This window comes from Mirounga leonina, unplaced genomic scaffold (genome assembly GCF_011800145.1).
Source record: "Mirounga leonina isolate KUSES-001 unplaced genomic scaffold, KU_Mleo_1.0 Mir_165, whole genome shotgun sequence".
Taxonomy (NCBI): domain Eukaryota; kingdom Metazoa; phylum Chordata; class Mammalia; order Carnivora; family Phocidae; genus Mirounga; species Mirounga leonina.
In genome coordinates this window covers 37,399,720-37,471,808 of record NW_023270415.1, presented here as the reverse complement: position 1 = coordinate 37,471,808, position 72,089 = coordinate 37,399,720, and the positions used below count along the sequence as shown (strand labels likewise).

The 72,089-nt window shown below is 36.6% G+C and overlaps 1 protein-coding gene across 6 annotated transcripts; it reads right to left on the bottom strand.

The window, feature by feature from the left end:
- Positions 1 to 17,099: 17,099 nt before the first annotated feature.
- RIPK2 (receptor interacting serine/threonine kinase 2) lies at positions 17,100 to 60,739 on the bottom strand. 6 transcript variants are annotated; one of them, XR_004680472.1, is made up of 14 exons: positions 60,238 to 60,739; positions 55,437 to 55,590; positions 52,934 to 53,089; positions 45,523 to 45,680; positions 44,361 to 44,410; positions 43,370 to 43,531; positions 39,028 to 39,113; positions 34,441 to 34,530; positions 33,703 to 33,796; positions 31,908 to 32,063; positions 30,887 to 31,349; positions 21,506 to 22,024; positions 20,193 to 20,319; positions 17,100 to 17,119 (listed from the first exon to the last, which is right to left on the bottom strand). XR_004680472.1 is itself a non-coding variant. In XM_035011486.1 (11 exons), the coding sequence occupies exons 1-11, from the start codon at positions 60,408 to 60,410 to the stop codon at positions 31,012 to 31,014; spliced, it is 1,617 nt and encodes a 538-aa protein (XP_034867377.1). In that variant the 5' UTR covers positions 60,411 to 60,739; the 3' UTR covers positions 29,604 to 31,011. The 6 variants fall into 6 exon arrangements, 1 of the variants encoding a protein (XP_034867377.1); XR_004680471.1 differs by lacking the exon at positions 17,100 to 17,119 and adding an exon at positions 26,059 to 26,110 and having other exon boundaries at positions 19,716 to 20,319; XR_004680470.1 differs by lacking the exon at positions 17,100 to 17,119 and having other exon boundaries at positions 19,717 to 20,319.
- Between the last annotated feature and the right edge of the window lie 11,350 nt (positions 60,740 to 72,089).

Below are 72,089 nucleotides of genomic sequence, written 5' to 3'. Positions count from 1 at the left end.
CAGAGGACTTTGCGTAGAGACTTTGTTTTGTTTAGTGTTGTATCCTCAGAACAGCCCTTAGGACATAGTAAGCTCAAAAATGTTTCTTGAATGAATAAATGAATAATTACATACATTCTATTTGTATTTCAATACAAAAGCCTTCTTACTGTGGCCATCGAGTAAAGAGATCACAACTTGCACATCCATTTTCTTATCTTTCCAGTTATTGATGGCGGCATAACAAACCATCCCAAACTTAATGGTACAGAAAACTACTTTGTTATGCCCACAGATTCTGTGGGTCAGAGATTTGAAAAGAGTACCAAAAGATGATGTGGGAAAATAGAAAAAAATATATATATGCCTCTGCCCCTAGTTCTTGGCTTAGAGCTCCTAAAACCTTTGTAATTCCTTCAGTGATAACAACACTAGGAGCATTTCCCATAGTTGTCTTTCACCCTGTCCCAGACAAGGCTTCTAAAATCCTGTAAGTTTCTGAGTGATAAGAAGATGGGGAGCATCTTTTGTTCTAATGAGGTAGCTCTGGATGGGCTCCTGAATGGGGGCCGGTCACCAGAAAGATCAAGCCATTATTAAAACCTTGGAATTTTCAGTCCTGTCCCCCATCCTCCAGAGAAGGGAAAGGGACTGGACTTGGGATTTATAATTGATCATGCCTACATGAGGAAACCTCCATAAAATCCCTATAGGAGGGGGTTCAGGGAACTTCCATTTTGGTGAACACATCCACACTGGGAGGGTGATGCATCCCCAACTCCATAGAGACAGAAGCTCCTGTGCTCAGGACTCTCTTAGACCTCTCCCTAAGCATCTCTTCATCTGGCTGTTCATCTGCATCCTTTATCATATCCTTTAATAAACTGGTAAATATAAGTGTTTCTCTGAGTTCTGTGAGCTGCCCTAGCAAATCAATTGACCCCAATAAGGGGGGGATTGTTGGAACCTTTGATCTATAGATTGTTGCTTGGAAGTACAGCTGATAACCCGGGCTTGTAACTGGTATCGGAAGTGTGTGTGTGTGTGTGTGTGTGTGTGTGGAGGGAGTGGGGGCAGTTTGTGGGACTGAGCCTTTAACCTGTGGAAGCTGATGTTATCTCCAAGTAGATAGTGTCAGAATTGAATTAAATTATAAGACACCCAGCTGGTGTCACAGAGAATTGCTTGGTGTGAGGAAAAACCTCCACATATTTGGTGACCAGAAGTGAAGTGTTCTTTGTGTTAAAGGAGAGACATAGGGAAGAAACACATCTTAGGAAAGAACTGGGTTTTACCCTATGCAGAAAGAGGAAAACTGACTTTTTCCTAAACAGATGGCTTATCTCTTCTTCACAATGTGTGAGACCTCAGCTGGGAAGATAGGAAGGCTGGGATGACTTGATGCCCACAGCTAGAATCATCTGAAAGCTTGTTCCCTCATGTCTGGCAGTTCATGCTGGCTCTCTACTGAGACCTCAACTGGAGCTCGTCCATGTAACATCTTGGATCTCAAGATCAAGTGTCCCAAGAGAACCAGGCAGAAGCTGTATTGCCTTTTAAGACCTAGCCTAGAAAGTCCTATGGTGGCACTTCTGCCATAGTAACAAACCCACTCAGATTCCAGAGGAGGGAACATAAACCCTACCTCTCAATGGGTGGAGTGTCAAAAGTCACAGTCACATTGTAAATAGAACATGTGAGGTAAGAGATATTGTTGTGGCCATCTTTGCAAAATACAATCAACCACAACTCTTCTGTTCCTATTTGTCCATTACTATAGCCTTTTACTTATGGTTCTCTTGTCAGCCATGCCACAATGTTGACAACATTAAGTCAGCAATCAGCTAAAACCCCTATATTGTTTCCAAATGAACGGAGAAGCTAGCTATTCCCCTTTCATCTCATACATACTTTTAAACAGAGGCTCTGTGATAATTAATATTAAATTTAATTATCATATCATAAATATTTATTGAGAATCTGTCATTCACTAAATATCCCATAGACAATGGGGAGAGGCTGAATGCAATAAAGCAAAAATGGTTTCTTATCTTAAGAAGTTTACAATCTGGAGGGAAATATAAATAAATTAGGGATTTTTAAAATAGGTGATACAAACTTCTATTAGCTTGTTGAATTGTCAGTCACTGGTAGGATATAACTTGTTTTCAGGGTATTGTGTCACGAAACAATTTAATGGCCTGCTAGATTCCGGACAGACACACCATGCCACTGGTATTCCCCGATCTACCAGTCTGATGACCTCGTAAAGAAGGAAATGAAGCAATTGAGACAACTTGTGCTTCATGAGTTCATGCTGACTTGGAGTGATCACTGCTTCCCTTTTTCTCCTCATTTTCTTATTTTAAATATTTGAATAATCTTAAACATCTTCCTAAATGTTTAGTAGCTCTCTGTACTTAATTTCTTTATAGACTCAGAACCCTCTAGAATCTCTCTGAAGATATCAAACATGTTTATTTTAGCATTTTATTCTGTGTCCTATATTGTGTTTTCCCAGGGTTTATTTCTGCTTGTTGGGTTCAGTGCATTTCTTCTCATATTCTTGGTTGTTTGATGATTCTTGGTTGTTTGGTCGTATTGTAAGTGAGATCTCAATTTGAACATTATTGGTGGCTGGAGAGAGTAAGAATTCTTGTTTTCCTGGCCAGAAGCTCAAGTTTAGAGTAAATCAGCTCTGACTTAGTGGTTGTGGGCTTTTCTTTAAGATGTGAGTATGGTCTGTTTTAAGGATATGTGGCTTGGGGCACCTGAGGCTCAGTCAGTTAAGCGGCCAGCTCTTGATATTGGCTCAGGTCATGATCTCAGGGTATGGGACTGAGCCTCATGTCCAGCTCTGTGCTCAGTGGGGAGTCTGCTTGAGATTCTCTCTCCCTCTTCCCCTCCCCCACCTCTTTCTCTTTCTCTCTCTCAAATAAATAAATAAGTCTTAAAAGAAAAAAGTATATGCAGCTCTCCTTTGCCTGTAACGAGGTCCTAATTCTCTGGACTTGATGTTCATTTTGAGAGAATTTCACATGAAAAGTGACTATATACAGCCTGGGGCATATATCAGAATCAGCATTAGGTGGAATAAGGACCAGCTTTTCCTTAACTAGTTAGCTACCCCCAGCCCAGGGCTCACTTATTCCAGCTAGCTTCTGCTTGTTTTCATTGTAAGGCTTTTGTAGAATTCTGCTGGGAAAACTTGTATTTTTTTATTAAGTTTTTAATTCCAGTATAGTTAACATATGGTATTATATTAGTTTCAGGTATACAAAATAGTGATTCAACAATTCTATACATTACTCAGTGCTCATCATGATAAGTGTACTCTTCAATCCCCATCACCTATTTCACCCATCCCCCACCCATCTCCCTTCTGGTAACCATCAATTTGTTCTCTAAAGTTAAGAGTCTGTTTCTTGGTTTGTCTCACTTCCTTTTTTTTTCCCCTTTGCTCATTTGTTTTGTTTCTTAAATTCCACATATGAGTGAAATCATATCGTATTTATCTTTCTCTGACTGACTTACTTTGCTTAACATTATACTCTAGCTCCATCCATGTTGTTGCTAATGGCAAGATTTCACTCTTTTTTTTATTGCTAAATAATATTCCATTGTACGTATATACCATTTCTTCTTTATCCATTCATCTATTGATGGACACTTGGGCTGCTTCCATACTTTGGCTATTGTAAACAAAGCTGCAATAAACATAGGAGTGCATGTCTCCCTTTGAATTAGTGTTTTTGTATTTTGGGGGTTAATACCTAGCAGTATGATTACTGGATCATAGGGTAGTTCTATTTCTAACTTTCTGAGGAAACTCCATACTTTTTTCCAGAGTGGCTACACCAATTTGCATTCCCACCTGAGGTTTCCTTTTTCTCCACATCCTCGTCAACACTTGTTGATTCTTGTGGTTTTGATTTTAGCCATTCTGACAGGTGTGAGGTGATATCTCATTGTAGTTTTGATTTGCATTTCCCTGTTGCTCATTAATGTTGAGCATCTTTTCATGTGTCTCTTTGGAGAAATATCTGTTCTTGTCTTCTGCCCATTTTTTAATTGGATTATTATTATTATTTTTGATGTTGAATTGTGTATACATTTGGGTGTTGAGCTCTTTATAGATTTTGGATACTAACCCTTTCTTAGATATGTCATTTGCAAATATCTTCTTTCATTTAGGAGGTTGCCTTTAATTTTGTTGATTGTTTCCTTTGCTGTGCAGAAGCTTTTAATCTTGATGTAGCCCCAATAATTTATTTTTGCTTTTATTTCCCTTGTCTCAGTAGACATATCTAGAAAAATGTTGCTATGGTCAATGCCAGAGAAATTACTGCCTGTGTTCTCTTCTAGGATTTTTATGGTTTCAGGTGTCACATTTAGGTTTTCAAGGGAAAACTTGTATTTTTAAAGTTCTCTTTCATGGTCTGGATTTGTGGGTTACTAGCTCTGTTTCATTTCAGCATCTATATATTCCAGAAATTTCTTACTGTTCTTTTTTTTTTTTTAATTTTTTATTTATTTATTTGACAGAGAGAGAGATAGCGAGAGCAGGAACACAAGCAGGGGGAGTGGGAGAGGGAGAAGCAGGCCTCCTGCGGAGCAAGGAGCCCGATGCGGGACTCAATCCCAGAACCCTGGGATCATGACCTGAGCCGAAGGCAGACGCTCAACGACTGAGCCACCCAGGCGCCCCAATTTCTTACTGTTCTAGTTGACTATTAGTAACCACCTTCTGAACTAAAACTTACTTAGATTTATTTTTATTTAATTTTACTCTTCTGACATTTCTTTGGGATTTGGGAAGAGAGGTAAGTGCATGTGTTTAGTCTGCCAGCTTTGGCAGGAAGCCATCGACCCCCTTCTGTGGTAACGGATCCTTAGAAAGTTCTACTGGGAATCACAGCAACCTCTCCCCACATGTGGTTTCTAAGAAGAGATAATTTTTTTCTTTGTTCTTAAATTAGGGCATATCTATATCCAGTTCTCTTGCATCTCAACCATTCTTTGCAGTTTTTCAAAGATTACTGACAGCAGTCCTTTGCTGACACTGACAACTCCTTTCAGTGCTTTGCAAACTATTTCACTTGAACATTGAAAATAGCTAAATCATCTTATCATTCCTCACCTATCAGATGGACTTCACTTACCTGTTAAATGTGTTTGGTTTATCTTTTCAAGTATTTGGAACTATTCTTTTTCTTTTTTTAAGATTTTATTTATTTATTTGCCAGAGAGAGAGAGAGGGAGAGTACAAGCAGGGGGAGTGGCAGGCAGAGGGAGAGGCTCCCTGCTAAGCAAGGAGCCTGATGTGGGACTCGATCCCAGGAACCTGAGATCATGACCGGAGCCGAAGGCAGATGCCCAACCATCTGAGCCACCCAGGCGCCCCTATTTGGAACTTTTCATTGAATATCTTTTTCTTGATAGGAAAGAAGAAAGTCAGACAGAAGTTATGTATTCTACATTTTTTTTTTTAATCTGTTGAACATTACATCACCATCAGTAAGGATAAGGAATCACTTTTGTCTTTATTATCTCTCACCTTTCTATTTCTTTTTTTTTTTTCCCCCTCTTTTCAAGTCTAACCTCATTTAAAGCTTCAGCATTACTGGCATTATTCACAGAGGTCTGACCACAACTCTCAGTTTGCTTTTGATTTCATACCTCTGCTACTGTTTTTTGTACCTGTCCTTTTAAAGTCTAAGCGTTTGAAAGAACTCCATGCACAATGTTAGGAGCTCAGGAGCATTGAGGTCAAGGGAGAAACTAAACATGAGAGAATAAGGAGTGAATCATTGGTGATGAAACACAGGCAGCATGAATAGTGAATTCTGAAGAACTTGCTGGCGAAATATCTCCCCTATAACAGCTCCCAGCCATGGAAGTGGAGCCCATCAGTCACCTCTGATCTGTGTTGTAGTAACTCTTTTCCATGAGAAGACATGTCTGAATCACCTAGACAGGCAGACTTTTCACCTAATTAGGTACACAGTGTTTTACAGATTACAAAGCTCTTCCATGTATGCTATTGTACCTCAACTTCCTTGCCGTTCTCATAACAATTCTTTGAAAGGAAGGAGGAAGCTAGCAGCTAAGGAAGAACTGGCTATTTTCAGGGACAGAGGAAGGCGCTGGGAACCTGCAGAAAGCACCCTCTTTCCCTGGCCTTTTTCTATGACCCCTCCTTCCTCTCTTTGAAACTCTTTCCTCTGCTTGATTAATCTAATGCTCTCTTGATTTTCCTCTTACCTTTTTAGTCCTTCTCAATCTCTTTTGTTGGTTCTACTTCCTTTCATGCATTAAAACTTGTAATCCTTTTGAAAAGGCAAAAGCTTGCAACATCCAAAATGATATTTTTTATGTAACTTATTTAACTCAGAATGTTATTTTTGCCATGTGAGAAATATTTTAGTTTTAGGTTATTTGAAACAAAAGTTGGAATTGGAAAGAAAGGAAAAGCAGCCAAAAGCCTGGTAGGTTAAAAATGTCCTGAGATAGTCCCTCACAATTTGAAAATAGAAGTGGTTTCTTAACAAATGGCAGAAATACTCTGGTATTTAAAAGCTGCTTAAACCTATTTCTAATTATATTTAAAAACATTTTTGCTACATTAAATTAGTGAATACAATTCAGAATAATAATAACCACTTGTAAACAAAACTAGGAAGTCTAATTGGAAATGCTAAGAACTACCTGGATATGTGCAAAGAGTGGACCATTATCTCCCTGCCAGGTCTGTATGTCCATGTTATTATTGACATAAAGGGGTCAGATCTGACAGATCTAATATCTGTATATATATTAACACTTTTGAGCAACTGTTCTCCTATCATTTAACAACCTCTCCCCAGACCACATCACTTTCAGTTCTCGGCCAACTCTGACCTTGAGTAAAAAAGGCAAGCAGAAAGACACAGGATAACCCATTCTATGCTCATGATGGGTTATTTCCAGTGTCTTCTTTTGAATATCCCCGAAGTTGAGGGAAAAAGGCTGCTTCTGATCAGTGTTTTCTATGTTATACGGCCTTTCCTCTCCCTCTAATCTAAAGGAACTTCACAAACATATTTATAGCACTGAAGGTCATTCTTTCTTTTCTTCACCTGTTTCTCCTTTCTCCTTCCCATTCTCTCTTCCAGTATTGGAGAAGCTCTGGAGAGCACATTCTTACAGACACACTCTTTTTTTTTTTTAAATATGAACTATTTTTTTAAATTAATTGTAAAAAGCACATGATGTAAATTTTACCTTCTGAACTATTTTTAGTTGTACAGCACTTTTACTATGTTCACACTGTTGTGTAACAGATCTCTAGAGGCTTTATCTTGCAAAGCTGAAGCCCTATATCCGTTGAACAACCCCCCATTTCACCCTCCCACCCCAGTCCCTGGCAACTACCCTTCTACTTTCTGTTTTCATGATTTTGACTACTCTAGACATCTCATATATGTGAGATCATACAATACTAGTTCTTTTGTGACTGGCTTATTTCACTTAACATAATATCCTCAAGGTTCATCCATGTTGCAGCATGTGATAGAATTTCCTTCTTTCTAAAGGCCGTATAATAGTCTATTGTATATATTTAGTACATTTTCTTTATCTATTCATCTATCAGTGGGCATTTGACTCCTTCCACCTCTTGGCTATTGTGAATAATGCTGCAATGAACATGGGTGTATAAATATCATTTTGGGATCCTGCTTTAAGTTCTTTTAGATATATAGCCAGAAGTAGGATTGCTGGATCATGTGGCAATTCTAATATTTCGGTTTTTGGGGACCCTCCCTACCAGGTCCTACATCTTTGCCAGTACTTGCCATTTTCTATTTTTTTTTGATAGTGGCCCTCCTAATGGCTCATTGTGATTTGTTTTCCATTTCTCTAGTGATTAGTAAGTATGCACTTTTTTTAAAATTTAAAATGTTTTGTTTTTATAATTGAGTACATACTATGTGCTAGGTATGCTGTTAAGTGCTTTGCATGTAGTAGCTCATTACTTTTAACAATCATCCTATGGCCTAGTGGTATCCTTACTTTGTGTATGAGGAAACTAAGAATCAGAGTTTGAGTAATTTCCCTAAGGACAGAGAACTGTTAAATGGTGAAGTCAGAATTCAAAACCAGGTCTGATACCAAAGCTCACATTTCTAACTGCTGAGTTATCTCCCCGCTTTTTGCTTTAGCCATTATTCCCTAAGGTGGTGCTTGGTGATGAACACAGTTCTATATAAAGGAAAGAGAAAGTAACATTTGTTAAGTGCCTGATTTGTGCTAGACACTGCTAAACGCTGTCGGATGTGTATGTGTGAGTGTGTTTTAGAGGGAAGTGAAAGAGGGAAGTCCTAGCATTTTACACATACAAGCTTTTATTCCATTTGCATTGGTGCCATTGCAAGTCACAGAATGCAATGGAAAGAACACTGAGTTTGTATTTCTTACCATAGCCTTTGTAAATTTGAAGATCATTTTTTACTGATAAATGTATGCTCAAGAAATATGCAGAAATTCAAGATAAATTCTAATTCCAATTAAGGAGTTGATTTTATCACCTAGAGAGGGAATATCACCAGGGAGAGTGTACACAAGCAATAAACTACAGGAAAGAAGAGTCTTTTTTTTTTTTTAAATTTTATTTATTTTTAAGAGAGAGAGAGAGAGAGAGAGAGAGCCCACAAGTGGGGGGAAGGATAGAGGGAGAAGCAGGCTCCCCACTGAGCAGGGAGCCTGATGTGGGACTCGATCCCAGGGCCTTGGGATCATGACCTGAGCTGAAAGCAGATGCTTAACCCACTGAGCCACCCAGGGGCCCAGGGAAGAAGAGTCTTAACTATGGATAAAAGGAAACAAAAATATGTAAGTTATAAAATATATGAGTATATAATATAAACAAAAATATCCTTTCCAAAACTTGCTTTTTATTTCACCAGCTCTCTTTTCCTTGTGTAAGGTGCCTACAACTGTTGTTGTATTGTCTCCCCTGTTCTACTCCACCTCATGGCTTCCCCTCATGTTAGAAATAAAAACAGTGGGTCAAGAATTATAGAATTAATTTTGTTAACATAGGGACAAAATCAGAGTTGTTTGTGACATTTGAGAGACCCTAAGCCCAAGAAATTTGAGTCACAGGAATACATGACTCTTGACTGCCTATGGTAACCCCCTAGTACTGAAATCTTTAGCCCAACCTTCATTTGGTCATGAAAAGTGTCAAGAGAATGGAAAACTAAAATTATTTTATCTGTGCCTTAGATTTAAGAAGCATATTAACTCCCAACCCCAATTTTCTGGATTGAAATACTTTGGGATGTATTACTGCAATATTTCAAGTTGGTAACACCAATTATAAACAAAAACATCTTTAGGTAAAAGGGCACAAATTCTAATAAACTTACAAAAGAGGAGATAAAAATGTCTCTTGGTATTTATAATGTTCATCGAGTACTGCCAATGTTACAGGAATCAATAAGCTAGCTAGTTTTTGTAGCCAAATGTGGTATCAACACAGCCTATATCACTAAAGCGCGGGGGGCAGTGCAGTAAGCTCGCTAACGCATTTCGTATTACAACCTTTGGTGTAAATTCATGAGCCAGAAACAGCACGCCATATTATCTCTACTTTTCTAAATTTTAGAATTGCTGAATTGAAATGAAACTACTGAGCTAAGATACTGCTCATAGATATCCTATCCCATCATCTGGAATCACAGCCATCTGTGAAAATAATACCCAGATTTATTGCTCCATTTCTTTTTTTTTTTTTTTTTTTAGATTTGATTTATTTATTTGACAGAGAGAGACAACACAGGCAGGGGGAGTGGGAGAGGGAGAAGAAGCAGGCTTCCCGCTGAGCAGGGAGCCTGATGTGGGGCTCGATCCCAGGACCCTGGGATCATGACCTGAGCCAAAGGCAGACGCTTAACTGACGGAGCCACCCAGCACCCCTTATTGCTCCATTTCTTTCTTTTTTTTTTTTTAAAGATTTTATTTATTTATTTATTAGAGAGCGAGCGAGAGAGAAACAGCATGAGAGAGGAGAGGGTCAGAGGGAGAAGCAGGCTCCCCGCTGAGCCGGGAGCCCGATGTGGGACTCGGTCCCAGGACTCTGGGATCATGACCTGAGCCGAAGGCAGTCGCTTAACCAACTGAGCCACCCAGGCGCCCTATTGCTCCATTTCAATAACCCTTTGTGTCTGTTCTCTTTACCAAAGTTCTTTCACTCCTTTTGCTTTCTTTTCCTCTTCTATCTGGTTGATTATTTCCTTCTTTCATCTCTATTAATAGTTCAACATCTCTTTAAAAAGACTTATTTATTTATGTATCTGAGGCAGAGAGAAATTGCAAGGGGAGGGGTAGAGGGAGAGAGTCACAAACAGACTCCGTGCTAGGTGCAAAGCGTGACGGGGCTGATCTCACGACCCTGAGATTATAACCTAAGCCAAAACTGAATTGGATGCTTAACCTACAGACCACCCAGGCACCCCAATAGTTCAACATCTCTTAATTGTCTCTGAATGAAACTTCATTACCTCTCTTCTGAAGAAAAAATGGCTTATGATGGTAAATAAGAATACAATTTAAGAAAACAAATGAAAACCACAACTTTGCTAAGTGATTAGTACTTTATTTCTTATTGTGCTTAGTCTTAGTTCTTAATTTTTATGTACTACTCACCAGCAAGATTGTATAGTTAGCCTTGCAAAGCACTTCATAACACATAAGCAGGTTCTGTTAATTGTTTCATTGAGGAGATACGAAAGTTAAATCTAAAATATAATGCGTGGGGGCACCTGGGTGGCTCAGTCGTTAAGCATCTGCCTTGGGCTCAGGTCATGATCTCAGGGTCCTGGGATCAGCCCCGCATTGGGCTCCCTGCTCCGCGGGAAGGCTGCTTCTCCCTCTCCCACTTCCCCTGCTTGTGTTCCCTCTCTCACTGTGTCTCTCTCTGTCAAATAAATAAATAAATAAAATATCTTTAAAATGTAATGTGTGTTGGAAAGAAGGTAACAATTTTTGAAAGTTAATGACTTTCACATGAATATTTTTAAGGAGGCATTTCAATAAAATTTTTATAAATGAATTTTAGTTAACAAAAAATTGCTCCTATGACATAGAATTGATGCTATTGGTATTTCTAGTTTATAAGTGAGAAAACAGAAGCTTAGTATGGTTAATGGACATACCCAAGGTCATACGGTTCATAAGTAACTAAATGTGATTTGGATATATGAATAAGGATGTCATAATCCAAAGTCCAACATATCATACTACAAATGCTATCTTGTATTATGTTATTTTCATTTAAATACTTTGTCATATAAATATTTCTCGGTTTTATATGGGTATCATTTTTGTTATCCATACAGTTCTCCACCAAGTTGCTGGATATTTTCTCTTGTTTGTTTTTGCTCTTGCAAATAAAGATATAGTTGACATTGTCACACATATATTTTCATTTCTGTTAAATTTTATCCTTAGAATAAATTCCTAGATATATAGGTGTTGAGTAAAGAATGATTTTTTTTTTAAGGGGTGCCTGCATGGCTTAGTTGGTAGAATCTGTGGCTCTTGATCTCAGGGTCGTGTGTTTGAGTCCCATACTGGGCATGGAATCTACTTAAAATATTAAGAAAAAAAAAGAATGATTTTTTTCAAAGATTGTCTCTGCTTTTCATGGGTTTATTTAAAAAATTTAACAAGAAATCATATAAATAATGCATTAATATATACTAGTTAAAAAATTCTCAAGAAATTTAGTAAGGCATTCCTAGATGGTGTATATTTTACTCATTCTGATTGGCCTTGGTCTTTCAGGCTGTGTTTTCCTCACATACATTAATCCTATAATTGAGAGCCTGACATAGAGCCAGTAGCTGAAGGAATGATGATGAGTTGGAAAATGTCTTCCACCAGAAGATACATCATAGCTACCATGCCCTACCAACACAAAGAATGTATAGTGTTATATAGATAAAATTTGAATTCATTGGTATACATTTCCAGGATTTCACAATGAATATATTCACAATGAATATAGTCATGCTTTCTATATTAAGATCCTTTCTTAAGAAACTTTTATAAAATGCGGCCCATTTTAAATGGACTCTAAAAAAGAGTCAATCTTTTCCAGGATGTGGGAAAGCAGGGTTTGCATGAAAACTGTTTAGTAACATCTACTGTTTAGTAACATTATAACCTAAGCCAAAACTGAATTGCATGCTTAACCTACAGGTAAGGTAGTTACTCAGGGTTTATTATTTATGTCTTATCAACTCAGACTTTAAGTTTTTTTTTTAAAGAAGGAAACATGGGGTAGGGGCAGGGGGAGAGGAAGAAACAGAATCTTAAGCAGGCTCCACGCCCAGTGCAGAGCCCCATGCAAGGCTCAATCTCACAACCCTGAGATCATGACCTGAGCCGAAACTGAGTTAGATGCTTCACCGACTGAGCTCCCCAGATGCCTCCAGCCTTTAAGTTTTCTACTCTGGAAAACCCTACCCAGAAAAACCCTTTAAAATAATCTCATTTCTCCTGATCATGAACACTCCTCAGCTTACTCACCCTCATGACAGTGATTCATTCATTTATTCAACAGATGATTGCCAAGTCTTCTAGATGCTGAGGATAGAGTACTGTCTAAGAGACAAGATTCCTGTTTCCACAGAGCTTCTATAAGATTTTTTCTTGTATAACAATTCTATGATTGTTGGAGAAAGCAGATAATACAAAGCAAATGGACATTTTAGGTTTAATCAAAGCTATGGGATTATATGTAAAACAGGGAGATGGGGCAGAGACAGTCTTGGGTAGTGGGTTGGGGAATGATGGCTTCTATCTCGGGGTGCTAATGAAAGACTTCTCAAAGCATTTGAGATAAGACCTGAAAGAGGGATAAGCAGGCCAGGAAACAATAAATGCAAATGCCCTGGAGAAGCAAAAAGATTTGCCCTGTAAAGCAGACAGAAAAAAGCCAGAGGGCCTGGAGTATAGTGGATGTGGCAGGAGATGAGCTTGTTGAAATTCTCAGGGCTAATCATATTGGGCATTGTGGGTCATGCTAAGGAATTTGGATTTTACTTTGTTTACAAGGGGAACCTGCTTTTGAAGGTTATTAAATAGGAGAACGAAATAATGTGCTTCATTGTTTTCAAAGACCATCTGGCTGCCGAATGTCTTGCCCCAAGTCAATCTCTATGCCATCTTGTGATGACATCTAGTGTGTAGCACATAGTAAACACTGAACAACTAAGTACAAATTATCCATTTTATGTTCCGTATCTTCTCCTATATAATCTCTCTTTTTTGACTATTCCTTTTTTCCTGTTTCCCTGACTACAGGGAAATTTCCAATTCATGACAACGCAGCTAAAGCATTACTTACTGTTTCTGGGAGCCTTCCTATCTTCAGACTCTACATCTTGTTTATCTCTGCTCAGTTTCTGGCCCAGGGTCTTAGGTGCCTCATAGAGCAGGAAGCTTTAAGGTGCTGTTCTCCCTTGGGCCTCAGCAAGACATAGGCCCTTAACGTTCCTTATCTTAAAGCTGGGTGGAGAGCTCAACGTTCTCAAGTAAATGAATATAGAAAACGAGGGGCACAAGCAAGGAATTCTTGACAATAACAGTTTCTATAAGATGGACATCAGATTTACTTACTTTGAAGAGAAGAGCAGGGACCAGGATGAATTACTCCACATGGATCATGCTTAAACTGCAGGGAAGGTGCCCTTCTGTTGGGCCCACATAAAAGAGCCTGAAAAATGGGTGTGAAGAATGCGAAGTGTTAGCTGTAATCAGTTAGATGCTCTGCAAACACAGCAATTGATATTTCTAATGTAAATATGCAGGGCAAGAAAAAGAGAAATTCAGATGGCACACAGAATGAGGTACTTTTTTTTTTTTTTTCCTGAAAAATCAAAGACCACACAGGAACCAGATAGTATAACTGGAAATCCCCTTGTACTTGCTTTTTTTTTTAGTCGCTTATTAGGAGTGAGAAAAAGGATGGAAAAAGAGCAGATAGGACCAAGTGCTGCCCACTAAGATTTAGTGCAACCATTAAATTAGACAACTAAGAGAAAACGAAAAATGGGAACCAAATCCTATCTTGCACTGGACAGAAGCAGACCTCAGTCATTACTAGCAAGAGGAGGCATGGTGAGGTGGAAAAGCCATTAGGACTGGAGTCAGAAATGTGAGTCCTGAGCTCTATATTACTGATATGACCTTGGATCTGTTAGGTCACTTTGAATGAGCTGGTTTACTCAACTTGAAGATAAGGATAATGATACTATTGTTAGCAACAATTTCACAGGTTTGTTATAGCAAATGACATAAGATTAGCAAAACTAATTTGTTATTATCATTTCAATAAAAATAGGCGAGACTCGAATGATGGTGGGAACTGCTCCATCCTTCCTACTCACCATCCCAAATTAGAAATGTTTTCCCAAAAATCTTCTTCCAGCACACCTACACCCTAATCTCCTCTTCTCTCTTTGCAATTTCTTTACTGAGCAGCTGTCTGATGGCCCATCATTATTCTAGCCAGCGGTAGGGCAGCTAAGGTGGCCAACCAAGGGATCTGATTTTAAGTACACTGGGTAAGCGGGTGTGTATTAGCATTGATTTTTTACCGCTTGTTTTGCTGTGTTCATCATTTGGCTCTTCTCCCAGTGGATTCATTCACTCAGCACTTTTCCACATTTGTACTTTGTTTTGCAATTATCCTGACTGACAACTATTTGCAGTATGTGATGTTACTAAACAGTTTTCATGCAAACCCTGCTTTCCCACATCCTGGAAAAGATTGACTCTTTTTTAGAGTCGCATTTATGCATTAACTAGTGAAAAACAAACATGATGAAACAGAATCTCTATTTTAACATTTGAAATCCCTGAAATAGGTTTATGGTAAAAACAAGAACAAGAAATAATCAAAAGGCTTGGCTGTTGTTCATTAGTGACACTAAACATAAGAAGTTATTGATTTCCCTTAGCTGAGCTTTGAAAACACAAATAACCCATAGCACAATTTGATTTTCTTACCTGGATGCTCTAATGAGTGATGAGTTCAGTTCACTGACAAAGCCCTAAACCAAGTTTAGAGATACAAGCCCTATAGGAATGAGTTTCTGAACTTGGTGTAGGGCCTTATTACCAAATGTCTGGGGGCAGGGAGGGAATAAGAAAAGAAAGTTATTAGTAAAAAGAAAACTCATTATGGGGGATCTAGTTTATTTTTAGCACTAATCTCAGGATACAGAGATTTGGAATGAAATGGACTCAATACTAACTAAGAAACTGATGATCCCTATGGTTCATGTAGAGAAGTATCAATAAACTGTAAGTTAGCCGATTAAAACCTAAAAGAAAAATAGAATCCACATCATACATGTTTACAAACATTTCTCTAGATTCAGTTCCCCTTAATTATCTAATGCTGAATTTATAAAGGCACACTAGGCCAAACTCTCCTCTCATGTGGGGCCCCATAGTGTTTTTCTTCTTTCTTTTTTTTCTTGATTTTATAGGAAATGAGAATATCCATAAAAATGCACCAGTTTGGGAATCATATCTAGGGGTATCTAATCTAGAGTTTTTCCAAAGGTGGAAATAAAAGTTTAAAAAAGAAAAATAGTGAAACAAGACTGAATGTTAGGTTATAGTAGACACAATCAATTCCTCACACAAGTCTTATCAGCCAACCTCCTTACATGAATTTGTTATAGATGCAGTCTTAGTTCTTTGTGCAGGAAATGGGATAATTTAACTCAGGCCCTCGGAAACCATTCAGGTCACCAATGCAGTGACATAAACATGGCTGGAAAATTCCTGTCTCAACTCTGGTGATTACCTTGGCTGTAAGCAGATTTGGCGGGGAAATCCTATGCCTGTTTTTGTGGGTCTACACTAAGTTGCCATAGAGAAACAGAACCACCCCTCATGGTGCTGCCTGGTATGCATAATGTGGTCTTTAGATGATAACTGTGACCGTAATGAGTGTTTCTTCCTGAAGTTAGTGCAACAACAACAACAGTGAAGAGTGAACCTTGATTGCTCTGCCAAGCTTTGTGGTAAGACTTACATGTATTAGCTCATTTAATTCTCACAATATTCCCATATTATTATTTTCCTCATTTTTTTCCAACAATGGATCTGGCACAGAAAGGTGTAAATTGCTCATATTTTCCTCTTATGAAAAACTTCTCAATGGAGGCAAAGAGCTGTGGATCCTTTCCAACTTCACTAGTCAAGGGAGAAGGCATAAGTAGGATGACATCATAAGCCACATAGGTCAGCAAATAAAGGACGGTCACAATGGGCACGGATACAGAAACAGCCGCTGGTAGATTCCTCAGAAGAAAAATTAAAGGACATTTTACTGTTTGAACATTTGAAAAAGAAACCAAGAATACAAGCATTTGCATCAAAATGGAAGATTTTCTTATGGGCAAAGGTGATGACTCTCCTCAGAGTTTAGAGCAGTTTCTCCAAGACATCTTTTCTCTCTTTCTCTCTAATCCATTAAGAAACTGTCATCCTGAAGTAAACAAACTGGTATGGTCTTTGTTTTGAAAAAGTCAATTATATTCACTTTCTACAAGCATATAGCTACATAACAGTCATGAAGCTTCCCATCAGAGAATGTACCTTCCCTTATCCTCGCTAGGTGACGAAGAAATTCTAAGGCATTGGCAGTGTGGCAGGCAGATTTCGTCCCCCTCAGTCTAAACCCAATGTCATGCCTGTGAATATATTGTGTAGACAGCAAAAGGAAATTAAGGTTACAGATGGAATTAAGGGTGCCAACCAGATGACTTGAAGATCAAGAGATTACCTTGTATCATTTGGAGGAGGGGCAGGAGAGACTGAAATTTTCAGATGGCTTCTCCTCATCCTTGCTGGCTTTGAACATGGAAGAAGTGAACCACGAGCCAAGAAGTGTAGGCAGCCCTTAGAAGCTGGGAACAACTCGGGGTGCCTGGGTGGCTCAGTTGGTTAAGCATCTGACTCTTGATTTTGGCTCAGATTATGATCTCAGGGTCCTGGGATCGGGCTTCATGCTGAGCATGGAGTCTGCTTTCCTTCTCCTGTTCCTCCCCCTGCTTAGATGAATAAATAAAATCTTAAAAAAAAAAAAAAAAAAGAAGAAGCTGGGAACAACTTTCAGAGGACAGTAGCATGAAATGGGGACCTCAGACCTACAACTGCAAGGAACAGAATTCTGGCAATAACTTATAAGAGCAAGGAAATGGATTTGCTTCTAGAGTCTCTAAAAAGGAATGCAGCCCTGCCTACACCTAGATTTTAGCCCTGTGAGCTCTGTATCAGGTGTCTTACACACAAACATATAATAAAATACATACATACATAAAATAATGAAGTCTACTTTCTGCCATAGTGTACTATGCCAAATGCAGTGCTACATATATCAACGTGGTCATATCTTTTAAAAAGTATGTTAAGAGACAACCAGAAGCTGCAAATAGATATGTATAAGGTAGTGCTATTTATGAAACGACACTACTGTGGATACATTCATCTGTTGTAAGATTTTTAAAAAAATGCATGGGGCGATTTGTGTTTACATTGGACAGTTATTTATTCTGGGAAGAAAAAGTTGGTGGTGATGAGAGGAAGATAGAGGAATGGAGCTTTGGTTCTATTTATATTGTTTTATTTCTTTAAAAAGAAGTCTGAAACAAATGTAGCACTTAGAATGTGTGGGATATGGAATCCTTGTTATATTCTGTACATTTGAGATATTTCATAATTTGAAAAGGAGCAAGTTTTCTGGGAGGAACTAACATATTTAAGGAATGACCAATTGGAAGAGATGGCAGAAGGTCAGAGAAGTGGTCCTTGTCATGTCCACGGAGGCATGTCTTGGGTGAAAAGTACTCAAGTCTAAAGCCTTGATTATGATATCTCTGTTGGGGAAATAACCAGACACCCCTTATTCTGTCTTCTTTTGTTTATCATTTATGTTTCAGCACAGATCTCACTAGTGGAAGAAAACATATTTTTCACAAAATCATAGAAGCCCAACAACAATTCTATTTCTCATCCTTAGTGAATAAAATGGCATTGCATTCTGATTTTATTTATCAGTACCACTCAGATGGATGGATCCATTCTCAGCTTAATGCCAAGGCCCCTAATGGCCATTAGGTAACATAGCTTGGTTTTGATGATTTTTATAAAACTGAAGGCAGAACCTGAAGTTTGGTAAGGGAATGTCAGAACTCCTGCCAGGTATCTTAGGAAACAGCCAACTGGCCTTCTCTTGGCTATCTTGTCAGTTCAACTTGTATCTGTTTTTTTCTAATTTTCACATCGTGTTTGGCACAGATTTTCCAGATCCTAGGGCCTATTTTTAGTAGACATGTACATTTTGGATAGTTGTTTTGGTTTTGGTTTTCTCCTTTTATCCCTGATCTGATCTCCTTAAAGGCAAAAATGCTTTTTTTTCCCCCCACTTTTTTCCTCTCTGAGAGGAAAATACATGCTTGTTGAAAGATAATTTTGTGAAGATTTTGACTTAATTTGAGGTAATACTGGAGCTTCTTTGGATGGCGCTAATTTTCATGGCTTAAAAGTACATAAGTAAAACATAAAACAAATACTATAACCAGAAGGTTTTTAAAAAGTAGATATCTCACAAAAATAGCAAGCTCATAAGAAAAGGTATATTTATCACACGATGGTATTAATGTTGACTTTAGACCTATAAGTACCAATTCTAAATGCTCTATACATCATTAAATTTTTGGTACTGATAGGTCCTTAGGAATTTCACCTGAGAGCCACTCATTTAGTGGCTCAGAAAATTGAAAGTTGGCATATTTCAGTAATTTTCTCAAATGGCTCCACACTGCTAGAGTCAAATTGCAACCTAAGTATCCTGACTTGATATTCGAGTGCCTTTTCCATGGTCTGTTACTATGGTCGTTTTTTTTTTTTTTTTAATATCTATCTATCTATCTAAGATTTTGAAGACTTGAATTCAAGATGGGATGTGGTTCCTCAAGGACAGGGGAATGCCCTGTCAGTCTTTGTTTAGCTAATGCTTAGCATTGTGCCAGGGCCAGAGTCAGCATTTGTCAAATGAAAGGTTTCATGAGTGTCTTTCCTGGATAACCTTGGGAAATCACTTTATCTTCCCAAGTCTCACTTCCTGATCTGTAAAGTGGGAATAAAACTCACCTTATTTCTTCCACAGGATGTTTTTTAAATATATATTTGTTTGCTTATTAAGAAAATTTTTATGGTTTTCCAAAGTGATAACATTACTATGATATACATAATTACCATTTTGAAAAATATATATTTACATACATTGAGAAAATATACACTGTTTCATTTGATATATTGATAAGTTAATATTTTAAAGCTTTATATGTATCAATTATTGTGTATTTATATACCTGTATATAGCTAAATACAAACATATAAAAGTGTATTGTTAAATCTTTTACTGCAAATTGTTACAGGAATGAACAAAAGGATAAAGGATTATAATTAGAGCTTGGGTCTTTTTTTTCTTTTCTGTAAAATGACTGAGTTATTTTATGCCTGAAATAGTAGAAATTCCTTTTAATCACAAACAACTGTTAGTGCTTTTTGACATTCTCTCAAATTATGTTTTCAAAGATCCCTTGCTTTTAAAAAAATTGTTTCTAAAAAACAATTGTTTCTAATAACCATTGTTGTTTATTGCTGTGTATTTTGATATTGTTGCCTGTAAATATTTCTTATTTTTAAATATTTATGACTTATATTTTGTCTTCTTAAAAAATATTCTTGATTTTGCCTATCCCAAATTCAGACCCTACAGTCAAAATTAAAAACAAAACAAAACAAAACAACTGTTAAGATGTCTTTTATGAATAAACAACATTTGGATTTCCTAAAATGGCCATTAGGTAACATAGGTTGGTTTTGATGATTAAATGAGATATTATGCTGAAAAGCTATTGAAAATGTAAAAGCTAGATAGATTTACTTTTTTATGGTCAGAACATTTAATAGTGGCTACATTTGAAACTCGGTGACACAACTTAGAACCTACTAAACAGTCTAGCTTAGACTCTGAGAACTATATTGTAGGTTGATATTCATGTAACATAGTAGTTCATATTTGCTTAACTACTTCATGGGTATTTTTATTCATTTGTTTATTTAGCTTTTGGTCTTACCTTTAAAAACAAAGTAGCCATTCCTAGTTATACCTAAGATGAGTGTCAAGATCTTTACATACATGAAGATATCCTGAATTCTGCTTTCCTAGTTCACACTCCTGCAGTGAATAAATATTATAAGTTCCTAAAGGAAGAAGGAACACAGTAAGTGAAACACAGCATTATGCTGCTTACATCACAGGCACAGCCGCTCACAAGAATCAGTGTTCAGGAAGGACTCTCAATAGGATAAAAGTCCATTGTTTAAAAAACAAAAATCGTACACTTTCCATTTGATAAACAGTTTTATATAGTAGTTTTAAGAACTTATCTACTTTTGTTTTTCCTACCCTTCTATAACCCATGACTAAAGTGACTTGGGGTGCCTGAATGGCTCAGTAGGTTAAAGCATCTGACTCTTGATATCACCCCAGGTCTTGATCTCAGGGTTGTGAGTTCAAGTCCCACTTTGGGCTCCATGTTGGGTGTTGAGTCTACTAAAAAAACATAAATAAATACAAAAAATAAAGTGGCCTGATGAGTTTGGAAAATGATCCTAAAGTAGAATTTGATCCCAACGCCTCATTGCATCTCACTAGGATCCTCTTCTGCTTATGTGGGGAAAACTGAATGTACCTGTTGCACCATTTCAGGGAGGACATTCACATAGAATACCTCTCTTATTTTCCTGTCCTCATACCTTGGCTTATGCTGTTTTCTACACATGGAATGCTCTACTGTACATGCCCTTATATTTCTGTTTGTCAAAATCCAGTCTTTCAAAGTCTATCTTGATAGTCATCTTCTCTAAGAAACTTCTTCTGATCCCCAATGCAAATGTGAGCTCCCTCACTTTTGAAATATTATAGCACTCGTTTATATTTTTTCTGATGGAATATCATTTTTGCTTAGGCTGTTCTTTATATGTGTCTTATACTCTCAACAGAATATATGCTAATTGTGGAAGACCTTATTTCTATGTCCCCACAGTTTGTAACATGTAGAAGATTCATAGAACTAAACTTAGGACTTAGATTCTTAGTCCAGGTTCATAAATTATTCGTGGATAATGAACCTGAAGTTACCAGCTGTTTTTCATAAAATTTGTAAGTAAAATCAATATGAAATAAATGAATGTAACTTTCAGGGACACGAAGGCCCTAAGTTTGAACATTTAGTATTATCAGAAATACAAGTGACTACTTTCCACAAATAGACTGGCCCTCAGCTAAATTTGAAATATTAGGTTGACAGGGGTTTAAAAATAGCTTTGAGGTCTCCTTGATTAGAATAAGATTCTAAGAGCCTGAAGGGCAAAGTACTATACTCACATATGCAGGCAATCAGGATCCATTTCCCGGCCTCATATGGGGTATCATAGTTTGTCCAAACAGGTGTGATAACAAATTTCATAAATGTGGGTGCCTTTATGACTTGTCCTGTTGGCTCAATGAGTAAAGATGACTAAAATCAGCTGAAGACGGTAAATCTATGAAATGCTTCCAAGACGTATGCACAGCTTGTCCTTGACTTCTGGATGTAAGTTCCCAGCTCTGCATAATATAAAGTCCCAAACAGTGAAAAAAGTCCAGTAATATCCCAAACAATCAGGAAAAGCCTAGAGGAGGCACTATTCTAAGAACCTTCTTGGGCGATACAAGTATGCCTGAGCCTCATATGCCCCACCATGAGACAGATGCTATTTAGTACAGTGATGTTCTGCTTCATTTGGACGTTTTCTTCTTGGTCCTTGTCTTGCTTGTCTTCTCTTGGTTCTCCATTACTGAGTGTGACATGTTTACCACAGTGTAGAGAAAAACGACCAGTCATTTTGTGCTAGAACAGCATACCTGTGGGTTGATGAGAAGAAAAAAAGTTGCTCTTCATGAGATGGTACAAGAAAATGGCAAAAACAACTTTTGGCGACTCTCAAACCAACAATAATGTGAAGAATGTTCCTGAAATTCTGTTACTGAGTGAATACACTGTATGACTCAATTTTCAGCATGATCCACCCATTCATTTATTCATTCCCAAAGCAGTTAAAGAACTCAGGAGAGATAGGTTCTAGGAATACAAATAACAAAGCATAGTCCTTGCCCTCAGGGATATCAGTCTGTTAGAACACAATTAAAAAATCACTTGGGCTGCAATGAGCTCATGGAGAAGCAGCAACTAACTTGTCTCTGGGATTATGAGAGTGTCCTGAGGGTTGGGAATGATGACTCAGAGTTCTTGGGGTACATGAGAGGAGGCTAAGTGGCATTCCAGGTAATGTTCACAGCATGTGCAAGGCAATGACAAAAGAAAAACTGAGTAGTTTGGTGTAGCTGAAGTTCAGGGCATAGAGGGTAATGTTAGGAGCAGAGCCTGCAAAGCTGTGTAGCTGCTAATTTAAAGGGTTTCTTGCCATAAGGAGATTGTCCTCTATCCTGTGGGTGTTTGGGGACCTTTGAAGATTAAACAGATGTGGTGTGATACATTCTATTTTAGAAAGATGAAAGAAGTCTAGCATTGAATGGGCATTTCTTTACAATAATTTAAAAAATGTATTAAATACCGGGCACCTGGGTGGCTCAGTTGGTTAAGTGACTGCCTTCTGCTCAGGTCATGATCCCAGAGTCCTGGGATCGAGTCCCACATCGGGCTCCCAGCTCAGCGGGGAGCCTGCTTCTCTCTCTGACCCTATCCCCTCTCATGCTGTTTCTCTCTCTCTCTCTCAAATAAATAAATAAAATCTTTAAAAAAATGTATCAAATCCCATCAATCAATTTTGAAATCTGGTCATTTCTACCCACTGCAGTCCAGGCATCATCTAGCTCCTATCTAGTCATCTTTAGTAATCTTCAAATATGTAAACTACAGTACATCATATCATTTCTCTGCTTGAATTTATCCAGTGGCTTCCGTTACACTATCATGACATTCAAACTCTTCCCCAAAGTCCTATGTGATTCCGGCCTCTTCTTACTACTGTGGCTTCGGCTCACAGCTCCCTTGTCCTCAGTCACCACCTCCATTAACATTGGCCTCACTCATCCTCCTAATATTCACCTGTCAGGCACCTCTTCTTCACTGGGGGAAATCTCTCAGACCTTGCTTTTTGAAAAAGTATCCTAATCATTTTTTAATCTAAGGTAGGTCCTTCTCCTCCAATCCCTCTGAAACCCACTATTCTTTGTTTTCTTCACAACACTAATTGTTATTTGATGGGATCCTATTCACTTAAATAAATTTGTCCAATTCTTGTTTGTGTATTGTCTTCCTCTCCCACTAGAATATATATCCCTTGAGGACAGGCTTTTTACCTTTTTCATTGCATCTCTACTACCTGACACATGGTTAGTATTCACTAGTGATTTCTAGAATGAATGAATAGTAAATTTCATTGTTACATTCCTTGTCAGGGAGAGGGTACATCAGCAAGAAGTCAAGAAATCTAACACTGGATGATGCTGTCTGAGGCAATTGTGGCTTTTTTTTTTTTTCCCTTACCAGAATGTGCCCAGGGTGTCAACTTAGCTACTACTTTTAAATCCTTTCTCCCTCTGCTAGCCCACTGGGAATTTCTGCAGTGTTTTCCAGTGAAAAACTTTTATAATCTCAAAAGTAGGTTGGGGCTTTTGGTAGAGATTGTAGGCCTTTTTATGCCTACTGAGAGGAAATTTTCCCTTAAGAAATACTTTGTTCACTACAATTTATCCATCAGTATTGCATTTCTTCCATTCTAACACCCTAAATAATTATTTCTGAGGTTCAAAGAATATTTAAGGAAACAATTTTGAATACATGTCACCGAATTGAAGAACAATTATGCCAAAATCTGAGTTTGCCTAGAAGGAAACATACAAAAGTTTTTCTCTGAGTCTCTGAAAACAGTCTGTATTTATTAGCCTCTAAAATGCTTTTGTCCAGACCAGACATGCCATATGAATCACTGAAAACTCACCAAGTTCAGGTTAATGGGAAGCAGATCACAGCAGTAAAAAGGTATCAAAACAGTAAAGAAATAGTACAGAAAAACGGCTTTTTATTCTTTTCTTTTAAAAGAAAAATTTTATTTACAATAGCCAAGATACAGAAAAAACTTAAATGTACCTCAATGGATGAATGGATGAAAAAGATATGACACACACACACACACTGGAATACACTCAGCCATGAGAAAGAAGGAAATCTTGCCATTTGCAACAATATGGATGGAATTTGAGGGCGTTATGCTAAATGAAATAAGCCAGATAAAGATAAATGCTGCATGATACTACTTATGTGTGGAAGCTGAAAAGAAAAAAAAAGTTATACTTTAGAAGTTATCCTTCTACTCACAGAAACAGAGTAGAAAAGTTGTTGCCAGGAGCTGGAGAGTAGGAGAAATAGGAAAAGGTTTGTAAGAGGGTACAAACTTTCAGCTATAAGATGAATAAGCCTGAGGATCTAATGTTAAACATGGTGATTATAACTGACATGACTATATTGTTTAATCGAAATATGCTAAGAGACTAGAACTTAAAATTTCTCACCAAGAAAAGTGAAAAAAATAAAGAGAAAAATTAAGGTTTGACAGCCTATGCAAAGTAGTTTCTCCCTGTGGAATAACAGAAAAATCCAGAGCATGATTTTATCTTAATAAATCATATAAGGTCCACAGGTTGAAACTTAATTTTTGATTGGTAAAATGCCAGAAAGTAAATCATATTCTGTCCAGTCTCTTTATGTCCTTTCTTTTTCTTTTCTTTTTTTTTTTTTTAAGATTATTTATTTATTTATTTGACAGAGAGACACAGCGAGAGAGGGAACACAAGCATGGGGAGTGGGAGAGGGAGAAGAGGGCTTCCTGTGGAGCAGGGAGCCCGATGCGGGGCTGGATCCCAGGACCCTGGGATCATGACCTGAGCCGAAGGCGGACTCTTAACCTGGGACCATGATGTGAGCCAAAGGCAGAGGCTTAACCGACTGAGCCACAAAGGCGCCCCTCTTTATGTCCTTTCTGAACAAGCAGAGTATCTGGTCATTTCAGCCATACTCTCACTTAACCACATAAATCAATAAAGAACCGATTAATTTTTTCTTTTTTGTATTCTTAACGAGGGGAAGAGACTTCAAACTGGAAATGAAAACACTTTTAGCTATTTTATTGGTAGTTACCCATTTGCTCAGGGTCTCGAAATATCCTCATAAAGGAATCAACCACAGATTATGGATGTTGCAGACTAATTATCTACCATAACAAACTCCCTAGGTCAGTAGTGGAATGAGAAGTGGGACGGGTTTTAAGAATAAACAGTTTATGGGGGCCCCTCGGTGGCTCCGTCAGTTAAGCGTCTGCCTTCAGCTCAGGTCATGATCTCAGGGTCCTGGAATGGAGCCCTGTGTCCAGCTCCCTGCTCAGTGGGGAGTCTGCTTCTCCCTCTCCTTTCCCCCCCCCACCCCCCACCTCCTGCCCCACTCATGCATGCATGCTCTCTTTCTCTCAAATAAATAAAAATCTTTAAAAAAATGAATAAACAACTTCTGGGTTATTATTTTGAGGAACATAGTTTGAACTTTTTCTAGATGTTTGTTTCTATTTCATAGCAACTTGTAATTTTAAAGATATATCCACTCAAATCTCTCTAAGGGTATTATTTATACTTATTTTAAAGTTGTTTTCTGTGTAATCTTTAATTTTCTTAGTTTTTTTTTCTTCAGATGTTTAATTTGGGGATTCTTTATACAGTTGGTATCCTTAAATCATGAGATTTTGGTGGACACAGTGCCTTGCATCTAGACTTCTTAAGCAGAGCCTGAGCAATACCATATTTTTTCTATGTAAGGACAGGAGACATGTTCCTTTTTAATATTTTAATGTACTCAGCCCCCAAGCCCCTAAGAAAAGTGTACTTACATTGAAACACACATTTTGGATGAAAAAATAAGCCAATGCTTTAAAAACTGACCTGGAAATAGAGATTATTTGGTTAAACTTGTAGATTACGTAGTCTTTTATGATATCGTGTAACACTTTAAGAATATTTCAGTTATGTTCATTAGTGAATAGGTACATGGTTGTACCTTAATAGTGATGATTAGTTGAGATTTGTCATGTTGAAGGGAGCAAGCCTGTGGCATTTTGCAGACTTTTCCTTAGCCCAGTACCATTCAAAATTTTAATTAGTAACTTGGATGAAATTACAAAAGGAAACTTTGTCAAGTTTGTGGATGACAAGCTGGGAGATGCCAGATTTAGGAATCAAAACCATACTGAGTGCACTGCTGGAATTAGAATGAATTTAGAAAAATTTTAGAAAAATTAAGAGGGATAAAGGCATAGTGTTATATATGGACTAAAAACCCAACCCAACTTTGAGTATAAAAAAGGAGAGATAAGGCAAAACAGCATAGTTACAAAAGACAGAGGATTTTTAGCTCATTTTAGTTAAATATCAACTAAGCAATGTCATGTCATTGTTAAAAAATAGGCTTTTAATATATTACTTTCAAGAGAAGAGATATCCCAACTGTGCTGACAAGACCTAAATGGATTAAAAGTTATCACATGCAGTTATGGGTACCATACTTTCAAAGAAATACAGAACATACCTCTTAAATAGCAACTGAAGGAAGAAGGGATTATTTCAAAGTAAAAACAAAAGTCCTCAGGAATAGAAGTTATCTGGAAATATTATAAAGGGCTGTCATGTGGGGGAGGGAATAGATGTACTCTATATAGACTATCCCAATGTTTGGAACCAGGACCGATAGATACATACACTAGGGAAATAGATTTTTAAATCAATGTAGGAAAGAACTGACAGAACTGTCTAGACATGAAGAACATGACCTGAATAGGTAATAGCCTCCTCCAACATTAATAGAAGTTTTTGATCCTGAGATATTTGTATATCTAATGTGTTTATTTGAGGAATTTGAGGCATAACCATGTATAATTATTCCTTTCAACCTAGAGATTCATTAATTCTATGACATCAAATTTTAAAAGTGGGGCGCCTGGGTGGCTCAGTCTGTTGAGTGTCTGCCTTTGGCTCAGGTTATGATTCCAGGGTCCTGGGATCGAGTCCCACATCAGGCTCCCTGCTCAGTGGGGAGTCTGCTTCTCCCTCTGCCCCTCTCCCCTGCTCATGCATGCACATTCTCTCTCTCTCTCACAAAAATAAAAATAAAATCTTAAAAAAAAAAAACAACTTAAAAGATTAGGGACACCTGGGTGGCTCAGTCAGTTAAGCATTCAGCTCTTGATTTTGGATCGGTTATGATCTCAGAGTCCTGGAATTGAGCCCTGCATCAGGCTCTGAGCTGGTCAGGGAGTCTGCTTGAGGATTTTTTTCCTCTGCTCCTCCCCCTGCTTGTGCTTTCTCTCTCTCTCTAAATATTTACTAATTTATTTTAGAGAGAGAGAGAGCAGGGGGGTGGCAGAGGGAGAGAGAAAGAATCTTCAAGCAGACTCCTTGCCAGGCTTGGAGCCTGATGCAGGGCTTGATTCCAGGACTCTCAGATCATGACCTGAGCTGAAATCAAGTTGGATGCTTAACTGACTGAGCCACCTGAGTGTCCCTTTAAAAATCTTAAAAGATTAAGAATGAAATTGGCAACAAGAGTAAAGGCAGCATAATTTTCCAGGAAAAGGATGAGAAGGTACAGACAAGTCAAGCAAAGGAATTTTGTTTTTAAAAGAAATCTGGGTGTTTGACATTGAAAAAAAAAAAAGAAAGGGTCCAGGGGAGAAGGGGTGGAAAAGCAGGAGATTGGGAACTGGGTTCTGAGAGATGGGAGTGGAGATTGTAGAGAAGAAACACATTTCTGAAGCCAATGACATGTTTGTGAGGATGGCTTAACATGAAAGATTACTGATTCTTCTGTTCTCCCAATTGATAATTTTTCTTCGTAAATTAGGAAATTGAGTATTTGGGGTGGGGGAGGGTGAGCAGAGAATTAATGACAGAGGAAGAAGATAAAAACCAGCCCCCACTGCTGGATACTGCCACTGCCACAGCCCAGTCTTTCATAGTGATGTCAATTTCTTTAGTATAACTTTCAGCAAATTTATTCTTGCTTCTTGTCTTGTCCCACATCAGCTCTGCTCTTCTGCTGTCATAATTTGAGTGTTTGTCCCGTTCTTAAGTACTTCTTTAAAAAGCTGAGTGGTAGATTCAATCTACTGATCAGATTATCATGTTTAAATGATTTTTCCAAAATGTAAAACATGTCTATAATTGTTTTGGGAATTCAAGCAGATGCAAAAAGAAAAAAAGTTAAATTTACTAATCAAACCTCAGTTCTGAGACTATATATCCTGAAGACAAATGTGGCAAATGGACATAAGGAAAACAGATTTGTGAAACTAAAGGGAAATTATTTTATGCATAATTCTATTGCATTTCTTAAAGAGTCTCACTGTTTGCGTGTAACACCCTGTGCTCCATGCAGTACGTGCCCTCCTTAATACCCATCACTGGTCAACCCATCCCCCCCACCCCCTCCCCTCTGAAACCCTCAGTTTGTTTCCCCAGAGTCCATAGTCTCTCATGGTTCATCTTCCCCTCTAATTTCCCCCCCTTCATCATGGAACACTACATCAAAAACTAATGAAGTACTGTATGGTGACTAACATAACATAAAAAAAAAAAAAAAAAAAAAGGCCAAGGTGACAACTACAAAAAAAAAAAAAAAAAAAAATCACAGTAAAAAAAGCAAACAAAAAAAACCAGAGTCTCAAACTTTAGCACACATAATGGCCTGGATGGTTTGTTAAAACAGATTTCTAAACCTTCCTACCTGGGATTGATTCAGGTTTGAGATAGGGGCCATGAGGCTGCATTTCTCACAAGCTCCAGGTGATGTTAATGCAGCTGCTCTGTGGACTACACTTATGGGTAAAACTCTTTTAAAATACACTGCAAAGAATGACATTTTCAGATCATCTAGTACTATCTAGTTAAAAAAAAAACCGGATAATTATAGATTATTAGGTCCCTTCCTTGAGTGACAATCTTAATGTCATCCTTCCACTACTTCTATGTTTGCTGTCACACTCATGTATTTCCTATATCACAATTTAGTATTTCTGCTTGTCTTTTTATTTGAATATTATAAAATGAAACATTATAAATACAAAATCAGTACCACTTGTCATATGTAGGTCATTTTCAAATAAAATACAATTTAAAAAACTACAAAATTCTTGCTAAATATTTTTTTAAAGAATTTTATTTATTTATTTGAGAGAGAGAAAGAGAACAAGCAGGGGGGAAGGGGAGTGGGAGAGGGAGAAGCAGGCTTCCCACTGAGCAAGGAGCCTGATGTGGGACTTGATCCCAGGACCCTGGGATTGTGACCTGAGCCGAAGGCAGATGCTTAATGACTGAGTCACACAGGTGCCCGCTAAATATTGTTTCTGAAGTTCTGAAGCCTCTTCTTTTTCTTAACAAGGGAATTAAAAGATGACAGCACGACTGTGACATTCTCCTTTACTTAATTAGAAGGCTCAAGGAAGAACTGAAAAGAACTTCCTTACTATTTGACTTAAATGTTATTTAGTGCTGTGTCTATGTACAACCTAAAACAATCCCATCTTCTCAACTTATTTCTCAAGTTAAATCTTTATCCTAACACCTTAAAAATAAGAGATATAATAGATCACTCATATACTTAATTGGTTTCTATTTTTCCCTACTAATTTCCGTATTTCTCAGAGTAATAAGGTGCCACAGGTTAATGTCAAGCTCCAAATGGAGATTAAAATACTTATTTTACAATTTTAATAAAATATTTAATTGCCCCAATCTCCTTCTCCTTCTTTTTTCATACTGTGCATCTGGTGCTTCTTGAAAGTTTGTTTAGAATTTATCCTGCATCATACTTTTTGCTGACATTATTAATAAACATTTTCAGAAGGGGGATTATGCCTTGTAAATTTTCACTTAGTGACATAAGCTATTAAAAAAATTACTCACACTATATTGTTTTGGCTAAACTTGGTGAATAAGTTAAAAAAATAAAAAAGCAGCCTTGACATTATGCAGCAATTAAAAAGAATGAGTTAGATTTATTCATGATCTGGAAGGCTGTACATGATGTACTATTGAGTGCAAAAATTAGGTTGTAATATGATGTATTATAATAATATTAATGAAAGACCCTTTCCCACGTGAATGTATACATACGAGTAGGAAGAAGGGCATAGAAGGATAAACAGTGTGCTGTTAATTTTTGGTCACCTTGGTTGCTAGTTGAGGTTAGAAATGAGGGTAGAAACATATAGTGAAAGATTAATTTTTTCTCCATAGACTTTGTGTCATTTTACCTTTGAAACATTTTTTTTTTTAAAGAAGAATTCAATGAATAGGATTTAAAACTGTAATCTGGATAACAAAGTTTAATGAACAACCTTTTGGTGAGGATTTGAACCTGGCACTATAGGTTAGAAATGCTGTACTAGCTCTAATTTAAGTATAAAGGCTACATTTCCAAAAGCCAAACTGCATCTTAGACAAGTAATAAATAACCCACAAAGAAAATGAATATGAAAATGGCTTCCATGAGAAATGCATCATACCTTAAGACATTGTTATATACAAGAATATAATTATTACATTTAAAAAATAATTTCAATTAACCAAAGAGACAGACAATTGAACTCTGTAGCAAAATGCAGACTTTCTAATATATTAATTTTAAAAAATACTATAATGTCATGGAAGAAGACTAATATTTACCTGAAGAAGAAACTTCATTAATGCTTCTAATACTCATGTGGATTTTATAAAGCCGATAAGATAAAGGCAACAGAAAAATAAAATACCCTTTTATAGAATGACTTTTCTTCTTGAAAAAGAGTCCCTTATAAGCTTTTATTTTGAAATAAATTTAAAGATTGTGATCGAGAAACCACAAGTATTTCTGGGTAAGGCTGAAGACCCATTTGCTTGTTATCTTTCAACTTCTGTACTATAACTTTGGCAAATTCTTCTCCTTGGATGTCAGTGGTGTCCAGTAACTGTCTGACTTTTGAGGTTCTTGTAGGTTTGGTACTAATGAGTTCATAGTCCTCCTTCATGATCAAGTCCCTGGACAGAAGAGCGTCTAGTGACTGGTTAAGGCAAGCTTCTGTCATCTGGCTCACAATGTCTTCCCTTTTACTCTGGATCCACTGTTGGGCTATGCCAGGCTGTGATCGTACTGCAGAAGAGCAAGGCATGACAAATGAGTGAGGACAGGTAAACAGCTATGAGTAACATTGGATGAACAAAGAAGTAATAAGGAATAAAACCCCTAATTTTCTACGATTATGCTAATATGGAATACAAGTATTTTGGAGGATGCTGCTAATTTTCAGGAAACACTCCAGTTCCCTTCCCAGAAAAAGCCTTTTTATATACTATAAATCCACGGGGGCAAAACCCAATCTATCTTATAGATATATATTTTTTAATATAAAGGATATCTGCATATTTTTAAATAAACAAAAATAACTTTACCTTTAGTAACATATTAAGTCACACCTCCTTTTAGCACTCCCTCCCTACACAGATGTTAGATGTTCATGGAATACCATGTGGGCCTATTATTACATGTTAGCACTCTTATCTCCTAGGATTGGAAGTACTTTCCTACTTAAGAAGGTATATATTTATCATGTTGAAGAAATAAAGACAAATAAAACTTATTGCATGGCAAATATACTGAACATATAGTTGCGAGATAAACAGCATCATTTACAAAGTGCTAAATATTTACCTGAGTTTCCCTCAGCTGGGACTGGATTTATTACTGTTAAAGAGCATAGGGTGGTCTTGTAATCACAAAATGTCCCCTTTTGAGCTGCAGAAATGTTACTATTGCAACTGTGATTTACTGGATAGTGACACAGCGTAGAAAAGTCTTGAGTTTTTCCTACAAAACACAGTATCTTCATTAGGGGTAGGATAGTCCTTAGCTATTCCTATTAGCTAAAATATCAACATTTGGGTCACACAGAGGATAGTATTCAATGTGTTTAAATTTTCACTGTTATTAAAGCTGGTTCATAAACCTAATTCCACAAGTAAATATATTTTAGAACAAAAATGCGTTTATAATGAATGTTTTTACCACACTTCTGTCTGGCTTGTCAGTTTTATATAAACTATAAATCATGAAATTTTACTTCTTCACATAATCCCATATTTCTTCTGTGTCTTCTTCTTCTTCTGTACTTTAAATGTGTCTTCTAAATCTATTTATGATATGTGTCTTTCTACACTCTTCCTCGGTAATCCTATTCAACCTCAGGGTCTCAACTGTCACCTCTCTTCCAAAATCTATATAATTAAATTTCCTGTCTTCACTGAGCCTTAGTCTTACATTTTCAACAGTCCACTAGACATCAACCTCATATGCACTGCTAAGCACCTCAAATTTGAAAAAAAAATTAAAAACTTAATTATTCATCTAACTCTAAAACCTATTTCAACTATTTCTGTTAATAGCATCAATGTTCTCCCAGTCACCAGGCTTGACAACTTGTTCGCTCTTTTTTTCTCTCTTCCTTCCTACAAGTAGAATTCTATAAACTCCTTCAGTGTGTCCTCTATAACATTTCTCTCATCATTTCTCCCTTCTTGTATTCTGGATCAGGTCTCATAACCTCTCATGTATATTACAGTAACAGACTAACAGTCTACTAATTGGTTTCCCCATCTGCATTCTCCTTTTCCTTCCATACATATTCCAGCCAGGACGAATCTTCCTAAAGCAAAAAATTTTTATCATGTCACACCCTTGCTCAAATATCTGCAATAGTTGCTCCCTACCCAAGTGAAAAAGCCCAAATAGCTCCGCCAAGTGTTAGAATTTGTGATGATATGACTCCACCCTATTGATCTTTTATCTCCTTTCATTCATCCTCTTTACCAGCTAAAACCAACTACTCACTGTTCTCTGTGTTTTCTTGCTTCTGTGCCTCTATGTTGTTCCTTTTGCCTGGAATGCCCATCTTTATAACTATAGGTCCAACCTTCAGTCAGAAACAATTTCTTCATGATGACAACATGGTGTAGTGGAGTGACATGAAAATATTTATCAAAAGACCTGGCTTCAAGTCTTGGATTTGCCAGCTACTAACTATGTGATCCAGGAAGTCTTGATTTTAAAAATCTGTAAAATGAGGAATATCTCCCTCACAAGGTTGTTGTGAAATGCTTTATAAAAAATGTTACTTTTCCAGTGTATTACCATAGCTCTACATTGTATCTCCTTTACAATACATCACTTTCTATCTCATACTATGGTTACTCAGAAACATTTCTCTTCTCTTAGAAAGTATTTTTTTAAATATATTTCACAAAGTTGAACACAATGCATTCAATATTTTAATGTATTTATGGAACATCCCACTACTATTTTCACAACTTAAGATTCTAACACTTTTAAAAAATGAGTTATGGCTACAGATGAAAGCTGTGTTCCATACAAACCATGACTGCTTACCAATAATATGATCTTAAAAAAAATGGAAAACCTGCAAGTAATACTGACTGAAAAATTTACATACTAGATAAAAAATCATTGTCTGGAGATGCTGACAGGGACTTTGAGGCTCTACTAGAATCACTACTTTCATGGGGTTGAGGGGATCCACACGATTCCTAAAGTAAATAGAAGATAAATGATTTAGGTTAATAGAAAATCATTTTAAAGTTAAATAGCTTTAATTTCTGAATAGTTCTTGATTTTAGTTTACTATAAAAAAGAATAAAAACTATTACAATTTATACCTTATAAAATTAAAGAAACACATATATAAAACGAATCTTATATATTCTTAGGAGAAATTATTAATTTGAAATATGAATGAATGCTACTAAAGAAATCTTTCCTTTTAGATAGCCACAGAAATGGCATTTTGCCTTTCATTAATCATTGTAAGAGGTAAGGACAAAGCAGTATTATAGCTAGTTTACATTTGGATAAGAAGGCATAAATATAATGGTAAAAATGTAATCAATGATTTGCCTATGGACACATTGGAACACCATTCATTATATGAAACAATTACAGGGACTAAAGTTAATGGCAAACAAAGAAGCAAGGACTATATATGATTCAATGAAATGAACAGTGGCGTGAAAATTAGGAGTGTTGGAGTCTGAAATGGAGATTGCCATCGGCTACCTAATAAATCTTAAAATCTCCTGGGGTTTTAGCTTCCCACATATAAAGGAAGGAATTAAGACTAAATGATTTTTCATTTTCTTCTCATATTTTGAGTTTATCAACATAATTTTTTTACCTCCTGTGGTCCATGAGTTACAGGTATGTTCAGAGATGACTCCATTTTCTTCTTGTCACATAAGTGAACAGTGCTTGAGGCACTCTTTAACTGGAATGAATGCATATATGTCCTTTAGTTGAAGGTGATTAGGAAATTATGTGAGTAAAATACAATCTGCTTAACATACTTTATATGTTTATACAAAATCACTGGAAAGTAAAGTTAAATCATTTGAGGATATAAACATAAAACCTAAAGGTAATAACTAGAGAAACAGACTTTGAATCCTGCCTCATATCATTTGGTTACCTTGAGCAAATTTATCTTTATTATTATTATTTTTTTAATTTTATTTATTTGACAGAGAGAGAGACAGCGAGAGAGGGAACACAAGCAGGGGGAGTGGGAGAGGGAGAAGCAGGCTTCCCGCCGAGCAGGGAGCCCGATGCGGGGCTCGATCCCAGGACCTGGAATCATGACCTGAGCCGAAGGCAGACGCTTAACGACTGAGCCACCCAGGCGCCCCGAGCAAATTTATCTTTAAAGATGTACTAATACTGGGGATGCCTGGGTAGCTCAGTTGGTTAAGCATCTGCCTTCAGTTCAGGTCCTGATTCCAGGGTCTTGGGACGGAGCCCCGTGTTGAGCTCCCTGCCCAGCTGGGAGTCTATTCCTCCCTTTCCCTCTGCCCCCCCACCCAACTCGTGCTCTCTCTCTCTCTCTTGCTTTCTCTCTAATAAATAAATAAAATCTAAAAAAAAAAAAAAAAAGATGGACTAATACCTACATGCCGGATTGTTTAAGAGATTAAGTGAGATAATGAACAGAAGGTATAAACTAGGTACTTAATAAATTTCAATTTGTGTAAGTATATGTATCTATGTATCTATCATAATTTTTAAGTATTTACTGTATTTTAGGCACTGTGCTGGTAAGTACAAGTATTATTTTCGTTTTACAGATAAGAAACTGAGGGCTAAAGTAAAGGATACAGAGTGTCCTAATGGAATGATGGGGATCATGTAGCCAGTCAGGTCTGGTTTAGAATCCCAGGATACTTAACTATTGGATTTTAGGCATGAGACTTACTCTCAGTTTACCGTTCTGTAAACTGGAGATAAGAATACCTATTTTGCAGGATTATTGTAAGGAGGATTATAAACAAAAAAAGTCCTAAGATTACTTAGTAAGCATTCAGTACATGTTAGCTATTAAGCAGATGATTTATTTATATGCTAAACCTCTGTATTAAAATCATTTAGTGATTTACTCCCACCTCTATAAACCAGTTGGATTAGCTGCCATCACTAGTGAGTGATTTTAAAAAACAAGCCTGTAGTATGCTTCTCTTCTCCAAACCAACATAATGTCAACTGCTCTACAGAACTTTAGAAATTGGTGGGTACTACACCAGCCCTCCATATTCATACTTATATGACTGCCTGCTCCATTACACGGGTAAGGAATTTTAGAAGAAAAAACCACTATTCATCTGTATATATAATCCACCTAGCATAGTACTTTGCACAAAGCAGTCCAATGAGCATTTGTTAAATACCTTTTTATGTGAACCTTTAGAATTATTCTTTGGATCTGTCTCTGTTATATAAGTTTTTCTGTTTTTTTAAATTTATTGAAACATTTCTGAGAATGCAATATCCTTGAATTAATAACATCATTTCTCATAACTGATGTTATGATAATTCATATTATTTATGAACTAGTAAATCAACCCTGAGAAAGAAATGAAATGTAATATTAAGGAAAAACTTCTTTTGGTTCAGTTTTTACTTTTTAAGATATAGGAAAGGCTATCTTTGAAAACATGATTTATGGGACCTGGTTCAAAGAACTGGAAAAAATGTAGGAACATCAAACAAAACAAGTCACCCTAACTGGTGGTCTTTGTTTTCAGAAATCCCTCCCTCTCTTCCTCTCCCTCCCTCTTTTCCTTTCTTTTTAAAAAAGATTTTATCTATTTATTTGAAAGAGAGCATGGCAAGGGTGGGGGGCAGTAAGAGCAGAGGGAGAGGGAGAAGCAGGCTCCCCGCTGAGCAGGAAGCCTGATGCCAGCTTGATCTCAGGACTCTGGGATCATGACCTGAGCCGAAGGCGGATGCTTAACTGACTGAGCCACCCAGGAGCCCTGGGTTTTCAGAAATTTCTTTCCTTTTTTTTTTTTTTTTAAAGATTTTATTTATTTATTTATTTGCGAGAGAGCGAGCATGCGTGCATGCTTAAGTAGGAGGGGCAGAGGGAGAGGGAGAGAACCTGGAGCAAACTCTGCATTGAGTGCGAAGCCTGATGTGGGGCTTGATCTCATGATCCTGGGATCACAACCTGAGCCAAAATCAAGAGTCAGGAGCTTAACTGACTGAGCCACCCAGGTGCCCCCAGAAGTTTCCTGATGAAAAATCTTATTAAATTTGTATTCTACTCTTGGCCCTGCCATTAGCTAGCTGTGTAGAGTGTTGTGTAACTTTCCTATACCTCAGTGTCTTATCCATAAATAGAGACGATATTCTTCCCCTACCAGTTTCACAGAATTGATAAAGAATATTTTTAAATAGAAAAAAATACTAAAATTCTGAGTAAAAACAATAGAGCTACTTAAGAACAACAAAGAAAGTAATGTTTTAGTAATTTAGCAATGCTATTATTAAATGGTATTCAGGTATTTGAAAATATGTACTTTATTTTATATAAAAAGCCTAAATTTCTCCTAAAAAATTAACAGTTTTAAATATAGATCATAGTGTTTTGCAATGATGTAGATGGAGCTAGAAGGTATTATGCTAAGCAAAATAAGTCAATCAGAGAAAGACAATTATCATATGATCTCACTGATATGTAGAATTTGAGAAACAAGGCAGAGGACCATAGGGAAGAGAGGAAAAAATAAAACAAGAAGAAACCAGAAAGGGAGACAAACCGTAAGAGACTCTTAATCATAGGAAACACACTGAGGGTTGCTGCAGGCGAGAGGGGTGAGGCAATGGGGTAACTGGATGATGGACATCAAGGAAGGCATGTGATGTAATGAGTACTGGGTATTATATAAGACTGATGAATCACAGACCTGCACCTCTGAAACCAATAATACATTATGTTAATTAATTGAATTAAAATTTAAAAAAGTGAAAAAAATACAGATCCTAGTGTTTAAGTTGTTTGGGGACAAAAAAAAAAAAAAAAAAAGAACTGGAATGGTTCTCTTCCACTTTATAACCAAGAGAACAAATTCTTCTATCCACCTTTGCTTGGCAGAAGAAGAGAAAGTTGTAAGGAGAGAAAAGAGAACTGAAAAGATAAAGCAAAAAAAAAAAAAATATATATATATATATATATATTACAGAAGTTTATAGCTACTAAGAAGTGGAGAGATTGGAATGTTCTAGAAAAGACTGTACCTACTCAGAAGCAGGGAGGTCAGTGAAAAGTTATCAAAAGAATGGAAACACAGTTCTCTAGTTCCTTAAAACACAGGCACTAATACTGCCACCATCAATTTTTAGTTTGGCTAAAGGTGGCTGTTTCTTCATGCATTTCCCTCTTAAACTAAAGGTTATGTCAAAAGATACAGCAAACTGCAAGAGGCAATCAATGTCATTTAATGATACATAAACTGTAGACTATGCTTGTTTACAACTCAAGACTTTGGTTAATAACTGATTTTTTTTATTATTATATCTCAGATGCAATTTAATGAAACTCAGCAAGTATTCAACTATGCTTACTTTGTCCCTAAAGGACTGTAGTTGCTTTTTATATTTATTTATTTATTTATTTTTAAAAGATATTATATATTTATTTGACAGAGAGAGAGCACAAGCAGAGGGAGCTGCAGGCAGAGGGAAAAGGAGAAGTGATGCAGGACTCGATCCCAGGACGCTGGGATCATGACCTGAGCCGAAGGCAGATGCTTAACCGACTGAGCCACCCAGGTGCCCCTGTAGTTGCTTTTTAAACAAATTTTGATAATATTAAGAAAACCTTGCAGTAATAGGTCCCTTCAATTGTTCTAATCTACAAATGCCAGAATGAGTAAATAAGACAATTGTTCTAAGTAATTCATATCAACTGTTACTTTGATTTATATAATAGAGTTTTTGAGTGGGAAAACAAAACAAAATAAAATAAAGCATTAAAACTATACATTTTGGCTTCAATTATTAATACAATTCTATAGCTTAACTTGGCAATAAATCTCAAAAAAAGCCCAAGAACACTGAATAAAAAGAAGTGTAAGAACCCAGACTTCTATTACTCTCTATATACTAAAACTTTAGGTTAAGAAATACAGGGTAAAAAACCCTAGTGATTTAGGGCATTCATTGTACATAACAGGCAGTCATTACACGTTTTAAGCTTACATTTCATATATGGGAGTTCTGGAAATGCCTCTGAAATCTAGAAGTGGCATTTGAATGAAATGGAAAAGCTCTTTGGTGACAGAGAAAACAGTATTCATAGTCTCTGTTAAACTGTAGCCTATATGTGTGAAAAATATATAGATAATAACTAAATTAAACTAAGCTGAAAATCTCCATGAATAATATATGATTGTTTTAAATTCAATTTCTACTATTTCATTTAGCAATTTACCTTTGTTTTCTTTAGCTGAATAACAGCTTCAAGAAAATTTATCTCTTCAAATGTCCTCAGAACTGGTTCAAGTTCTATTAAGCATTCTAAATAAGAAAAAAAAAAATTGAGTTCAGATTGCTCTAATCATTAAACTGCAAAATATAAATGCTAATATTTCACTGAGAAGGCCCTAAGTCAATTTTTCCCCAAACTGATGACATTTAACCCTCTTAAGAGTCTTTATTATATGCATAAAGATAGAAATATACATCATGGAATACACTTGAGAGTCTAAAAATAAACCCTTATAGTTATGGTCAGTTGCTTTTTGACAAAGTTGCGGAGGCAATTCAACAGGAAAAGGATCATCTTTTCAACAAATGGTGCTAGGACAGCTGGACAGCCACATAAAAAAAGACAAATTTATACTCTTCCTAAAATCATACATAGAATTAACCTGAAATGGATCATGCACTTAAATGTAAATATAGGAGAAAATCTTCATGACCTTGGGTTAGGCAAAGAATTTTTAGATATGACGTTAAAAACAGGATCCATAACGAATTTTGATAAATGCACTTCAAAACAATTGAAAGCTTTTGCACTTCAAAAAGCTGCTATTAAGAAAAATGAAAAGACAAGCCCCAGACTGGGAGGACATTTTTTCACATCATGTATCTGCTAAAGGACTTATATCTAGAATATATAAAGAACTCTGACAATAATAAGACAAATAACCACATTTAAGAATGGGAATGTAACATGATGCAGCCATTTTGGAAAACATTTAGGAGTTTCTTAAAAATGAAAGATAAATTTACCATACAACCCAGCAATTCAACTCACTGATAGCAATCTAAGAGAAATGAAAACATGTTCACACACAGACTTGCATATGAACAGCCATAGCAGCATTATTCATAATAGCCAACAAATGGAAATAATCATAATTACTACTACAACTACTACAATAATATATGAATTTATTGCTGAAAGGAGAGGCCAGGGCTCCAGATATAAAACTGAGCATCGCTAACATATGGATGGTATATAAAGCCATGGTCTGGACTGGATTATCCAGGGGGTGAATATACATAGGACACAGACAGTAAAGGGCCCATGGTAGAGCTCTGAGGCGTTCCAACAGTTCGAAATTGAGTAGAGGAAGAGAAAGAGATTGAGGAAGAGAGGATACTAAATTGTGTAGCCTCTGGTGTCTTGAAGCTGCCAGAAAGAAAGTTCCAAGGAAGGAACAGCTAATTAGTCATGTCTAATCTGCCACGAAGCCAAGTAAGGTAAGCAGGATTTTCTAACACTGCCATCCTTGGTAACCCCAACAATGTAGCTTTAGTAGAGATATGAAAACAGAAGACTGATACAAGTTTGTTAAAAACTGAGTTACAGGGAAAGAAGCAGAGACGACAAGTATGGACAATTCCTACAAGGTGTTTAGATTTGAATGGGAGCCAAAACATGAGGTGGTACCTGAAGTCAACACATGAAGTCGAGTTTTTTTTCCTATATAAAAATAGGGGATAATAATGGAATATATCTGTGTGATAGCTGAATGATCCAGTAGACAGACTGAAATTGGCACTGCAAGAGTAGAGCAAGAATATAAAGGAAAAGAAACTGGAGAGGGCTTGGGGATGGTATTCAGAGCACAAGTGATACGTTTACATTTGTCTAAGTATATGGATACTTTTTTCCCCTGTAAAAGAGATAAGGCAGGAAAAATGGATACAAGTACAACTAAGATTGTAGATCTGGTAGTGGATCTATGAGGTAGTAGTGCTCTCTCATGGTTTCTCTTTTCTTAATGTAGTGTGAGAACAGATGATCAGCTCAAAGGAAAGATGGAGCATGAAGTGCCAGAGGTTTAAGAAGGGAGGCTAAGGTATTAACCACTGTCTTCTTTTCCTAAGCTCAGAATCTATCAAGAAAAGCCACGGGATAATGATAAATGATGATCAAAGTATCAACCTTTATTACTGATAAAGATAATTGGAGAATTTACCTTTAGATCTGTAGCCAATGGGCTTGGAAAGAGTTCACAGCTTTACTCAGCCACAGGCCTCATCTACTTCCATATGGGGGAGCAGAAAATGTATGCATCCTTTAGACAGGCTGACTTCTAAAAGAAGGAAAAAAACTGAGAAGGAACCAGATAAGCATGCTCAGTTTTTCTCCAAAATTAGCAAATGAGGTAAGTCTGAGGAAGAGTGCTGAGGGGCACATAAAAGCTGGAAATGTTCTTTCTATACTTTCCTTCTTAGGGACTGAAATGGATTTCATCTTCACTTTGGGAACATAAAGAATGGATGGGCCTTAGGTATCTCCTACAATAGTACAAGATGATCACTGATATAAGGAAGCAATTCTCAAACTTTTAGGTCTCAGGATTCTTCAAAATTATTGACTATCCAAAATAGCTTTTGTACGTTTGTGTCATATCTATTGATATTTACTATATTACAAATTAAAACTGAGAAAAATTTAAGACATCAGAATATATATGTGAGAACACATTCCATTATTTGTTGGAGCAATGAAACCATCATACCTCATTTAGCCTTTGGAAAAATCCACTATATACTCATGAGAGAATGAGAATTAAAAAAAAAAATCTTAGTATTTATTATTTTGGTGAAAAGAGTTTTGATTTTGTGAATTCTTCTGAAAGTCTCAGGGACCAACCACCCCAGGGGCCCTTGTACCACACCTTTAGAACAGTTGATCTATGAAAATGGAATAGTACATGTATTTGAGAAGCATAACAGAATTGCTAAGTAGTGTTTAGTGTCCAATTTTGGCCATTAATTAATTAATTTTAAAGATTTTATTTATTTATTTGAGAGGAGAGAGAGAACATGCATGAGCAGGGGGAGGGGCAGAGGAAGAAGCAGACTCCCCACTTATCAGGGAGCCCCAAGCACCAATCCTAGGACCCAGGGATCATGACCTGAGCTGAAGGCAGATACTTAACACTTAACCAACTGAGCCACCTAGGTGCCCTGGCCATTAATTTAAAGAGAAACCAATAAATAACTCCCACTTCTGGCCAAGATGGAGCAACAGGGTTTGATTTGCCACTCTGCCTAAAACAACCAAAAAAGCCAGACAAAATACATGAAACAGTGGTTTTCAAGATACTAGATACCAGGCAACAAAGGACAGTGATCACTGAGATGGCAAACAAATCAGGTGAGCCTTATGACTGCCCACGCTTACTGTGTTGAGAGTTTCTAGCTGCAGCTTAAGAGGGAAGTGAGGTGGAGCCTCACTTCTCAATTGAGTGGAAACTTAATTGAAGAGATGGGGCTGAAAGTCTGGGTAGACCAAGGCAGAGAGAGTTCATAGGGCAGTACCAGAGAGGGGAGACATACAGAGAGAGAGCTCTGTGATCTGCAGAAGGCTCCTTTAAGTATTCAGCAAAAGTCTTTAAAGAACAATAGGGAAAAAACACGAAGTCTGTAGAGAAGTAAGTATGCCTAATGGTATGATCTGCAGAGAAGTTGGAATTTTTAGAGAATGGAAAAGAAATGAATAGTTGGAAGTGGCACTGGGGACAAAGGAGATATATATCCTCCCACATAGCTCTGGGAAATAAGAAATAAAATGTGAATCCATTACAAGCAACTTTTGATTTTTTTAAATATAGTACTAATGAGCATTGGACACAAATTTTGAATAAAAAATATATTTCATTGCTTTTTTAGTTAGAAAGATGATTCCCCAGTCTGTGGCTTATCTTTTCACTTTTTCTTAACAGCATCTTTTGAAGTGCAAAAATTTTCAGTTTTTTCAAAGCTCAATTATCATTTTTTCATGGATCTTGTTTTTGATGTCATATATAAGAGCTCTTTGATTAAGACAAGATCATAAAAACTTTCTCCTGTGTTTACATTTAGATGATGATCCGTTCTACCTTTGAAATAAATCTTAATTCTATCTAATTTGTCTATCATGGATTAGCACCTTAATAAACTCTTGCTAGAGTCTCCTAGGTGGTCTCTTTGCTTCCATGCCTACCCTTCTCCAGTCAATTTTCCACACAGCAACAAGAGTGATCTCTCCAAAACTTAAATTAGATGTCATTTCCATACAAAACACACTTTAATGTTGTTCCATTGTACTTGGAATAAATTTCTAGCCTTTTAATGGTAGCCAAAGCCCCTCCTTATCTCTCCAATCTCATCTCATAAAATAAAAACAGCAACTGAATTAAAAACAAAAAACAAAACAAAAAACAACTTTAAGCTTGCCATCTAACTTGTGTAATTTTTCAAGGAATATTTTATTCACAGTATATTCACTGTTTTTGTAATTCAAAAGGTCCAGACTAAAACTGTACACTCACTTAAGAAAGATGGTCTTTCATCTGGATTTTGCGCCCATCCACTTTCTATTAGAGAGATCATAAGTGCTCGATGAGGTATATCAAGTGGCAAACTTTCTTCGTTAGTGTTAGGTCGATGTCCTTGTGATACACTATACATGATCTGTAAAGGATTGGTGACTTCTGTCAAAACAAATATATTTCATTCATTAGAAATATATTATGATTTAATACACTAATTAAATACATTCTAAAGTCAACCAAATGAAAATGAGGGAAACTTAAAATCATAGGAATAATGCATTACCCCCCTTTCTGTTAAAAACATATATATACACATATATATCCCAGCCAGTGACAGACTCGTCTGCCTCCTGTCGTATTTACAGCCTCACCTCACCACATTAATTTTAAGCTTGGTCACCTGATTTGGCCAATGGAACATGAATAGAGCAGAGCTCGGCAGAACTGAGTGGAACCTAGCACAGCCAAAAATGGCCACTCACACCTAATGTGAATGAGAAACATACACTTATTTTGTAAGCTACTGAGATTCTGAGGTTGTTACACAGATAGCTGACCCATACAATCCTCAAAATAAAGAAATGGACAATGTTATCAGAAAACTTAAAAATTATTTTTCAAAGTTATAGAAGGAGCACTAATTAAATTTTCAAATAAAGAGTTTTAGAGCTGGAATGAATCTTAGAAATAAAATTCAAAATTTTCATCTTGCAAATTAAAAAGAAATGAAGACTCAAGAGATTTAGTGGCTTGATTACAGAGCTAATTATTGTCAGAACAAGAATCAGAATCTACATTTTTCTGACCCTTAATCCAGTACAGTTTTTAATATACAGTGGATTCAGAATTGATAAATTGTTTTTATAGTGTGTTTTCCAAAAAATGAATGGTAGGCAGATTTAAAATAAGATGGGCTTTATTTAGATAGTTCTGAATATGCCCTACCAACATGCTGTCGTCTAGAATAAGGAAGTGAAAGTACACTTACCTTCAAAAGGCTGTTTTCTGGTTAAGACTTCCCATGTGATCACTGCATAGCTTTTTAAGATAAAAATATACATACAGGACATTATAAACTAACTATGCACAATAAACTAAAATAGTACTGATTTTAAAAGCTGACTGTGGAGATATCATTTTTGCAAGTAATAAGGTAGTGAAATGCTACATAAAGAATCACCATATATAATAAAAATGATGTGTTTATATACAGTTTTGTTCTGAAAGGGAATTAATCTAATTTGAAAAATTAACAAATTACTGTAATAAAAATTTGGAGTTAAAGGTAAGGATAACTTGTTGTGGATGACTTTTAATGACCTCTAGTTACATGATTCTATTATTCACACAAAATAAAGAGCAATAAAAAAGATGATCTCATGTAGCTCTATTCTATTGACTTTTTTCTGGCCTAAGTACTATCTCCTTTGGTAGTGTTAAGTGCTAACCACACTGTTTCCCTCCCTCCTCCATCAATGTCACATAAGATAATAACCTTTTATTTTTTTTTATTTTTAAGATTTTATTTATTTGACAGAGAGAGAGACAGCGAGAGCAGGAACACAAGCAGGGGGAGTGGGAGAGGGAGAAGCAGGCTTCCCGCCGAGCAGGGAGCCCGATGTGGGACTCCATCCCAGGACCCTGGGATCATGACCTGAGCTGAAGGCAGATGCTTAACAACTGAGCCACCCAGGCGCCCAGATAATAACCTTTTAGTACTATATTATAAATTGACAGAACAATAATATATACTTTAAATTCTTTTCAAGGATGTAAAAATGGCTTAAAGCAAGGCATCTTTAATTTTAAAAATATTAACGACTGTGGTCTCTATTTTCACCACACTTATGAGAGAAGACTAAAAATCACACTTTAAAATGTAGCTTCGGGGCACCTGGGTGGCTCAGTCTGTTAAGCGTCTGCCTTCAGCTCAGGTCATGATCCCAGGGTCCTGGGATGGAGCCCCACATCCAGCTCCCTGCTCATTGGGGAGTCTGCTTATCACTCTCCCTCTGCCTCTCCTCCCTCTCATGCTCTCTCTTTCAAATAAATAAAATCTTAAAAAAATTTAAATTAAAATGTAGCTTCAAAATTCTCATTAATCTTGTTTTTGGACAAGGTTAACTCTGACCAAAAATAACATATTATACCTATATATATCATGCTTGACACTGGCCCTTGATTTTTGTCCAGGTTCGTAGTTCTCAGGTGGCATATAGATAATTGTCCCTCCTTCTGGTGAAGATTTACTAGTTCGTGATTGTGAGAGGGACATCATACGCCATTTTGATAAACCAAAATCTGCAATCTGTAAGGGAAAAGAGTAAATAATTGAATTTAAAAATTAAAAAAAACAACAACAACAAGAACTGTCTTTGTTTATATTCATTGTATTTAGGTATGAGACCAGAGGAAGTGTTCTATATTAATATTTTATTTCTACATATACTATCAGTTTCTTAATACATTAACTTCTAGAGTGTTGAATCCAGTAACTCTAGAAACAATACATACTGACTTGAAGTTCATAATGTCACAAATTTTAAAATGGAAACTGAGTTTTGAAAAATTAAACAGAGTATTTTTTGTCCTAAATTCTGAATGAGCATATATGCCAAACACTACTTTTTAAGACAAGTAGTTTTACAGCATGTGCTTTCAAAATTCTCCTACACCTCACAGAACTGCTAAACTACTGGTATCTAATATGACTGCCACTGGGCATTGTTTGTAACTCAGGTTTATATGTTCTTATTTACAATGCCCTAAAAATAGTAACCTTAATTTCTGAAGCAAGTAAAATTCCAATATATTAGGTCATTATTATATGATTTATGCATACCACTAAAAGAATCATATCTGTTGGCAACAGTCTATTTAGCATATAAGACATATTTATGTCCACAACAAGTACTGCCTAAAGAATTATTGGTGCCATTCTATACTTTTGATATATCCTTTACAGTTTTGCTTTACTTGTAAATTTTGTATAGATGTTATACAACATCTTATAACTATTTAAAGGTTTCCTTATTTTTTAAAAAATGGAAGACAAAATATAAGAACAGAAACAGTATTTAATGGACAAAAGGGTGTAGTGAATCTTTAAAAACATTTAATTTAAATTGCTTAGATCTTCACACTGCATAAGTTAGAGCCAACAGAGGGAAATGAATTCTATCTAGCACACCATTGGTGTTTCAATTATTTAACTCATATACTTTTACTAATTTTAATAGAAGAAAATTTGTTTAGTGTTTAGATGAATTTGATATTAAAAATATTACTTTAAGAAGGGAGGGGGTGGACTATATGATTTTTTTCATACATTATTAAAATAAAAGGGTAAGTCTAAGAAAAAAAATAGAAAAGACCAAGAGAAAACATGGTGCCAATACATGAAGAGCTAAGCTGGATTGATTCTGAAAGGCAATATACCACGTGGCTGAGAACATGGGTTCTAGAGCCTAAGATTATATTACATTTATATTCCAATTCTACCACTTGTGTGTGAACTTGAGGAAGTTTTTAAATTTTTCTGTGCCTCTGTATGATTACCCACCTGCAAACTGGGGATAATAACACTATATCACAGGGTTGTAGTGAGAAAATTAAATAACTTATTCTAAGCAAAGCATTCAGAACATTATCACATAATAAGTGATCCATATGTGTTAATATTATTGTTTTGTATACAGGTTGCTCTTATTCAATACAATCTGTTCTTCCCACCTACCCTCTAAAACCAAAAAAAACAGCACTCCAGTTGCACATTTGCTAGAATGATAAGCATTACTATAAGTAGAGTTTATTTTTATGCCACAAGTGAAAAATGTTATTTATTTATTTATTATTTATCTATTTGAGAGAGAGAGAGAAAGAGAGAGCACAAGAGTGAGAGCACAAGTGGGGAGGAGGGAAAGGCAGAGGGAGAGGGAGAAGCAGGCTCCTCGCTGAGCAAGGAGCCCGATGTGAGGCTCGATCCCAGGACCCCGGGATCATGTTCTGAGCCGAAGGCAGACACTCAATTGACTGAGCCACCCAGGTGCCCCCACAAGTGAAAATGTTAAAAAAAAAAAAAAAAAAATCTGAGATGTGGTCTCACCTTATACCTGAACCATAATTTGCAAATTCCTGGGCTAAATGTTGGTTTGAATACAGTGTTGTAGAAAATGTATTCCTGAGCTTGCTTCCTTATGTGCTCCTTCACCTAAGATCTTCATCTTTATTTTCAAACCTGACCTAAAAACCTTAATCAGAATTCTATGAGCTGATTTAGTCTGGTTTTCACATGGAACTATACTTCTCCCCTTTCTCTGTTACAAATAATACCATTAAATTTGACTCATTAAATCTGGATCTTCAACAGAAGGATAAAAATGAATAATGTGAGGGAAGGAATAAGAATGCCATGATTTCTTGAAAGTCTTGATAAATTTATTATTCAGCCATGAAGACAGAGAATAAGAACTTTCCCATTCTACACAAGATCTTAAATATGATTTAGCTAAGGGCTTTCTTTTTAACTAAAAAGATGATTTTAAAAATTAGAGGAAATTAAAACACACTACTCATAAAAATCCACAATCCTCTCACCCTAGTAGAATAGCTATTTTCATTTACATATACTATCCATATCTATAAAACTATAAAGTTATCATCAGTAAGAAGTTACGAAGAATAACCCTAAAGTATTCTGGTTTCCACACCGGACTGAGAGAATAGCAGAGAAAGCAAATATGGCACATATAAATATTTTCATTTCAAAGAAGCGTATCACTAGTTCATTTGTATCTAAGGTGCACTAATGGACACGTGGCAGATAACCAAACTAATGTATCCTTTTTAAAGTAGAAAAGTCTCAGTTGACCTTAATCAGTAGTAAACATTTTTCTTTCAGATACTATGTTTCTGGTCAGCATTCCAGTGAGAAAACTTACCTCAGAAAATGGTAGCAAGGTGTAAATTTCCATTTAATTTCATTAAGTATTTTTAAAGATACTTTGCACTTCATTTAAGGCCTTTCCAAGAAAATAGGTAGATTAAATAACTGTTACTTTTTCATGAGTCAGTGATGAACTTTGACTTTTAACGGACATTTATAAAGTACAAAGTAGAGACACATAAGATGCATGTAAAAGAATGTCGCTAATTTATAATAGTATTAGAAAGGTCACAGCTCTGTATGTACTAAATTAATAAAAATTATAAAAACTAAATCTAGCCAAACTATTCTAAATTCTATTCATATCAAAGAAAGACCAAGGATACCCTGTTGATCAGCGAAAACAAGAAAGTAAGAATCATTACCTATTACTTTGCTTCTGTTTACTCTGCTAAGTATAGTTTCCAGACTGAGATGAAGAAAGTATAGTACAAGGACATTGAAAGGTTTAAAAAATGCAAATCTCAGGTTATTTTATATATATTTCAGGTTACTGAGAATACTTGCAAATATCTCCATGGTGCTATCAGTGTTCTTTGTGGGACAGAATGGAGAGGTACTACAGGATATGAGAAAAGTAAATGACATTCTGACTTTCAAAAAGGAAAGGAAAATGTTGATTTTGCAAATCTACTTATTGGTAGACACTATCCTTAATCCCTGCTTAAAAAATTTATAAAATTTAATAAAAGGGATATCAGCAAGAATTCATGAAAAACAAATTATATCAGACCAATGGTCAATTTCAGGTCTCACATGCTATATCCCAAGTCCTTGGCACAATGCCACTGCTGCTCCATAAATATTTACTGACTAAAATTATGACCAATTTCATTTCCTTTTTTGACAGTAGTAGTACTGTCAAAGAGTAAATGTTAAAACAGTTTGCATATTATAAAACACTCTGTTATTTTATTTATTTTTTTAAAGATTTTATTTATTATTTATTTGACAGAGAGAGACATAGCGAGAGAGGGAACACAAGCAGGGGGAGTGGGAGCCCGATGCGGGGCTCGATCCCAGGACCCTGGGATCATGACCTGAGCCGAAGGCAGACGCTTAACGACTGAGCCACCCAGGTGCCCCCACTTTGTTATTTTATAATAACATGCATGACTACTAAGTTATCAGGCCTATCTGGTATATATAGAAGATCCGGAATTCATTCGTTTATTCAACAAATACTTAGTTAATGCTTCAATATGGCACCTGCTGAGCAGGTGGCAGTTAATAAAATAGACTAAATTTCAGTCTTTGTGGAGTTTATTTTCTAACTGGGGGAGACAGTCAATAAACATATTAATGATAATATGACAGATGGTGAAAAATAATATGCAGAAGCATAAATCAAGGTACAAAGACACAGAGGAACTGGGTAGGTCATCAGGGAAAGCCATTCTGAAGAAGGTGAGGGAATAAGCCAGGAGGACACCTGGGAAAGTAGTCAAGCAAGGACCCCTGATGATATTCTCAAGGAAAAAATGGAGAAATATGGGCTGTAAAACAGTTCTGCACAAAGTAGTCCACACAAAATTAATGATTATTCTCCAAAAGTGCTAAATAAGGATTAATATTGACCTGGAAGGAGGTTTAAGCACCATGTTGTGAGGCTCTGATCTGAGCTCTGTACTGGTTAATATTTAATCATGACTTAAAGATACAAAAACTAGCTAATTAAATCTGAGGATGACACAAAGCTGGGAGACAAAGTTAAAATCCTTGGGCTACAGAAATGATACTGAAAAAGATCTTAAGAGGCTGAAGTGATCACTCAAATCTAACAAAATAAACTTTGATGATGTCCAGAAAGTATTCTGCAAAGTACACAATAAGGAGACGTGACTTAAGCAATAATACCTGAACAAAAGAACCTCTCAGGGCTTGTTGATGTTAAGCCCAATTTAAATGTTGTGATATGGGGCGCCTGGGTGGCTCAGTCGTTAAGCGTCTGCCTTCGGCTCAGTTCATGATCCCAGGGTCCTGGGATTGAGTCCCGCATCGGGCTCCCTGCTCGGCAGGAGGCCTGCTTCTCCCTCTCCCATTCCCCCTGCTTGTGTTCCTGCTCTCGCTCTCTCTCTCTCTGTCAAATAAATAAATAAAATCTTAAAAAAAATAAATAAATAAGAAATAAATGTTGTGATATGATCACCCCCCAAAAGCCAATGATTCATTAAGTATTAAACAAAGTGCTTAGGGACCAGGGAAATGACACTTCCATTCAAGTCTATATTCATAAGGTCACAAGGAGTATTTTGTTTCATTGTGAGGATAAAAATTTAACAGAGATTTAAACACAGAAGCATCTGGATAGCACCTGCGATTAAAAGCAATGTAATAAGGAAGTTGGCTGAAAGAACTAAGGATGTTCAGAAGACAGAAGAACAAAACATGAGTGTATGTGAGGGGCAGGGGGATTATAGCCATCTGTAAACATTGAGAGGGCTGTCATATGGGAAGTAGAATTGGATTTATTTAGTTTATCACAAAAAATAGAACTAGGACCCATGGATGAAAACAAATGGAAGGCGTTTTGATTAATCACATAAGGAAATATCAATTTAAGTATGGATATTAAGAGTCCCCTGTCATAGACTAACTGCCTTGGGAGATAAGGGACTATCATAGTGAGGATTCAGACTTGAATGGACTTGCTGACCATTAAGGCACTTCTACCTGTGTGGTTTTATAGCTGATGTAATAGATTAGTTTCTTTTTTTAGTAGTACTGAGATGGCAGCTTGCTTCTTTTCCTTTCCCCTCCCATTTTATTCTAGGGAGAGGAAGTGCCTTTAACAGGGGTTTTGTTTTTTATTTAACTTTTCTCACATTTTTTGTATTAATTTTTCTATTGTTCCAACCTCCCTGTTATTTTTTCTTTGAACATTTTTTGATATTTACAGTAATCTCTAATTACATATATTATTATAAGAAGTATAGCAAAATAACATAAAAATAAAGTGAGTTACATTTAGTGTTAGTTACTTAGCAACTACTTTTTATTTGCTGTCATCAGTTAGATACAGGGTAAACTATGAAATCACTACTACACCTGGGGCCTTTAGGCACCTAAATCTTATGACCTTTACGAAAGTTAATTCAAAGTAGGTCCTAGATTTAAATGTAAAACATAAAACTCTAACACTTTTAGAAGATAACTAGAAGAAAATCTTTAATACCTATGGCTTGATGAAGGCTACTTAGATATGACAGCAAAGAATTATCATAAAGGAAAAAAAACCCCTGATAAATTGAACTTCATCAAAATTAAAACTTTTCTTTGTGAAAGACCCGTTAAAAGGATGAAAAGAACAAACCACCAAGTGGGAGAAAATATTTGCAAACTACATATCTACATTTTAAATATGAAGGACTCATATTAAAAAATCTAAAGAACTCTCAAAACCCAGTAATAAAAATCCAAAGGATCCAATCAGAAAATGGGCTTAAGACATGAAGAGACATTTCACTGAAAAGGATATAGATAGCAAATGAGAAAGTGTTCAACATCATTAGCCATTAGGAAAATGGAATTAAGACTATGATGAGCTATCACTATATACCTATTATAATGCTAAAATAAAAAACTGTGACAATACCAAATGCTGGTCAGGATATGGAAAGGCTAGGTCAATCATACATTGCTGGTAGGATGTACAAAGGTACAGCCCCTCAAACAGTTTGGTAGTTTCCTAAAATGCTAAACAAACCCTTACCCAGCAATTGCACTCCTGGACATTAGCTCTTGGTTATCTAGAGGAACAAAAACTTATGTTCATTCAAAAAGTTGCACAGGGTTGTTCACAGGAGTTTTATTGTAACTGCCAAAGACTGGAAACAATATAAATACCTTTCAGTAGGTGAATGGTTAAACAACTTTGGTATACACATACCATGAAATACCATTTACCAATAAAAAAGAACCACTATTGATATAAGCAACAACTTGGATGGATCTCAAAGTATGCTAAGTAAACAATATTAATCTCAAAATACCACATACTGTATGATTCCATTTATACAACATTTTCAAAATGACAAAATCATAGAGAACAGATTAGTGGTTGTCAGTGGTTAGGGATAGTGGAAGGGAGGAGATGAGTGTGAATACAAAGGGGTAGCATGAGTGATGTATTTGTGATGATAGAATAGTGCTGTATCTTGATTGCTGTGATGGTCACACATGTGATAGAGTAACACATAAACTATATACATGCATTGTAACAATGTCAAATTCCTGGACTTGAAATTGTACTGTAATTACATGTAATGTAATCACTGGCAGAAACTGAGTGAAGGGTTCATGGACTCTCTTTGTATTATCTTTGCAACTTCCTGTGAATCTATAATAACTGCAAAATCAAAAGAAAAAAAAGGGCTTACTTGATCATTTCAATTAAGGACATAATGACTTTGTATTTTGTACCATAATTCTATCTATCTTTTAAGTCTAGGAATAACTAAGCCACTGAAGCTGGAAGAAGGGACACTGAAGAAAAGAATTATAGGCTATGGAAAACAGAGAGATATTAAATTGGTTAAGTAGAGAAAAAAACACTAAAAAGTTTTTAAAACTATTAATCTCAAGGATGCAGATAAACTTTTTTTTTAAGTAATTACCTTAACATGAAATTCATTATCCAATAAAATATTTTGAGTCTTCAAGTCATGATGAAGTAGAGGAGGATTCATATTGTGCAGGTAGTTTACACCCAGTGCAATTTCATGCAGGATGCGAAATCTCAGTGGCCAAGCAACATCAGGATATTCTGTTTTCTTCATATATATGAAAATAAACAAAACTAAAATAAGTGACCATATTCATTACATTTCCACTTAGAAAATTAAATACTCTATGTGGAAATACAGTATAAACAAAGGTCAAGACATATGTTCATTTTTATTACATAGTATCCTGGTATCAATTTGGTATTATTTAACATCCATGTATATCTTATTTTCCTCAATTTTTAGAAAAAATAATGATGACTTTATAGTACTGTTATTTCCTTTTAGTTTATGTTGGTAATACAACTACATGGTATTGGCTCTTCTTTCTTCATTTAAACAGTTTTCAATTTTTTTTTTTCTATGTAATACCCAAACACATTACCTATACTCACATCTATCTCTCATTCTATGGTTTGTATCAAATAACTACATGCACACACACAAACACACAGGCACAAAAAATTTCTTTTTAGTACATACCATTAACTCAAAATTTATATTTTAATTTTCCTATTGATATAAAATCATACCTTATTATAATAATCATTACATCAATTAAAATTATGACCATATTATGTTTATTTACTAAGCATGAATTTCTCATACTTCTTATCGTACAATTTTTGTATTCTAGCTTGAAAATTTAGCTTTTGGAAGTTTTGCTTTTGTGAAAGAGACAAAGATCATTTTCATTTTTAAGTGTATGCAATACAGACATATTTAAAATATAATGTTTTATATCTTGGTACTTAAAGTGATATTCATCTGAACTTTTTGAACATAAAAGTTAGTGTAGCTTCCTAGGAGAATGAACATACTCAGAAAAATTAGATAATTTGGGAAGATCTGGCAATGATTCACCAGGCACCAAGCTACTGGATACATTCTAAATGACATGAAAAAGTATGCTTTTACTGAAAGCTCAAATCTGTTCTTGACAATTTTTTCTGCAAATGGGTAAGCGTATAGCTCCCTGATTAACCTGCTGTTTACATTCTATTTTGATTTTTTTCAACAGTCTTCTTTGAGGTTGGGGGAGAGTACTTCAAGATAAATCCCGCTCTAATAATACAACAAAGGAAACCAAAAGAAACATAAAACATTACTTCCTCTGGTATACACAGACCTCCACCCCAGTGAGTAACTGAATCTTTTAGTCTGTGAAAAGGTAATTTTCTTCTAAAAATTGTGTAGTTCAAAGGAGTCATAAGGCCTCTGTGCAGTATAGTATCACATGGAGGCTTTTGATCATGGAGACAGAGGTAGAACACTCACTCTATATGTTATGATTCCTTCTAGGGGTTGGCAGTCCCCGGAAGGAGGCTTTATAATTTCTAATGGGTTCCAATTTTGGGTATCAGAATACCTACTGGGTACTGGGGTGTGGGAAGAAAATATTAGAATTTATACTTATATTCATTTTTTTAAAAAGGAAATTGTGCTTATAATATTTGTGTCTTGATTGCTGTGTTATACAAATATTATACACAGACACCAGTTATTATACTCTGTCCTTGTCTCAGATGGTCCTGTCATAAATAGAAAGTGATATACGCTGAAATAAAGAGGAAGTCCCTCCACGAATGGCATCCATTCTCTCGTTTGCTTACAGAACGTTGTGATGTATCAGAATTTAGGAGCATCCACTAATTGGAATTTACAGATCATGTTACCAGATTTTAACTAAACCAACACTCACAAAACAGACCGAGTGATTTAAAAAAGACTTCTCGAGAGAAACTGTAGGTTGCAGATAGTATTAATATAAGATCAAGCAAACAACAATAGATGAATACATACAGTTTGAGAATAAGAATCCACAAATTTGCTTACTGATAAGAATGAGGACCCACCCCTCCAGTTTGCTTACTGATGGGATTTACAATCAAAGCCAGAGTAACTAGTACATTGATAAAAAGATAAATGGCTCATGCCTTTGTCTATTATTGGAAAAACCAATGTATTTGGTACTCAGAGACAGACTTATTTGGCCTATTTAGAACTTTATGGACTGGCATTATTAACATTTAATTTGAATCCTAAATTGTTTTTAAGATAAAATAAAATTTGGCTTAACTAACAGGAGGTTATATAGTGTACAGAGTTTATCTGTTCTCTTTCCCTCTCCTACTTCTTTATATATACATGTGGTTACTAGAATTCAGTTTACACCTCAGGAACAGTAACCTAAGCAAAATAACCTCAGTCCTGCAGAATGCAGCCTGACTCTCTTGATATTTTTAACAACACAAAAGAAGTCATAAATTGTCTAACTTTACCACTGTAATTGTTTTCCATTCTTATTTTGACTCATCTATGGCTCTCCAAATAATCTGATAGCTAGATAGCTTGAATAATAGAATGATAGCTACTAAAAATGCACGATACTTACCCTGTGTAGGAGTTCATTTAATGATCCATTTGGCATGTATTCCGTAACTATTCCCAAAAATTCAGGCTCATTGCAAATTCCCAAAATTGGAAGAATGTAACTAAATCTAGCTTTGTGTAAAATTTCAGCTTCTCTTAAAACATCATTTCTTTCACTAAAGAAAGAAAATGCATAATTATTTCAAAGTAATGAAAAATACACAATAATCATGCCTATAACATTAAGACTAGATTTTTCCCCCCATTAATTGACCTCATGTAAATTATGCACTTCTCTGTCCCTTAGTTTCTTCATATTTAAAGTAGGGATAATACCTGCCCTATACATTCCACAGGTCTGTTTAGAGTCCATAATAACTTCTCTGAGCCACTGACAGAAAAAAGTGTGATATACACAGGTTATTATTATTGTACTTTCCTAGGAAAGGAAAAGGACACAATATTTGAGAAAGTTTATAAAGTCTATTGATATTAGAATTATTGCTGTTTGAATTAATTAAAGTTTATGTTGTATTAGATTATATTTGATTAGAATATTATATTAAATTTCATGGTTGCATACCATGTGCATTTTTTCCAAATACTTACATAATACATTTAAACGCTGTAGATTTAAATGACTAGATGATAATAGTTGCATAAGGGTCAAAAATGCTTAGAAATTATACAGTGGAACTCAGGAAAAGAACACCTAGAACAGGTAAATGCTTGTAACAGATCCCTGGGGCAACTCTGGATCCCAGGTTCATTTGCTTGTTCATTCACAAAACAAATAAATACTGAACATTTATTATGAATAAAAACTATGCTCAACATTATGGAGAATATAAAGATAAACACAGTCTGTGTCCTCAAGCTGCCAAGAAATTTTTTAAGAAAAATAAATACTCATTGTGATTTTGATTTGCATTTCCCTAATGATTAGTGATGTTGAAGACCTTTTCATATATACCTATTGGTCATTTGTAGGTCTTCTTTGGATGTGTTAATTATCTTGATCTTGGTAATCACTCCACAATGCATATGTCTATCAAATCATCATGTTGTGCACTTTAAATATATATAATTACATCTGTCAATTATTCCTCAATAAAGTTAAAAAAAGGAAAGCAAGTAAAAAAAAGAAAGAAAATACATACTTAAAACATAAGGCAGAATGTGATAAGTGCCATCATAAACAAATAAATAAATAAGCAAGCAAGCAAGTTAAGTAAGTAAGCAAATGAATAAATAGAGAACTATGGGGAACTCAGAAAAAAGAGTAAACTTTGGGCTAGGGGAGTTGAACGGTCTTTAAAGAGGGATTTCAACTGTACTTTAAGGGCAGATAGAATATCAACCATTGGTAAAAGGGCCAAGATGGATATGGCCTCCAAGATGGGAGGACTTTTGCTTTTCTTTCTCATCTGTGTGTCCCTCAGACCTGAAACAGGACCTGGCACCTGGTAGATATCTAATAGATATGTATCAAATGTATTCAAGGAAGTTACAGTGAAGGTTGTGTTTGGAAAATGGCAGATTGTTTAATATGAATCAGGATACCTAAAAGAGCATGTGAAAGGAATGAAGGTGAATAGGGTAGGCTAGAGCCTCATCTGAGAGCCCTAAAGCCAGGTGAGGGTATTTACACTCTATTTGGTAGTTAGCAAATTGTGATTGTAGGTTTTTGAGCAGGGTAATGACATGAGTAGAGCAAACTTTTAGGATGACTATTTTGGCAGAAGGATGTACGATCAGCAGAAATGGGCAGAGTTTGAAAGTCAGGTGTTAGAATATTACAATACTAATTAAAGATGTGAAGCAATGAGAGTCTGAAACTATAAAGGTCACAGTGAAAATGGAAAGAAAAACACTAGCTGAATAGAATGCCCAGGCGGTGGTGACTACGGTAGACATATATTTAAAAAAAAAAAAAAAAAAAAAAAGGCAAGGGAATTGGAGATGTCACTGGTTTTTACCATAGACAGATGTGTTGGTAGCAGCAATAAAACAGAAACATCTCAGGGGAGGGGGGTGGGAGGATGGGTTGGCCTGGTGGTGGGTATTGAGGAGGGCACATTCTGCATGGAGCACTGGGTGTTATGTACAAACAATGAATCATGGAACACTACATCTAAAACTAATGATGTAATGTATGGGGATTAACATAAGAATAAAAAAAAAAACTTAAAAAAAAAAAAAGAAACATCTCCAGAAGTTTATTGGATAAGCAATGATGGTTAGTTGGTGCTTAAACCACTCAAGCTCTGGATGAATGGCTGTTGAAGTAAGAAAACAGACATTCCACATCAGACTATGAGGCTTGCTCTAAAAGCAAACAAAAGCCAAAATAAAGCAAAAAATCTTATTTATGTTCTGAATAGATAATATATTTATATGTTTTAAAATTCAAGAGTTACAAGAGGACATAAAGTAAAAAGCTTTTTTCCTTCTCCCTGTTCTCAGCCACTTAATACTCTGTGAGGCAACCTATTATTCAGTTTATGAGACCTGTTTTAATTAAACTTATCCTCCCTAAATTGAAAAGGTAAGAGATGGAGGTCAACAAGAACTACATCTTATTGTTTAGCACTCTTGCAGGGAGACAGGGGATGGACTTGAAGATTTCTGGATACTGAAAAAAAAAACTAGAGAGAGAGCATGCTGGTGAAGTCTCAGTGATACTTAATACACTTATTCTTTCTCTCATTAAGAGTATCAGGCATTCTTCCTTCCACTGTGATCCTATTATGTGTCATACACTTTATATGTACTATCATCCGAAGACCAACCCTCTAAAGTTGGTTACCTTAACACCACTTTATATGAGGGCACTGAGGCTCAGATAAATAATTTTCTAATAGGCCAACATTAAGTGGCAGGGTTGGAGTCAGATTTGAATTGCAGTTGTGGGACTCCAAAGCCTGTGTTCTTTCCATTCCACTGCTTCATCAGAGAAAGGAAAGGATCAAGGAAAGTTCCTGAAGTCAGATTTCAGGAAAATTGAGTAAGTGGCAAAACAGAAAAAGCCAAAAATAAATAGGTCTAAAATAGGTTTTATATTTTTAAAAATAAAAAGTTACAGTTTTCATAGGCATATCACCAAAATTACCCAACTCAAAATTTCAGTCACAAAACAGTTATGTCATCCACACGATGTTTGAAGAACCAATCAGACTCATCCACACATAAAGAGTCGGGAGATTGTTGGGGAAGGCCCACTCATTGGGGAGAAGTCAGGTTACGGAGAATGACTCACCAATCACTAAAATAAAAACACGTAACTGCACATAAACTTATTTTTCTTCCAGATGGTCTCAAAGAACAATGCAAACCTTTTCCACACCAGAGCCCAAGTACATGGTTTATTATTCCCACTTTATAAGTGAGGAAATGGACACCCTGTGAGTCAACTGCATAGCCCTGTCCTATGCTCAGATTACAAGAATACTGCTAAAGTTAACATTTTAGGTAACAAGTGGGAAAAAGAACCTGATGCAGTAATGCCAGAGGGTTTAACTGGTCCTTATGACTTCTTTGACAACAGAATTTCCTACCAATTTACTGAAGAGTTTTAGGTTATGAAAGTTGTTAGTAAGAATAGAAAGGGAACCCCCTCTTCATTCCTTTGCTCTCAAATAGCACAAAACTTGGATAAATTAAAATCTTGAGAAGCAGCATCCAAAACAGGAAGATCAACTTGCTTTAGAATACCTAAAGGGTCCATTAGGGTTCGATATCCATAAATTTACATAGCTGATTCTAGAATATTTTCAGTCTTTCTAACCAACCACCACCCTTCAAACTTGACTACATACACATACACACATTTGCCAGCGCTTGCTCCACAGAACTCAAGGCCCAGGTGAAACACACACCACATCTCATCAATATCACTAGATCTGGATTATGATATACAAAAAGTGGGAACAATCTCCACAAGTGTCTCAAATTTACCGTGAGATCTGGCCCATCCAAGCCTGACAGCAGACAGCAAAGCAAAGCTACAGGCAGATGAAAGTCCAGTGAACGTTGGTAAGGCTGAAACTGAGGGATTCATCTGACATTGGGTACTAACAGCCTCTGACCAATCAGGCACCCGGCATGAATTCTGACATTAGATGGGGGGAGGAGAGGAGAGTGTTGCAATCATGGATGTTAACTCACTAAGGACTGAACGCAGGGCCTAGTTAAATCTCTACTGTAAGGCAAATACACAAGACTAAATGACTAGACCTACTGACTAATACATTCGATCACAGGTCAATGGTATAGGAATGAAATGTTTTTCTGAAACAGAAACTAATACTAACTTTCCCTTAGAACCTAGACAGTGCACGGAAATTGTTCAGGATGTGAAAGACACTCAAAATTTCTGGTCGTTTAATTGTTTTCTGATTCAGTGTATTGTTAGCAAAATAATACACATCCTTTGGGGACAGGCTTCCCTGCGAGAGCGAGAGGAGAAACCAAAGCAAGTACAGTCTGGTATCTAAACTTCCATGACCATACGTAATAAACCACAAACAAAACAAAACAACCGCAGGCCGACACCGAAACACCCTGCTTTTGGTGTCTGGAGAGAGGAAGCCCAGGAGTAAGAGGGACAGCGCAGGAGAGGGCGGTGGAGAGAAGAGGGGAGCAGAGGAATGCGAGGGCTGCATCTCCGGAGAGGCCAGTTCTCCCCACCACGCAAGCCCCGAGCCTCGAAGGGCTGCCCCGAGGCGACGAGGGGTGGGGCCGACCGCGAGCGTCGCCGCCGTTTGGGCTCTAGAGCCCGCCTGCTCGGGGCCGGTGTTCGGGGCTCCGCGGGGGTGCCCTACCTGTCGAGCAGAGGGGTGTGGATGTGCAGCTGCTTCACGGCCACCTGAACGCGCCAGTCTGCGTGGCGGGCAAACGACACGGTGCCCGACGCGCCGCGGCTCAGGTAGCGCAGGTCGGCGAGCTTGTGGCAGGGAATGGTGGGCAGGGCGCTGCAGATGGCCTCCCGGCTCATGGTCGCGGGCGGCGCGGGCTCTGAGGCCGCGGGCCGGCTCTGGGTGTGCCCGCCGCTTCGGCGGCTTCCGGAGCTCCTCGGCTGCGCTCGGGAGCCCGCACCCGCCCCCCCACGCCTGTGCCGGAGCCGGAGCGCCCGGGCACTACCCGCGGCGGGACACTAGGTCACGAGGCAGCCCATGCCGCCCGCGGCTCTCGCCAGTCGTCGCTTTTCTGGAGTCAGAGGGGACTTTTCTGGGTATCGGAGTCAACTCTGCCGGGGCTACGCGTCGAGGAGGAGCTTCCTCCCCCGACCTGGCCTTCCCAGGCGCACCAGCCACCCGAGCCGGGCAGTTCAAGCTCCTCCCTCCCCAAACTTCTCAGGTGACGTCACGGCAGACCCTGAGGCGGGGAGAGGGGCCCCGGACCCCGGGTCCCCGGCACGTGGTGCGGCCCCCACGCTCTGGGCGACACCCGCGGGGCTGGGGCGGGGCTTAGGGGTGGGGAAGGGAGCCAGGGACGCTCGTTTTGTCTTCTTTCCCCCCAGTTTTCCAGGTTTGGGGAAAAGTTTTCTCTTGAGGGAAAAAAAAAAGTTCCTTTCAGCAGCCTGCTGTCCGATTTTGGTCGACGTGCTCTCACACCAGGGAGGAATCTTGTGTGAGCCTCACAGTCATGGGGGAGTCTCCAGACCCCAGAGGTGGCGGGGTGCGGGCGGGGGCGCCGGATTACAGACTCCGCGCCTGCGCGAGACGCGCGGGTGAGGGGTGGGCGTGGTGGTGACTTCCGAGAGTTTGGCACCGATGAGCGCAGCGGGTCAGGTAGGGTGTGAATCCACCTGCCTACCTGGACTCCAATCATCCCTCACTTCCAGGTGCGTCAGGAGTGAGAGGTGGGTGATAAATCCTGTCAGAGTCTGACTCTGTTAACAAGTTCTGGTGTTTTGCTCGTGTTCCAGGCTCCTCTACTAGGGAGCTACTTTTCTCTCTCTCCTCTCTGGCGCCCATAACTATATGGAGATTGAAAAATAACTTTGAGAAGAGTCAGTCCCTCTGATTCCAGCTAAGACTGCAAGAATTTCTTTTTCATAGATCTGGGAGGAATGCATTTCATTTTTAACCCGAAACAACCAAACATCTTTCCGTTTTTTACCTTAGAACAAACACCTTTCTACTTGATTATTTTGTAGAGTGTGAGTGCGAGTATTGTATACAATACTAAGTACATACTAGGCATTTTAATGAATTCTAAGGCCACAGTAATAAGGAATGCCTGACTTGAATGGGGTATTTTTGTCAGCAGAGAACAAATGTTTCCTGTATTTTTGTGTTGCCTCAAATGAGAGTAGCAATGTTATATTTTACAATACTGGGAAGTTGTGATGAAACATTGTATTTTAAAATTTTGATGATTTAAAATAAAATATTTAGTTTTAAAGATATGGTCTGATACTCTGTGCTTTATTGCTTAATACACTTTTTTTTTAATTTATTTTTTATTTTTTAATTTTTAATTTTTTTTTTAAAGATTTTATTTATTTATTTGAGACAGAGAGAATGAGAGACAGAGAGCATGAGAGGGAGGAGGGTCAGAGGGAGAAGCAGACTCCCTGCCGAGCAGAGAGCCTGATGTGGGACTCGATCCCGGGACTCCAGGATCACGACCTGAGCCGAAGGCAGTCGCTTAACCGACTGAGCCACCCAGGCGCCCGCTTAATACACTTTTTGCTACAAAAAGTGCTCAGAACTTTCCCCATTCATTCATTCATTCATTCATCATTCATTCATTCATTCATTCATTTAATTTTCCAGTCATTTAATAAACTAAGAGTTCCAGAAAAAGAACAAAAAATAGGAAAGGAGGAAATGATCAAAACAATAATTCAAGAAATTTTGGCAGGTTTGAAGGACAGGGGTCTCCATATTGAAAGGGCCACCAAGTACTGTCAGTGAATTAAAAAAGACCTATATGTAAGCACATCCTTAAAAAGGTAGAACCATAAGAACAAATAGAAGATTCTACAGGTTTTCAGAAGGAAGAAACAAAAATAAAGGGATGGGGATTAGAATGGCATTCGATTTCTCAACAATAACACTTTTATGCTAAAACACAGTGAAATGAAATCTCTTCAAATTCTAAGACAGTAGCTTCCAACCTACAATTCTATAGTCAGCCAAACTATCAAGTATAAGGGCAGAATAAAAATGTTTTCACATATACAAGGATGCAAATGTTTCCTGTCTTTCCATCCACCTTTTCTTTTTCTTTTCTTTTTGAAAGAAAGTGACAGGAACATGTGCTCCAACAAAACATGGGAATAAATCAAGAAAGAGAAAGACATGGGATCCAGAAAACAGAACCAGGAGGATGTGAAGGTAAACCCCAGGAAGTGGCAGAATTAGAGAGCAAACTTTTTTCACTGGAGCAGGGAGATGGCAGATTCCAAGGGAAATCTAGTTAAAGTAATTGATTTTATAGATTATCTAATTTTGAGTTTTGGGGAAATTATATTGATAGATGTATGATAGATCTAATGAAATATATGATAAAATTGGAGAGAAAACTTAAGAAATCTAAGTGAAAAGCAATTAAGTCTATGAGAAATAAAAATCATACAAAAACAGAAACAACAGTTCTACAAACTGTTTGGTGATGGTGAAAAGGGTAAGACTTCAGAGCTTTTGTAATATTAGTATATTGTAAATCTCCAAGAAGGAGAGAGCGTGAAGCATAGAACTCTATAAAATTTATATTTCAATTACAATACTTAAAAAATAAGTAATATATGCACATTGTTCAACATTTAAAAGTATAAAACAGATAATCCCATGGGAAACTAGGCAGAAGACCTAGACACCTCACAAAAGGGGCTATCTAAATAGCAAATAGCAAATGAAGGACTTAAGGTGCTCAACACTGTTAGTTATCAGGGAACTACAAGTTAAAACCACAGTGTGATACCACTACACAAATACTAACTAAAAATTAAAAAGACAGAATATACCAAGTGTGGGTGAGGATTTGTAGCAATTGGAACTCTCATACCCACTGCTGGTGGGAGTATCAGTTGGTACAACCAATTTTGCAAACAGTAAAGCAGTTTCTATTAAAATTGTGGCTATGCAGATTCTATGACATCAATTCCTCTTTTAGGTATGTGAACATGTATATGCAAATGCTAGAGTATTCATAGCAGTGCTATCTATAATGGCTTCAAACTGGAAATTATCCAAATATCCATAAACTGTAGAATTGGGTAAATAAATTGTGGCACATTTACACAATGGGACACTAAACAGCAATGAGACTGGACAATGTATAACAATATTGATGAATCACAGAAATATAATGTTGGATGAAAAAAAATCAGACGCAAAAGAGTATATATTTGTATGAGTCCATTTCTGTTAAGTGCAAAAAAAACCACTAAGCTATGCTTTTAGAAATCAGGACACTGACTTCTCTTGTAGAGAGAAGGGTAGTGACTAGAAGGGGCATGATGAGACTTCTGGGGTGATAGTAATGTTCTGTTTCTTGATCTAGGACCTAGACTCTGGGTGCCAGTTACATGGGTGTATTCACTTTATGAACATCTTTGAGGTTACACTTAACATGTACTTTTCTGTATATTGTTATACTTCAATAAAAAGCTAATAGGTTTAAATATAAAATATATATGTGGATGTGTATTATGTCTCTCACTTTATATAATTAGTTTTACACTATACCCTGTTCACCTTGCTTGTTTTTCACTTACGGTCTATCTTGGATATCTTTCCATGTGAATGCATAAGTTTCCTTATCCTTTCTTCATACCATAATTTGTCCTCCATTAGTGGACACTTAGATTGTTTCCACATATTTGATATTACAAATAATGCTGCAATAAATAATCTTTACATATGTCATTTGTACTTGTGCAAATATATCTACATATGTAATTCTTAGAAGTGAATTGTTGAACCAAAGAGTTATGCCCACTTGTAATTTTGGTTTATATTGTCGAATTATATTGTCAAATTGCTCTTCATTGAGGTTGTACCAAATTTTTTCCTGCAGACAGTAAGAGTACTGTTCCTCCACACAGTTGCTTTCATTTTCTTTTGAGATAGATGGTACAATGTTGGACTGATGATTGCTGGAGTTCAATGCTTCTAAACTCATTTAAATGCTAAGATTCTTTTTATTGCAAGACTTCTAAATGGTTGATTCAGTTTATTTATCACAACCTCAAACCTTTAGTTTTCATGAATATGTTCACCATGACAGAGTTTAAAATGTATTCCTAGTCATATATGTATTGTTTAGTTCCCATAATTAATTGGCTAAAGACAGAAAACTTAAAGAATACTGATGCTGAATTACATCAACTAAATGAGAAAAAAATGAGAATAGTATTACAAATTAGGTGAAAAAACAATTATCACATTTGTATGTTGAATTCATCTGTTCAAAATTCGGTAAAATCACTCTCTCTCTCTGACAAATAAATAAATAAAATCTTAAAAAAAAAAAAAAAGGATGCCTGGGTGGCTTAGTCTGTTGAGTGTCTGCCTTCAGCTCAGGTCATGATCCCAGGGTCCTGGGATCGAGCCCCACATCGGGCTCCCTGCTCAGCGGGGAGCCTGCTTCTCCCTCTGCCTGCTGCTCTCCCTGCTTGTTCTCTCTCTCTCTGACAAATAAATAAATAAAATCTTAAAAAAAATTCTGTAAAGTCACATTAAGATTTGTTTTTCCATTTACTGAGAATTAGGGTTATTTATACTGCAGGTGCTCTTTTATGAAATAGTAGCTTGAAATCTCTAATATTTCTTCAATTAGAAAAAAGATGGAAAAATTAAAAAATAAATCACTTAAAGTACAAATCCAAGAATTTCAAACATCTCATTCTAATTTTTTCTCTTTTTCAGTCTGAAAGCACGTAGTAAGTTTTAATAATACAAATGCTGGGGAAGTCTCTGTAATTACGTAACAGTGAACAGTTTTCATGGGAAAACTAACATTTGGGATATGTTTGGTACATTTTCTTCCCCAAAAATCTCAAAAAATACCTGATAAACTCTGTGATGATGTGGAGTCTATTGTTATGGAGAGTCAGAGAAGTACACAATTTTGCAGTTAATGAGCACCATAATGTTTCTCATTTAGCATTCTAATTGTTCTCACTCCTAAAATTGAACATGTTATTTTAAAATTGTTGATACATGATGCTTTTTCTGATAAGCTAAATTAAATGAAATTCTTCATCTCAATTGGAAAAAAGTAAACAGTTCTCATGCTAGAATTATTAATAAAGAACTTTAACGTCAACCTATTAATATAGTATTGATAATAACAGTTTTCTCAAACATTTTTCAATCTAGAGTTGCACTTTTATTATTTAGCATTCAGAAAAGGTGAAATTATTTTTAAAAATTCCTAAGAAGTTAAATTAATATACCTTTCTGTGAAAGTGCTGAAAAGTAAAAAAAGAAAAAAGAAAAAAAAGAAAAAGTTTGAAGATGCTAGTACAATCTCCCATTGAATGAATACCTAGCAAAGGGTTGTTCAGCTTCCTTTGAACATTTCCTGACAATAGGGAATAAACTACATTTTGAACAAGATGTTTCCATTGATTGATTAGAAGTTTCTATTATTAAAATTCTCTAACATTCCGAGTTTTACAAAGTTCTTCTGGTCTTCATATTAGCTACTTATGCTATATTAAATTGACCTAATTCTTCTACCTAGACAATTTGAGCTTTGTTATTCATTCAGCAAACACAAAGGGGATACCACTTTTTTTTTTTTTAAAGATTTATTTATATATTTGAGAGAGAGAGAGAGCGTGAGTGCTCAGTGGGGAGGGGCAGAGGGAGAGGGAGAGAGAGTCCTAAGCAAACTTTGCCCTGAGTGTGGAGCCAAACGCGGGGCTCAATCTCATGACCCTGAGATCACACAACTCTGAGATCATAGGACCTGAGCTGAAACCAAGAGTCTGATGCCTACTGACTGCGCCACAAGGTGCCCCTAAAGGGTATACCACTTTTTAAGGTGATATGAGGGATTTAAAAACTGAATACTTTGAAAGCAGTTATGTCATCTTTAGTTTTTGGCATCTTAATGTATCTCGTTTATTTCAACTTGGTTTTCAGACTCAGTGGTTTTCCTATGAATCTACTCAATTTCACCAGTATTCCCCTAAATCCAAATAGATTAGAAAATTCCATATGAAGTTTGATAGGCAAGAGGGACATGTGGCTATGCCTGTCTCTGATCTGAATCTATTAGTACAATGGAAGACAATATTCATTTTTTTAAGCAGTCTTGTTAAACTATTAATTTAAGGTTGAACCTGTGGTCAACTAAAACTGGAGCTTTTGTTTGTTGTTTCTTTATTTGTTTGTTTTTCATATAAACTGCCTTGAGATCCGGTTTTCTCTCCTGCATTCGTGCAATTGATGCTTTTAGATGCAGTGTTATGGGTTGAATTGTGTACCCTAAAGAGATGTTGAAGTCTTAACCCCCAGTACCTGTGAATTTAACCATATTTGGAAACAGGTGTCTACCTCAAGTTAAGATGAGGTCATTAGGATGGGGCCTAATCCAATATGACTAGTATCCTTAGAAGAAGGAGAAATTTTGACGCTGATAGGCATATAAAGTGAAGACACTGTGAAGACACAGGAAGAAAACTATCTACAAGCTAAGGAATGCCTAAGGCTACCAGAGGCTAGGAGATAGTAATGGAACAAATTCTCTCTCATAGCCCTCAGAAGGAACCAACTCTGTTAACATCTTGATTTTGGACTTCTAGCCTCCAGAAATATGAGAGAATACATTTCTGTGGTTTGAGCCACCAAGTTTGTGGTTCTTCCTTATGGCAGCCCCAGAAAACTAAGATCCCCAAGTGCAAGTTTTACAAACTTTTTTATTTGGGATTAAAAATAGAGCCACAGGGAGTTGCAAAGATAATATAGAGAGGTCCCAGTATCCTTCACCCTGTTTTCCCCAATGGTTACATCTTCCATAATTAAAATATAATATCAAAACTAGCAATTTAACATTCATCCAATGTGCGTGGTTGCACTGTATCATTTTATCACATGCATAGATTCCTGTACCACCATCTCTCTCTGTCAAAATACAGAACTATTACGTGACCACAAAGATCTCCCTCCCCCCATACTCCACCCACTTCCATCCTGAAAGCTTGGTAACTAAAAATCTGCTTTCCATATCTATAATTTTATCATTTCACAAATGTTATGTTAGTGATAGGTATGTGATATTTTGAGATCGGATTTGCGACTCAGCATAATGCCCTTGAGATCCATCAAGTTGTTTCTCGTATCAGTAGTTGATTCTTTTTTATTGCTGAACAGTATTCCATGGTATTGGTATACCAAAGTTGTTTAACTATTCACCTATTGAAGGACATTTTAGTTGTTTCCAGGTTTTAGCTATTACAAATGAAGCTGCTATGAATAATTATGTATAGGTCTTTGTGTGGACATACATTTTTATTTCTGAGTGTTCTTTGTTTTTATCTATTTTAGAGAGAGAGAGAGGGCACGCAGTGGGGAGGGGCAGAAGGACAGGGAGAGAGAGAATCCCAAGCAGACTCTCTGCTGAGCACAGAGCCAACGTGGGGCTCCATTCCACAACCCTGAGATCATGACCTGAACTAAAACCAAGAGTCGGATGCTTAACCGACTGAGCCACCCAGGTGCCCCAATTTCTGAGTTTTTCTTAAAAAAGACTGCCACACTATTTTCCAAGCGACTGTGCCATTTTAAATTCACACCAGCAATAGATATGGGATTCCAGGTTCCTACATCCTTGCCAGCATTTGGCATTTTCACTATTTTTAATTTTAGTTGTCTAATAAGTATATGATAATGTCTCATTTATAGACCCATATTCAATTTTTTAGTTTATTCATAATAAGTTTTGCTATATCTTTGTAGGTCCATTCTTCCAGCCTTCCATGATTCTCTTAAATATGTACTTTGCTGTATTGGCTATTCCAGGAAATGTGATGTTTGGGATGATACATATCTGACTTCAGTTCTCTCCTTCTTTATGAACTGTGTAATTTTGGGCAGGCTGTTTAAATTCTTTAAGGCCTATTCTCGCCTTTTGTGAAATTATTCCTCTAACAAATTTTATAAATATGAAGTAAAATAATGCTTATAAAATGGTTAGTATGTGGCATACCCTCAATAGATGCTATGTTCATTCCCTTCTGTGTTTTCAATTCAACAAAAATGTAGACCAGAACAAATCAAGTTCAGAATCTAGAGGTCACTACTACAGACCCCTCTTCATTAATTAACCAAATAAACCATTATGTAGGAAATATTTTTCACTTAGGTTGTGAAGCTTTAGGATTTTTTTTTTTTTTTTTTTTACATTTTAGATTATAGCCTGGGAAAAGTATTTGTTTTATTTGCTCATTGAAACAAATCATATTGGTAAGATTTATTTTATTTTATTATTTATTTATTTATTTATTTTTAAAAGACTTTATTTATTTATTTGAGAGAGAGCATGAGGTGGGGGGCGGTGGGGAGGAACAGAGAGAGAAGCAGACTCTTCACTGAACAGGGAGCCCAGGACCCTGGGATCATGACCTGAGCCCAAGGCAGATGCTTAACTGACTGAGCCACCTAGGTGCCCATTTTTGTTAAGTTTTTAAAAGTGCAAATATAAGGCATAATTTGGCAGAAAACATTCAATTAGTATGTAAAATCTGGCTCAAATCTTTCTGTATCAGCATGATCTGAGTTATGTGGCTAAAGAAACAGAAGTCCTTTAGAAAGACTAAAGGATTTATTGTGATCATTCAGAGTAAAATGATCAGCAATCAAAATCTTTGGAAGTATTCCATGCAGGGAAACTTGTTTGCTAAAACGTGCAAATTGCTAGTGGGTGGAGTTAGGATTTTGGTGCTATTTCATAGTATTTGGACAAGGAACTGAGGAGTAGATATATCATGCCTCAGTCGCCTGCTATCTTGTTCCATGAGGTGCCCTGATAGAGCTATTCATACAAAGAGTAGTGGCAAAAGAAGGAAAAGTGGTACTATATTGTTAAAACTCTGATTGGCTGACTGGAGTGCTAGGCAAAAGGTCCAAGGAATCTTCCCCCTCATTGTCCTCTTCCATCGAGCTTCAAGCTGGAATATTCTGGATTTAAGATAGAACTGGCTATCACTTTTTCATAATAAAAGAAAAATTACAGCCGAATAAATTTATACCTTAGTCCTCAAATTATACATATGGTTATTATATAGAATAGAGAAAATAATTTGCCATAAAATCACCTACTTTGATCCCATGCTTAAATAAGAAAGGCAGCTGAAAAGTACTGAGTGACTACTATCCCTTTACCAAATATTTATTGGCAAGAAACATTTTCTCCCTTATCTTCTTTTCATGTAAATGTTATTTTTAATTAAAAAGAAATATATGTACCAAATTGGCATGGTAAAATATTCAAAGTTATAAAAAGGTATATAAAAGAAAATTAAACCTTCCTGATGCTCTAGATCTCCAGTCCATTTCCCCTAAGGCAACAAATAAATTTAACAAATATTTTACGTGCCATAACTTTAGGGCCTGGAAGTATAAGGACAACAAAATACACATGGTCTCTGTCCTCTAAATGCATTTTTTGTTCCAAGTGGGATAGAAATCTGAACATAGAGTGTAATAAATGTTCTGATAGGGAAGTCCAGGGTACTCTCAGGTAATAGAGGAGAGAAGCATGCATGGTAACCTAATGAAAGAGAGGGTAGATGAATTGCCCAGGGTCACAGAGTTTGTGAATTACTGTGACAGGATTTCCTGAGCAAATCTGAATCAGAGCCCGTAGTCTTTCCGGGAACTGCCTATTGTATCACTATCACATTTTCAGTTTCAGTTTATATGTTTCAGGAGAGAAATTTAGTAGCAAGGGGGAATTTCTCAGTTTCAAAAAGATGGTGCTAGACAAAAAAATTCACTATTAAGGGACATTTCATGGGGAATTCCATTTTCCTTTGACATTTTACTTGGTAGGTTTCCAAGACTATGGAAAGATATGTTACTAGCAGCTCAGTTTGCGTTTAAAAATTTCAGCCCCTAAAATTAGTAGGATATTTTACTTTTTAAAATTTTTTCAGAACTCAAAGTCATTTTTTCCATCTGCCATCCTGACATTGCAAGCAACATATACTACAGTATATTAACTTTTTAGGCAACACACACAGACTTTTTTTTTTCTCTCTCTCTAGGAAGTGACTGTGTGAAAGAGGTTTGTTGTAAGTTCAGTAACCTTTTCAGCATCCTGTTTAGGGAAGGCACAAAGTTGTAGAAGAAGGCGGAGCTTTCTTTATTTGGTAGCCAGTATAGTCTAGGTTATAACAGAACAGGCTGAAGAAATTGTCTGGAACTAGAAACTATGAATCAAGGATCAAAACGTCAGCGGCTGAGCAGGTTGCCAGAGAGAACTCTAGGGTTTATTGGGAAATAAAGAATACTCAAGAAGCTTCTCTGACTCAATTTTCATAAATTGTAAAGAAGAATGGGGCAGCCTTATTGCACAACTCCAAAAGTCACTCTTCACATGGGGGCGGTGCCAGTCACATAGAATACATTATGAATTGGGCCCCTACAGTTGTGCAATCTCCCAGGATTGTTCTGAGAGTCTCAAGTTATACAATGACTCTAAAGGGACTTTATAAACTAGAAACCTGTCAATATGTGTAAATAATAATAATAGTTGTTCTTTTCCTGGCCAGCCCTGCCCTTCAAGCAAAACGTTCTCATCTAGTTAGAGAAAGAGAAAGGCAGCCCCCTATTAGCTGAGAGCTGGCCAGACACTCACAGTGAATCTACAAAGTTCTCATGTTGAGTATAAACACTTTCTTTTAAGACCAACCTCAGACAAGACCGCTTTGTGACTGTAATGGAGCCAGACAAATAATTAGACCATTTCATGATCACGTCTGAACAGACAGAAGTAAGAACATTGTCCAAACCAGAAAAGAGAGTAAATATCCCCCTTTCCTGGCTAATAATGAGTGACGGCCAATTTATTTACTGATTACTTTAGCTCAACTTCATTCCTCTCACAGATAAGAATTATTAAGATACTTAGAGAATTACTCCTGCTTCCAGACAGCATCCAATGTGGGAAAGATGTCTGTTTTCTTGAATGCTCCCCCAAATAATCTAACACAAGGCTAAGTCCTGCAGAAAGTTTTTTCTAACATTACTGAGATACCCATGGTTCCCCATGGTATACATTTCTTCTTGCAATGAGTCAATACACCCAGCTTTATAGAACTATAGATGTGCTCTGGTGGTTTTTGACTAGAGGACCTTGACAGGTTCATAGAGCAGTTAGTACCCAGCCAGGAGTCCTACTATCTGCATCTCAGTCAGTGAGCTAGCTCCTCTGACTTCCTTAGTGACTTGTCTATGGTGTTGGTGCTATTTCAGAGCCCAGAACTCCAGAGGAAGAGACTCCGGCTGGTCATAATCTCCATAATCTCATCTTTCAAGTTCTTTGTGGATTATGAGGATATGGACATCAGGTACTGAATTTCTAAAACAACAACAATGGCTTTAACAGAACATTTATTTAATGTTTGCTATGTGTCGGACACTCTTCTAAACAATTTACATATAATAATTCATTTAATACAACAGTATTATGCATTAGATGCTGTTGTTAT

Bases quoted from the DNA above. Each gene is read 5' to 3' on its own strand.
- RIPK2 (XM_035011486.1), bottom strand. From the start codon at position 60,410: ATGAGCCGGGAGGCCATCTGCAGCGCCCTGCCCACCATTCCCTGCCAC. The intron at 43,532-44,360 runs GTAAGTGTACTT...TTGTTTTGACAG, and splicing joins CAGAAAACAGCCTTTTGAAG to AAGTCACCAATCCTTTACAG. The intron at 31,350-31,907 runs GTAAATATTTAG...GCTCTTCTGCAG, and splicing joins CCCAGCTGAGGGAAACTCAG to TACGATCACAGCCTGGCATA.